The sequence below is a fragment of the Camellia sinensis genome, chromosome 6 (assembly GCF_055761805.1).
Source record: "Camellia sinensis isolate YWXY chromosome 6, ASM5576180v1, whole genome shotgun sequence".
In the NCBI taxonomy this organism is placed as follows: Eukaryota; Viridiplantae; Streptophyta; class Magnoliopsida; order Ericales; family Theaceae; genus Camellia; species Camellia sinensis.
In genome coordinates, this window is record NC_138966.1 from 139,423,889 (window position 1) to 139,484,836 (window position 60,948).

General features: G+C 38.3%; 1 pseudogene; it reads left to right on the forward strand.

The window, feature by feature from the left end:
• Nucleotides 1-7,878: 7,878 nt before the first annotated feature.
• On the forward strand, nucleotides 7,879-60,507 carry LOC114290882 (2-alkenal reductase (NADP(+)-dependent)-like; annotated as a pseudogene).
• The last annotated feature ends 441 nt before the right edge of the window (nucleotides 60,508-60,948 follow it).

The window sequence follows — 60,948 nt, forward strand, 5'->3', positions numbered from 1 at the left end:
GTTTCCTGCCATTTCCATTACCATATTTAAAATATAAAAAAAAATTAAAAGAGAGAAAATTAAGACATCAACATACATTCCTTGCCAAAACATAATGAATCATAAGACATATCCATACATGAAACAATTTTTAACCACCAAACCATACTATGGAACTCCACCATGAAAGGGCAAGTCTACATATCCATAATTTCCATGCAAAATTATGCACAATGAAGGTACATCCACAGATAATACCTAAACCATAATATTTATGCATCACATAATATATTATATCAAGTCATGTGGCAAATAAAAAGACCATCATAAAGTAGATGCCAGATTCAAATATGACCTTCCAATAGCAAAGAAACCCACTCCATCTTGTCATTCTCACCTAAATTGAAAAACAAGTCAACTTTGTCCTCATCTTTCACTATCATAGATGTTGTCATCAACCTTTAGGTATTACTCATTGGCAACTTTAGAAGTTCTACATTAACCAACCTCCATTGTTGGGATAGGTCATTTAAATATCCTGTCCTATGAGCAATTTCCACCATCGTAGTATTAGTATTTTCAATGAATGATCTAAGATTTTTTGTCATCTTTGATAGTTCAGTGGGAATCCCCTCAACATGTCGACCCCGTTTTTTACAAGTTTTAGCAAAGTCAGCACGTACGGTTGAGAACATTACCTGAAGTAGACATTGAATAGTCCATATCACCCATGTTCATACTAAATTGTTCAACAGGAGACTCGTATCCTTTTTCTGTAGTTGCATTTGCATCCCCCTTGTCCATGCCTGCAACTACATCAGCAGGATCCTCGACCAGTTCACCAGTTGCCTTATCCTTCCCAAATAGAATAAGCCAATCTTTATAGAACCAGAATGGCCTGTTTTGCATCCCTTTTGCATCTGGCACCCTCTACACAAGTGATTATTTATTAAAAAGAACAGATTGATTTATAAGTAAAGAATAATGCAATGAACAAAATAAAAATAATGTATACCCTGACATAGTTCAACCATATGCCATCACTATCAACCAACACCATCTTTTATTCATCATCCCAACCAAAACGACCTATCTTTAACATATCTTGAAAAGTGTTATATTGTTTCCTCCACAACTTAATCTTCGAGTCAATGTGAAGAGTTACTCGAAGATCAGTTCCAGGAAATGCACTTAAGATCTTCTTCTCACATTCATTATAGAAGCCTGCCCTAAACTGATTATTATCAAGCCTCCACCTAGGATTACTTGCGGTTACATCCTTCATGGTTGTAATGAGGAATACTTCCTTACGGTTATTCCAAAACCTTCGAGGTTTCCCCTTCTTACGAGAACTAGTGGTACCTATGTCATCCATACCTATATTTATATGTATATCATAAGTTTAAATCATAACACACATGTCAATCATAAATAAAAAATCAACTTACAGAATATTTGTTACAAATACCACACAAAAACTAAACAAATATGGTTTGAATTACATGTTATAATAAACTCTCGGTAATAAATAAAATCATCATACAACACTAATTTGTTGGCCTCTGCTTGCTTTCCATTCATTAAACATTTGGGTTGCCAAGGCTGTTCTCCATTCACTCCACTAATTAGATGCTTCAACAACGTCAATCATTTCATCCCCTAATTCAACAGCTGGAGAAGAAGGATTCATTTCCTCATTCTCATCATTATCGAGATCCATAGGCATTTTACATTGTATGAGATTATGGAGAAGGCAACATACGGTGATAATACGAAATTGAGTCTTGATTAAAAAGTGAGAATAAGTCCTCAATATTGTCCACCTAATTTTAAGTAGCCCAAAACACCTTGCAATGACGTTATGAGCAAAAGAGTGCCTCATGTTAAAAAACTCTTGTGGGGTTGTTGGGGCTCCCCCTTCTCCCTATGTGGAAAAATGGTAAGATTATCCTCTATATGGTGCAAGAAAACCCTCTCCATTTGTGTAACCCGCATCTACGAGATGGTAATGGCCTATAATTATGTAAGATGGTTTCACTATGTATGTAAGAAAATAATTGTTTAATATAGATATAGTGTACTTATATATAACAATATGTAATTATCATACCAATAGGGACTTTCAATCCATTGGGTCCATTAACAACATCTCTAAGTATCCAAGAATCAAAAGCAGATCTTTCCCATCCAAGCAAGACATATATGAATTGTATGTCTTAGAAGCACACACCCATACATTCATGGCAATTTCTCATTTTTCTCGTTCTATACCTTAGTTTGTCTATTGCAGGGGAAGGAACCTTAACATAGGTTCTATCTAAAGCACCTAGGGATGTTAATGGGGGGCAATGGAGAAGATATTAATTCCCCATCCCCATTCCGTTTTAATAGTTTTTCCCCATTCCCCACCCCCCATGGGTATTACCCTTCCCATCCCCTAATGGGTTTGTGTAGACGTCCCCGAACGTCCCGAGAGGGAATCCCGTTTTGTTCATTTGGGCTCACTACAGTTCAGACTCAAATTGTCACGGTTCTCAATCTGATCTCACAATGTGCGATGTGAGATTGATAAATCACCAAAGAGTCCAAATCCGGCAAATCGTTTTGAAAAATAGATTTTTAGAAAGAAGTGTCAAACATGGACTGCTTTGCCAGATACAGAGTTGCCACCTAAATGTTTTATTTTTGGGAAATTTAGGAAACCCTGACTCATTGCCTAAGGCCACATGTCTGTCATCACCAAAGTTGCCTCGGCTCGGGAACTTGGGTACGATTGGGGAAGGTCAGCTATGAGCACCCCCGCTCGCCCGATCAAAGATCGGCCACTACTAAACATGATATCTCGTTTTGGAAAACACATGCGTTCTTATTCCGATTAATTAGCTAGAATTACAATGTGATGCGCACAACACACAAGTATAGACTAGATAGCCTAATTTGGAACAAAGCATTGCATATCCATTTTGTTTGGAAATGGTTTGAAATTTGCTACTCGCAAGTAGGCTAAAACATGGATTTCAATGAATTATTCCAATTCAAGTAATCCAACCTTCACCCACGGGCATTCAGGCAGTTATATCACATAAGCACATAGCCTCATGGTAAGCATGCTATCATGGCAAAACTCACATACATGCAAGATGCTAAAGCATAAATACTCACAGTGTACTCCGAGCCAAAACAAGAAACTAGTTAGTAATCATACATGATCCTAGTTCATGTTAAGATGGCTAATGCAACGCATGCAAAATGCAACTAAAATAGGCTCGGCTATTCTACAATGGCATGTGAAATGCAACACTTAACATGTATTCAACTCAGAATTGAAATGCTATGCAATTAGTATGATGCGCCGAGCTTGGCGCATACAAGACAGATGAATGAATGCAAACATGCGAACATAAGTATGCTAATTAAAACATGCCCTAAACTAACCATCATAAGCTAGTAAATAAAAAGGAGAAAGACGTGGGGTTGGAAGACATACATCACACGCACACACGCTTATTACAACATTGTCCTCTTGCAGAGGGTCCGAATAAATAATACAACACAAATAAATAATTAACTACTCTAGCTAATTAAATATTACAAAACCCTAAATTAATTAACAAATTAGTTACAACGGGAGGCCGCTGCAACCCCGCCTCGGAATGCTTGGATGATGTATGCTCGATTCGCCTTGCTTGGAAACCCGTCGCCATGCCACTGTTGCCTCTGTTAGCACTATTCTACACCTCTGAGAACTGTGAAAATACTTGTGATGCCTTTGGAACACTCCCATAGCACCGTGGGATGTCACCGGCTATAATTCAAGTCCACCGGCCATTGAAATACAGTTATCGACCAAAAGTGGAACCACCGGCTAGACTTTTGTAGTCGGCCGACAATGAAAGTTGCCGACCGGCCATTTCTTCTTGCAGAACACTGGTTTTGTTATAGCAGAGGATAGACAGTACATGGCAAGGTATTTTCAAGGCAATGTGTGCATAGCCAATCTCCCTATCATGCAATGAACTCAAGGGAGCATGGCTCTTGGTCCTCGGGCCACCAATCACGCATTTCGATGCATGATGGCCAAAGGTGCCAAGTTTGCAAATCAATGTAAAATGAATGCAATGAAAACAAATGAATGTTACACACTCTATCATGTTAGGATCAAGAGTGTCGGTGACTGAGGTTTGAGGCGTGTTTCGTCACTTTAAGTCTAAGCACACCTCATACCTCATGTTTGGTTTGACACCCCAAACCAAACACAATGCAATGCATGCATGCAATATGGCTCAAATATGCAAAATGGCTCATGTATGCAATATGAGGCTAAGTTAGCAAAGCATGCCAAATGCCACACAACCTAAACATGCAAATGTACAATGTGCTAAGCATGCAAGATGCAATGCAATGTGACCTAACATGCAAGCTAAGCTAATGTAACACAAACACACCAAGTATGCAACAAGGTTATGTGATGCAACTAGCTAAATGACATGCAATATAATAAACACGCAAACATGGTATAATGCAAGCATGCAACAACACACAAATGCAACATGTCAAACATGCAACTATATGCAAAGATGGGCTTAAACCGAAATGGGAAGACCTCAGCCAATCCCAAAACAGTGGCCAAAATACCAAAATTAAGGCACCAAAATGCAAGATAAACATGCACACATGTTGGTCCATCAATTTAGGCCACGATGCACAACCTTCAAACATGAGCAAGATGTGATAAATATGAGGATATGGAATTGCAAATAAACTCTAAAATCACATGAAGAATGATGCCAAATCGACTACACAATGCAAACATGGCATGTTAATGGAGTTAAAGCTCAAAGCTAGCTATGGGACTTAAACCATGACTATGTCAACCAAGCCCCAAATGGTCGAAGCGACCCAAAATAGTCCTGAGGTAGACCAAAATGAAGCTAAAACTCATATGGAACAAAGCCAAAACATGCTATCAAGAAAGACACAAAACGAAACGCATACAAGGCTTAAAAGGGCAAATGCACTACACCTCTTATAACCAAACATGGCATGACTTAGACTAATGAAGTCAGAGTTAAAACAAGTCAAAATAAGCCCCAAATCCCACTGATATGGCAGCCCGAAGAGTTAAACAAATAGGCATGCATAATGGCCTAAACATGGAGTATAAGACAACAACTCTTCAAAGAATTAAAAGGGTTTTAAATGCAAGCATACGAGCATGGAACATGGACTGAAATGGCATGAGAAGTGATTCCAAATCACTGAAATAACCCAAATGAAGCATGCTCAAGACTCACACACCCAAGGCTAACAAGCCAAAATGCAAGGTGGCTATACAAAGCATCGCAAGCATGACCAAATCGACACCAATCAGAGCTTAAACATGGTAAAACATGACTAAAAACTTCACAAAGCTAAGTCAAAACATGCAAGCATGGTGGTTTAAATGCATGATGCATTTCTAGGCAAAATAGAGGAATGCAAGGCAAGTGTATTATGCATGCAATGGACTAACAATCCAACCAAAAATATAGGTATAATATGATCAAATAACACCAAAAGCCCTCTGAAATGGAGCCAAAATTGACTAAGCATGCATGCTACCTTTATGAGCCAAAAACACAAGCAAAGGAGACACAAAGGGAGAGGGGTGTCCCTCCCTTATACATGACCTCAAAACCACTTCCTCACCACTGAAAATCCTCTAGATTTCAGTGGTAAGAAGGCCAATACATGAAGGTACCAAAGCTCAACAAGAAAAGTACAAAAAGAGGCCAAACAAGGCCTAAGAGGGGGTAGACAACCCCCAACCCAAAAGCAACCTCAAACAAACATCTTAAGCATGAAAATACAGAACTTTTATTAGTTATAAACTAAGCTTAAAACAACATGCAAGATAGGTTAAAAGCTTATACAAAAATGAGAAATATAAAGCAAATAGTGCTCACCCTTGAAGAACACTTCAAGAACACCAATCCTTGCCCCTTCCTCTAATCAAAACAACCTAAAAGCTCTTAAACCAGTCCCTCAACGCCTTAGTAACCGAAGTATAGTGCAACACTAGGTGTTTTAGTGCAAAACTAAGAAAAAAAGCACCTTTTGAACACTATTCCACACACAAATGGAGAGAGAGATAAAGATATAGAGAGGGACTGATATATATGTGATATATATCTCTGATATATACCTTTGATTTGCTCAACCCCTCTAAAGGAGAAGGAAGGCCCTCTTTTATAGAACAAAAAGGGCCTAAGCTTCTTGGAGAAGCCAAGACAAAGGGGTCAAGCTTCCTCAAGAAGCTAGAACAAAGGTTCAAGCTTCTTGGAGAAGCTAAGGCAAAGGTTCAAGCTTCTTGAGGAAGCTAAAGCAAAGGGTTCAAGCTTCCTCAAGAAGCTAGAGCAAAATGGTGCAAAGAGTGCAAATCCTCCATATGGAGGACAGGTATGTGTGCTCCAGCTGGCACAGCTGGCATGAAAAATGCCTAAAAAAGGCAAAAAATAAGTCCCAGCCAGAAAATATGGCCGATTGACCAATCAAACGATCGGCCGACCAAAAATAATGCCGATCGGCCTCACCAATGGCCGGTAGCAACAAAACAAGGCCGGTGGCCTTAAGCCAAGGCCGGTGAGGTGTGGGGATGACCAACAAGCCATTCTCTGCCCTCAGAAGCATAAACAAACAAGTTCTTGGTCCACAACCAAGCACAGAACAGGCAAGTTAAGAGATCCTGAGGTAAGGCGCGTGGCCGAGACCTTCGGGAACTCAAAACGAACACGAACATGGATGATCATCGAGTGTTCAAACGATGACGTCCAAGTCTTGAGGACAGTCAAAAATGGGGTGTCTACAGTTTGCATTTTCCCCAACCCAATTTGACTTTCTTTTTTCTTTTTTTCTTTTTTTTAAGGTTCACAACCAAATCTAAATATACATTTAATTTACTATTATTTTATTTTTTTTGGTTCAACAACAAAATCAAATACACATTAATTAATTATGTATAGAAATGAATAAATTATTGAATTGGAAGAGATTTCAAAATCCAAACAAATAAATCAAAGAGACAGAAAATTGACTTGAATATATATATATATATATGTAGCTATGGAAGAGTTTTCAAAATCCAAACAAGTCAAACAGTCAAATCCCTTGAATTCATCTTTGGAGATAGCGAACATCACTCCAACGTCACAATCTTAAGAGAAAGAGAGAGAATTCTTCAGATTTATGATCACCGCTGGCAAGACTCTGGCAGCTTTTAGTGATTTCAAAAAATGAAAAGTTTTGTGATTTACAATTATATATATAGAGAGAGATATATGTAGCTATGCTTGCATATATATCAGAAGAAATCAAGAATAAAGACACAAGGGAGGAGAACATCTCGGTGTGGGTATGTGGGGAAATGGGCGGGTACCCATCTCCGATGGAAATTTAAAGAACACCACTTACCTGACCCGATGGATAAGAAAAAGGGAAAAATCCATGTATTTGGGTTGGGTCTCCATGGGTACCCACAAGATAGATTATCCATTGTCATCCCTAAAAGCACCAAGACAATTCTAATAATAAAACAATAATATAAAATTAATGCACGCAATACAAACATATAATATGCTAATTAAGCCAATTTGTAGATATATTGCACTTGGAAACAACTCCACCTATCATCTGTACAATTAGCAGTTATTGGTTCAGGTGTCTTAAGTAGGAGACCATGGAGGCGCAACAAATTTATTGAAGTGTTTATTAACTATTTGACCACTCCACATGAAATTAAATTTAATTTTGTGGTTCTTAGTATGATGTGAAAGGACATCCAAAAACATTGCTATTTGCTCTTCTAAGACAACATACTTTGAATCAAACAATTTAACACTTCACACCAACCCACACAAAACCATGAAAGTATGCTTATTCATCTGAAGTTAGTCATGACAATTTATGTCACTATCATTGACCAATCTATTCAAATGGTCAAATCTCTACACAGGGATATACATACATGCTACTATATCTATATATATATCGTCAAATCTCTAGAGTTTTACATTGAGAGAGAAAGAGAACTTGATTTGTTCGTGTGGAGGTGGTGGAAGAGGAAGTGAGCAACAAACAGATTATTCTGAAGGAGTATGTGAGTGGTTTCCCCAAGAGTCGGACGTGGTGGTGAAGACTGGTACCATTCGTTTCCAACTTCCAGAGGATTCGAAGAATGCCATTCTGGACAAGAATCTCTACTTGTCTTGCGAACCGTACATACGTTGTCGCATGAGAAAGTTGGAAGGTAGCTACGTTGAGTCCTTCATTCCTAGTTCTGTAAGTCAATTTTGAAACTATATATATCTATACTATTATATATGTGAGCGCATGACTTGGTGTCTAATAGTATTGTGGTTTCTCCTTCTGCACGTGGCAAATTTTCCTAACCTAAAATAAAAATATATTATTCATGTGAGCACATGATTTGGTGTCTAATAGTGTGGTGGCTTCTCCTTTTGCACGTGGCGAATTTTCCTATCCTAAAATATAAAAATATTATTTGAAGGCGTAAGAAAGATTTGAACCCAAAGCCTTGGGTTTCATTAAGAACACTTTTACTATTTAAACAACATACATATTATGATATTAATTTCTTTATTATTTGTTTTTAACTTATCTAAATTGCACCATTTAGACAACATACATATTATGATAATAATGTCTTTATTATTTATTTTTATACTTACTTATTTGAATGGCACACGCATTACATGTGCCACCCACTAATATATATATATATATATATATATGTGTGTGTGTATTATACCGAGAAGCATTTGATTGGAAGATCTAGATTGTTTGATGAAATTTGGGGTGTTTTTGGTAATACTCCGTAGGAGAGGACTGTTCGTTATTGTCTTTTTGCCTCGTTTCAAGTTCTGAATAATTGTTTTAATGGAATTGAAGAAGTGGATATGTAGAATTTTATATTTTTAATCTTTTTATCATGATACCAACTGTTGATAATGATCTTTTTTCTTGTTTTCTATTTGATGGGAAGATCTAGATAATTATGATTAAAAATAAGTTCTAATAAAATTGTAATTAAAAATAATTTTTAATGATGAGTTTTTGCATGTTATTAAAAATTGACAATTATTGATTTTTTTTGTTACATTTTAAAAATTGTCGCTAAAATTTATAATTAGTTACTTTTTTTTTTTTGACTAATTTTCAAATTGTTGCTGAAAGTTGAAATTAGTGACTTCTTTTTATAACGACTTTTTAAAACTATCGCTAAAACTTGTAATTAATAACATTTTTTGTGACAAAAATTGTAAAACTGTCACTGAAAATTAACAATTAGTGACTTTTTAATAGTGTTTGATGAAAAATACCATTAATTATCATAAAATTTATTGGACAATATATATACTTATTAAGACCTACACGTAACTCTCCCTAATTATTATAATAGAAGAATATAAATTGACATGTCACAACCTATAGAATCTGTTGAAAATTTGGGGGAATTACGAAACTGTCGTAACAAAATTCTGAAATTGCTCTCCAATTCCTCGTACTAGTCTCGTGATGTTTAGAATTTAGGGTATCATCACAAATATTTTGTATGTTTCCTAATTTTTATTCATTTATTTTTTAGAGTTTTAACTATGTTGAATAGCTATTAGATGGTTTTAGAGCATCTCCAACCCTTCACTTTTTTTATTTTATCAAATTTGTTCAAAAATTTAGATCAAAAACTTGATTTAATAGAGCTCACTTGAACGGTAACAATCAAGTTTCCATGATTTTTTTTATTTTTTATTTTTAAATAGATAACTTATCCCAAAAAAACTCCTTTAACCAATTAAGGAGAAAAAAATAGCCTATCTCCAATCTTAACAATTTTATCAAACTTAAATGAAAGAAGGGTAGTTGGAAATTTGGTGAAAGATTTGATTCACACCTATCTCCAATCATTCACCAAAATTTTCATCTAATTTGATTCCATATTTGAGTAAAAGCTTGATTGATGTGAACTACTCCAATCCTTTCATAAAATTTTCATCAAAATCTTTTAAAAAATTACCTTCTCATCCCAAATTTCACTTTTCATCAAATTTGATGAAAAACGTCATGCAATGCTTCATCTTTTTAAATTTTCATCAAACTCAAATTTGATTAAAGATTTGATGAGTTCACAATTTATTTCCATCAATCTCTTTCATTTATTTCCACAAGTGTTTTGGTACAATTGAAATATTGGGCATAACTATAAATAAGAATGTTCATATTGAATTGACCGTAGCAAATATTTTATGTTGCTGATTTTGTGGAGCCCGTCCTTTCTTTTGAATGATCCGTTAAATTAGTTTCCAGTTTCCACCTTGTGAATAAATGACATTGTAGAGATACTGGAAGCCCTCTTTATTTAGATATTCATGTAGCTAAAGATCATTTTGAAATCTGCAAAAAATAGCTTCATTGTTCGAACACTAAATTAATCAACAGTGACACAATAACTATGATTTGAAAGACTATCAAAAATACTTCAGGTGATGTGTACTGGTTTCTTCATCAAAGTGCTAAAGTACTGCTACAGAACCTTGAACATTGCTGTAGTACGACTGCAATTCAATCCTTCATGCACCGACACTTCCTAAATCTTTTACTAAGTCTTCTCCTTTTTAAGTTGTGGTTCCTAGAAGTTATGGACATTTTTCCATCCCAAAAATCTGACTTTGTATTGATTTGACACTCTCTTTATATCCAAACCAGCCACTTGAAACCACCAATTGGCAAAAGTTAAAAAAGGGTTCCTTAGTCAACTCAAAGGCCAAGATTGTGTATATATATTTATAAGTAAAGTGTTAAAGATTGGCTCAGATTTTCAACGATGGATGCTGATTAATGGCTGCCATAAATGCTGATTAATGGCTGCCATAAATGATGGTGGTTTCCATAAATGAAGTCGGCAGCTTGTCTCTCCCATTGATCTATAGATGGGTAATGAATGTATAGCGATCTCGATTTTCCCTTCATTGTTTAATTGTATTCCGGACTCGGTTCCGTGGATGTGTTGTTGTCTTATTCCCGTTTCCGTCCTTTACTCTTTGTATATGAGTCTTAGGTCATGTTGGGCAGGTTTGAAATAGGTTGCTTGTGTTTGGAAACCAAGGGTTGATGTCCAGATTTTGGGCTTCACGCTCGAGCGGGGCTTTTGACGCTCGAGCGGACCTGTTTGTATATTAGTCCAAAAAATAGCTTTTGGATCACTTTTTTGGGCCAATCTCTTTCTCTAACTTTTCAAAGCTTATGCATGATTATACAAGATTCATCTCATTAAGTAAGATACATGTACATCAATTAGAAAGTGACTAATTATTGATGAATGCACCTATATATACAATGTATAGAAGACTAATGCTAATACATTGAATGTGATGGATTCATTATGAATGAATTTTAGAGATGCATTATGTATCTATTATGAATATGTAAGATACATTAATCTATCTAATGAATTCATTAATATAGAAGATGCACTATGTATCCTGAATGTATGAGATACACTAATCTATTTAATGGAGTTCATTGAATGAATAACTTGAGAGCTTCTCACTCTAGACTACAACTTCTCTATAAAATCCATCTAGCTCTAGTGTGTTTCTATCCTAGTTCCTTTGTAAGAAAGGTGGAGTTTGGCGTGGCCTTCATTTTGATCCGAGAAAGGTTGGGTTTGGAGCACTTTCGAGTTTCTCTCTTCTTCTCCTTGGGTTCTCCATTTGAGGTAGGGATTTCTTTGTTCTTTTTCAATATTCCGTCTATAGATAGACATGTGGTAGTTTTGTATTGCATGAAAATCATATCCATGTTGGATTTGTTTGAAAATCATGAAGGGGAAACCTAGGGTTGGTTGTTTGAGAATGAATTTGTTATCATTGATTGTTATTTGGGCTATTTGGGAGGTAATCTAGCATGATATTGTTAAAAAAAGAGAAAGCCCTAAATTATATTTGATTTGGTAAATTAAAGAGGGAGGATGATTGAACAATATTTGTAAATCACTATTGTTAATATGAGTTCTGTAAAAGTATTGATGACTAAGGGATTAACTATGGCATCGGGGTTATTTTGAAATGAACGTATTGAACTAAGATGAGTTATGGCTTTATTATCCATGAAATTGGTTTTATGAAATGAAAAGAATGGATTTGGTTTTGTGAAATAAGAAAAGTGTTTTGGGAATAAGTGGTGGAACATGTCTACTTGGGAAATTATGAGGGTTGATCTTGAAAATGGGAAGTGAAATGTTAACTCTATGTGAGTCTTGAAAAATGAATATGAGTATTGAATTAGTGTATCATGAGTGTTGAATACACATATTTGGGGGTTTTATCTTTAACTATCGTACCAGTGTCGTTGTTGGGCTTAAGATTGCTTGAGAGTTGAGTCTCTTTTAATAGGTGTACTAAATACATGCATCTAGAAGTTTTGTCCTTGGTCATCGGTGGAGGATGACATTGTTGTGTTGAATCGTTGTGTATGTATTACACTTATTAGTTGTGCTTTGTTATATTGAGATGGTTGGTGTTATATACCGCGCTTAGAATGAGGGGTACCAGTGCCTTCCAGATAGCGCCTGGAGAACTTGGACTAAGTACCATTACCTTCCAGCTTGTGTCTGGAGAATATGGCTAATCATTTGATCGTAAGGTGTATCTTAACTTACCGTGCTTATGGCAGGTAGAGTAGAGCTTTTATCATCATTGTCTCAGTGTATCTAAGTATGTCATGAGTTACGATGGTTATGGTTTTGAAAGGCCAAGTTACCTTATTTGTTGATTATACACATGTTAATGATTTGTTATTTCCCTTTTTTCTAAAGGCATGCATGCATAGATGTGAATGTGTTAGGAACCGACATAAATAATATTTTATGTTATTTTGGAAAGTGGGAAGGAATTGAATATTTCTGAATATGTTTTGAAAAAGGAAAATTGGTTGTAAGAACGGAAAATAAGGGAAAGTAATGGGCTTGGTGAAACTGTTTTCTAGAATTGTTATTGAAATGAAAGTTTGGGAATAAGGGGTAATGAAAAGAAAAGAAAGGTGAATCGGTTTCAATGTTGAATGAAATGGCTGATTTTGAGAAAAGTTCATACATATGTATATTTTGTATAAACTGCCACCGTACTACTCTAGTATGAGATTGAGCATTCATGATCATAGCTATCTGTAAGTTGTTATTGTTGAGGACTATGTTGAGATCCCTACTGGACTATATGTTCATCCCACGTTGTTGAATCTTTTTCAGATAATAATCAGGATGTTCTACAAGATCTTGGATCTTCATATTTGTTGGCCACGGGGCCTCTTTTGTGTTGGCGGAATGCCATTTATGAAAAAGGGTTATACCTGGGATACCCCTATTCCGTACTATGTTAATTAGTCCTTAATTTGTATACGATTATGTGTTTGTTATGGTTTTGTATGCCATTATGTGAAAATATGTGGTTTTGAATTTCTATCTATTCACCGTAGGAATATCTGTTTGATTTTACCGCTTCGGAGATTAAATTGGAGGCCTTATCGGCCACAGAACCCGAAATTGATTACGCCATTGTGATTGGCATAATTTTTAGAGCCTACGGTGAAATTTAATTGAAAAAATGATTCAGGCCAGATTACATTGATTTAATCAATGAATTAGTGTCATATTATTTATTATTGTTAAACTTGATTAGTGGGCTTATACATAAGGGCCATTACACTTCAATTCCTCCTCTTTTTAACACTTTGGCTGATTTTGAACTCAATGATAGAGAGAGAGAGGAGGGTCGGCCTTAAAGAGAGAAGGGAGAGAGTTGTGTGGTTTTGGCTCAAGGCTTGGGAAGCTTGAAGATTAAGTCCAAGAATTGACTAGGGTTTGGAAGATTAAACTCCTAGGTGAGTAAATTCATGAGATTGAACTTGTAATTTTGTGAATTAAAGACTAATTGGTGATCAAGAACAAGAGTTGTGCTACAATTGATGAATTGAAGCTAATGTGCACATGCATATGTAGGATCACCATGATTTTGCATAATCAAGCATGTATTAAGTTGAATATGGAAAGGTAAATGTTGAATCATACATGCAAGCATGTTTTTGTTGAGCTCCATGAGAATGAACACCATTTGCATTATTTGGAATGGAAATGAAGTCAAGATTAGCATGCATGTTTGAATAATTAAAGATAGGAGCTTTGAATGCATGAATGTGTATGATAGAATTGAGCTTGAATTAAATTGAGCCATGCATGTATTTGATTTATGAAATTGGGCTCCATGAAGATGTGTTTTGGTGTGTATACCATGTTAGTACAAGTATATGTGAAATTAGAGCCATTAAAGACAAGAAATGATGGTTTGAATGTTGAAGGGAGCTCAAGAACTCAATCTGGAAAACCCAGATTTTTGATGTCCGCTCGAGCGGGGTGATTGCTGCTCGAGCGGGAAAATCGTGCTCCCAGCACTTTTTACAGAGTTGGATATCCGCTCGAGCGGAATATTTAACGCTCGAGCGGGGAGCTTTTATAGACAAGCCTTCCGCTCGAGCGCCCTAACTCACGCTCGAGCGTAATTTTGAGGTAACCAGTACTTTTGCAGGCCTTAAGTGTCCGCTCGAGCGGGGAGGTCCACGCTCGAGCGAGGACCTTACTTTCTGAAATTCTGAAATTTGCATTCTGTGCTCTGTTTTCCGTTCTCTTTCACTTGTAAGCACTCTTAGGCATGCATTGAGCATTGTAAATGAGTTAACGAGATAAGAATAAAGCCTAAAGAGGAATATGTGAATTAAAGAACAGATTGAACTGTTAGTGACCCCTTTTGCGTCCATGAAATGTGTAGGGTCAAGCTCCAGGGCAAATCCACAAGCCGATCACTGTGAGTAATATCTTAACAAAAGATGTTTGAATATGTTGTTGTCCTATTGCTTACCTCTATGTAAGTCTGTAAGTTCATTAATTTGAATGGTGGACAATGTCTGACATGAAAGTTTGCAATGGGCCAGAGGCCGTTTCGATATGAATGATTGGGCCAAAGGCCTGTTTGACACGAAAGTGTGAATGGGCCAAAGGCCGTTTTGACATAAATGAATGGACTGAAGGTCGTTTTGAGATAAATGAATGGACCGAAGGTCGTTTTGACATGAATGAATGGGCCAAAGGCCGTTTTGACACGAATCTATGGGTCGAAGGCCGTTTTGACGTAAACGAATGGACCGGAGGTCATTCTGATAGAAATAAATGGACCTAAGGTCGTTTTGACATAAATGAGTGGACTAAAGGCCGTTTTGACGTAAACGAATGGGCCGAAGGCCATTTTGATAGAAATGAACGGGCCGAAGGCCGTTTTGACATAAATGAACGGGCCGAAGGCCGTTTTGACATGAATGGAAATCTGAATGGGCCAAAGGCCAGAATGTTTGGAACTACAGTCACTTGATTTGAATTTCGTATAGTTATATATATCTGTTAAATAGAAATATGAATTGGCCCCAAGGCCGTTGGGAACATGTTGTGCTACATTGTTATGTAACTTCTGTATTTGATTTGATATTATTCACTGGGCTTTCGCTCACGCTCATTCATGTGTTTGTAAGTGAGCCAAGAGAAGTCCAGACCCAGCCTCAGTGAAGTCTGTATGGAACAACTAAGGTTTTGAGAGAGTCAGCCCTTGTGTCTCACGCGCGAGACCCGTCTTCGCCCTTTTGTTATGTATTTACATTTTGTCAGGTTGGCAAAGTTTTGAATACGTCTGTATGTAGTTTTGCTTGGCTGACTTAGATTTGAATGATCCTATCTGTACAGTACTTATGTTACTATACTTTCTGTTGTGAGTTATTAACATATGTATGTCTGGAATGTTATGATGTGCATATAAGCACAACTCTATGGACAAAGTTTTAAAATTGCTTCCGTTTGGCCCCTTTTACTCTGATGAGTTTTGCCTTATTTGGTTTGAGGCTGTAGGTAATCTCGTGATTACTGGCCGATTATGGCCTTAACCCAGAGGAGCGGGTTCGGGTCGTGACAATACCCTTCTTCTTGACTCTTTAATGATGTAAGCCCAAGGGCAATTTATTTCGTATGCTCATGTTGTATTTAATTTGCATACGAATGAGAGAATGGTTATCCATTTCTACTAGTCGAACATTTGAGTTTATTTCCGCATGTGATTTCTGAACTTGAATTAAAGTAATGAATTTGGTAATGATTTCGAGTAATAAAAAGTGGAGCGTGACAGAATGACAGGAGTTTTGTGTGGTAAGTTGAAGAGAGAATACAGAGCAGAGAGAGAGAATTATAGAGTGTGTAATTCTTTGTCCCAAATATAGTGAAATTCGCTGCCCGTGGACGTAGGCGATTTGCCGAATCACGTAAATCTTTGTGTGTTCTTGCTTGTGTGCTTGTTGGTATCAGAGCATTTTTGTACGAAAACATAATGTTTTTTCTGTAAACTGGAAATTTCGAAGTTATCGAGATCATGCTTTCAGCATACCACAACGATCGCCTCGACAAGAGGAGTTCAGACCTAGAAAGACCAACCCACAAGGACACTTCACGTGCCCTCACGTGCTTGCCGAAGTTCTGCCGGAGACATGCCGGAAAGTTCAATCCGGCGAAGTAGCAAAGGTTGAAGAAGTCAACCTATTCTAAAGGCTTTAAGTATTCACTTGTGTACTAAAATAGCTCAAGTTCATACTTGGCAGAGTGGTTAGAGCCTTTGATTTGAAGAATTGAGGTCAAGGGTTCAGAACCCTTCCTAAAAAAATTTCCCATTTATTTTTGGAAGCTGCCACGTCACGCCACACGTCAGCTAGCTCAACTGCCACGGCATCGACACACCTGTCACGTCAACTGTAACGCCCCAAAATAATTCAACATGAACTACCCACATTAATTAACATTCACACAACAATGACGACAATCCTTCCATCATTTCATAGTTGATAATGAGTTTGTACAAAAGGTTCACATGCGGATATACATTCAACAGTAAAGAAAACACATGAATCTATAGCATGTGAAGCAACTAGTCTCAAACAATGAAATGCCCTTAGGGCTTACATCTTCCAAGGCAATAGTCCAGCTACACAAAATGGTCTCTCGGACCCATACACAGTAGCCCTTTGCTTACAAAAATTACAACAACAATAAGAGAATTTTTACTCTTCACAAAGCATCCACGCCCTTAGTTCGGTGGGATCACCACATCTTTACCTGCACCAATTCCCATAGCGGTGAGTATAAAGCCCAGTAGAGAATTCTCACAAAGTATATACAGTTATGCAACTCTCAATTTAAAATGCATATGCGATGCCATACAATGCCTTTATAAGAAAGAAAATTCATTTCAATGTTCAACTTGAAAATCACCATGTTAACAATAGTATTTCACAACCTCAATAATTTCAAAACTTCCATTTCTTTTAATCAATAGGGGTGGTAAATACGACACTGGTAATCCCTAGGCTGGTGTTTGCAAGTAGACTCTATAAGTACTACTAAATTGTCATTTTTACCGGTATTAACCGAAATGCTCGACACCTATCCACGCGGGTTTCTGGTCTTTCACCATAGACACTCAGGCCAACTTATCAAAATCATCTACACCCCCTAACTGGACTTACCAACGTATTTACCCCTTTCACATTTCCGTTAGTTCTCATTACAAAATAATCCTTCTCATGTAAACATGATGAGAATGCAATAATGGTACAATTTGCTTCATGCACATTTATGATAATGAATCAAATAAAGGTGCAATGCAATATTTAATATCTCATGACATTTCTCCCATTTCAAAGTCTCTACAATAATGTCCACAATCACATTTCCCATTACCTCTTTTCAATGCTCTTCCCCAAGATAGCCATATGTTATCTACACTTGACCACAATTTCCCTTTTCACAATTCATAGCAATATTGTCTCATCAAGACTACATGTAATGTCTTCAAACATTAACTCTCACAAATTCATAATGCACAACAATTATCATCTTACACTTATATATATATTGCCATACATTCAACAATAGTTTTAAATTGAGTTCTCCAGTCTCTTATATCAAGAAAATTATCACTTCTTTATATCACATTGTGAAATCCACACTTATTGACTCATTTAAACACAAGAAATGAAGAATTTCATAGTTTTTCTCATGTTTTCAAAAACTCCCAATTTCTAGGGTTCTTTCTCAAAACCAAAACACCTTTCATTTTTATATGAAAGCTCATCAAAATCATCTTTCTTATAACACAGGTAAAAGGCTACAAGGATCAACTTAGAACATTTAAAGTTTGAACCCTTATTTTGAGAAATCTCATCATCCTTGAGCCAAGAACCAAACTCTCAAAATACATTCAAGAGAAGCAATAAAATCAACATATATCTTGCAAAACATGTATATATAACTCAAGAATGTCCCTACCTCAATCTTGTTGAAGAAATAGAGATGATGAGAGAGATGAAACCCTAGCTTGATGATGTAGAAAGAACATCTCCACCGCACACAAGGAAGTTCTTGAGATGTTCTCTATCTTTGATGGAAGAGTCAAGGTTGGATCTCAATGGATGGAAGAAGATCAAGGGTTCTAATCTAGCTTTGAGGTTGAAATTTAGAGAAAGGGGAGAGAGATATATTTTTAGAGAGAGAGAGAGGTAATGAAAATGATATACAAACAGCCCCAAAAGAAAATAAAAATAGAGCCTTAGATCTGGGCTCTCCCGCACATGCGGAGCCCATTCCCACACGTGTGGCTTCCTCATTCCGCACGTGCGGCACCACCCCGCACCTCCTTACGCACGTGCATTTATTTCAGTATGCACGGCCCAGCCTCCCCTGTTTCCCACACGTGTAGCCTCTATCCCGCACGTGCAACCTAGGGACCTGCACATGCAGCCTTCACCCAGTAGCCCAGAAATTCCTGATTCCACTCCCGGGCACTCCGAACCCAACCATGCACTCTCTGGAGCAAGTGAAATTCCACACCGAACAAGACAATAATAAGAACTTAATTTGAAGCAAATTTTTTGATGTTTTCAAACTCAATGAGAGCAAAAGAACGGAGTGAAGACGAAAAAAGAAAAGAAATAGGGAACAAAGACCCAATCGTCACATCAGCGTCCCACTCGGCACTGCTACGTGTCGAGACACATCACCTCCCGCTCAACTGCCACATCAGCGCCACATCAGCACGTCTGCCACGTCATCAATCCCAGTCAACTAAACTTTTTAAAATTGCAGGGAGGCCCCTGAAAGTTTGGTAAATTGTATTTTAGCCCCTAATCTTGTTGAAATTACAATTCAGCCCCTAAAACTTCTATTAATTGTAGTAAGGTTCCCAGAGTTTTGGAAAATTACAATTAGGCCCCTGGATATGGAGAAATTTCATTGAGGTCCCTATAGAGGTGGAGAAAAGTGCTTTCCTAGCTAAATCAACCATTCCAGACACAACTGTAGATTTCGTTTTTTGAGATTCAGACCCGAATTTTCAGTGAAGTTTTCGAAAGCTTAAAATTTGCCTTGTTCCGAGCATTTCCAGCGTCTATTATTATTTGTGGTAGAGATTATTGAGCAGTCTCAATGGCAGAATCTACAAAGACGAGATCAACTAAGTCCACAAGTAATCTAGCGACTACAAGCAACTCTAGGCATTGGACCCCGGGAGACAAACCAAATGACTTAGACGAGATAGAATGGAAGAAAGTGAATCTCCTGGCCTGCAGTTCTATCTGACTTTGCCTTGCAAAAGAGGAGAAATACACCTTCATAAAAATATGATACTGCAAAGGAGCTTTGGAAGGCGCTGGAAGACAAGTTCATGACAAAAAACATTGAGAACCAGCTCTACATGAAGAAGAGGTTGTTTCGTTTCGACTATAAAAAAGGTATTTTGATGAACGAACACCTGAACAATTTCAACAAAATTCTTGCCGATTTGAAAAACCTGGATGTTCAAATAGATGATCAAGATAAAGCACTGTTATTGTTAAATTCCTTGCCTGACGCATACATCTCACCACCAATTTACTGTATGGTAAAGAAAAGATCGAGTATGTTGATGTTTCAAACGTCTTGGTAAATAATGAGTTCAGAAGGAAAGATAAGTCTGCAAACAGGGACTCAGCATCAGAGGCTTTGACAGTCAGAGGCAAGATGAATAACAAAAGATGTACAGGGCGGGGAAAGTCTCGCTCAAAATCTAGAGGGAGATCATCAGATAGAAGATGTCTTGCAAAAGACGAGTGTGCTGTTTGTCGCCAGAAGGGGCATTGGGCAAAAGATTGTCCCAATAAAGACAAGAAAGATGAAAAGGTGAACATTGCACGAGATGGAGATAATGGTGACGGATCAGCCTTCACAGTTTCATCACTTGGCCAGTCTGATGAATGGATTCTAGATTCCGGATGTTCCTACCACATGTGTCCTAACAAGCAATGGTTCTCGAGCTTACGAGAGTTCGATGGAGGAGTTATGTTGATGGGCAATGACCAAGCTTGCAGAACAAAGGGGATTGGAATAATTCGACTAAAGATGCATGATGGAACAATTAGAATTCTCGAAGATGTTCGATATGTAGCAGATTTGACGAAGAGTCTCATTTCAGTGGGAGTTTTAGACTCCAAAGGTTACAAAGTAACTGTGGAAGGTGGAGTCCACAAAGTTATTAGAGGAGCTTTTGTTGCAATGAAGGGTACTCAGAAGGGAAATTTATATTTCCTAGACGGCTCTACAGTCATAGGGAGAGTGGCTGTCTCCACCAGCTCAGAAGATGATGCATCAGACACTTCCAGACTTTGGCACATGTGCCTAGGGCATGTCAGCGAGAAGGATTTACAAGGGTTGGTAAAGCAAGCCCTATTGAAAGGCGCCAAAATAGGGAAACTTGAGTTCTGCGAGCATTGTGTACTGGGCAAGCAAACACAAATCAAGTTTGGTACTGCCATTCATCGTACCAAAGGGATTCTAGACTATGTTCATACCAATGTATGGGGTCCTTCCAAAAATGCTTCTTTGGGAGGTAAACACTACTTTGGTAGTTCATTGTTGATTTCTCAAGAATAGTATAGGTGTACGCAATGAAACATAGGCCCTGTTTGGTAGGGCTTATTTTCAGCTTATTTCAGCTTTTAGCTTAATTTAAGCTATTTTGATGTGTTTGGTTCAGCTTAAAAATACAGCTTATAGCTTTTTGTAAGTCAAAAATCAACTTATTCTTTGAGTGGAGGAGGAGAAGCTTAATTTATAAGTCAAAAATCAGATTATGGTCACAGCTATAAGCTATAAGCTGTTAGACTATAAGTTATAATCACTTTCCCACAGCTCTACCAAACGGGGCTATAAAGATGAAGTATTAGACATCTTTTTTACATGGAAGAAAATGATTGAGACCCAGACAGGCAGGAAGATCAAGAAGCTCAGATCTGACAATGGCGGCAAATGCATGTCAGATCCCTTTTTTGAGGTTTACCAGAATGAAGGGATAGTGAGACATTTCACAGTCAGTGGAACGCCACAGCAAAATGGAGTTGCAGAACGCATGAACCTCACTTTGGTGGAGAAAGTCCGGTGTATGCTGTCATATTCAGGATTGAGAAAGGCATTTTGGGGCGAGGCATTGAATTATGCTCGTCATCTTGTTAACCGACTACCTACTACAGCACTTGATGGCAAGACTCCCATGGAGGTACGGTCAGGAATGCCAGCTCCTGATTATGATCAGCTACGTATCTTTGGATGTCCAGCTTATTTCCATGTTACAGAATCTAAGTTGGACCCTAGAGCCAAGAAAGCTATCTTCTTGGGCTTCAGTGACGATGTCAAGGGATATAGACTTTGGTGCCCTGAATCAAAGAAAGTTGTCACTAGAGGAGATGTTACCTTTGATGAGTCTACAATGCTGAAGCAGCCAAATCCTTAAGAGAATGATGAAGCATTGAAGAAGTCAGTGCAGATGGAGTTTGAGACTCCAGCGAAGACTGCGAAGACAAGTAACAATCCTGAAGAATTTTCAGTTGACAGCTCTAAAGAATATTCTGAAGAGAGTTCAGATGAAAATGAAGCCAGAGACCCCACAACAGTCAGAACCCGTTGCAATCAGAAAAGGAAAAAGAGTTACTAAGCAACCCAGTTGGATGACCGATATGGTGGCCTATGCACTTCCAATCATTGAAGATAATATTCCCTGCACTTTCAAAAAAGCTGTGCAGAATCTAGAAAGTGTCAAATGGAAGGAGGCTATGGATGAAGAGATTGGGTCACTTCACAAGAACCAGACTTGGGAGTTGGTGCAACTTCCAAAAGGCAAGAAAGCAATTGGGTGTAAGTGGGTTTACACCAAGAAGGAAAGCATCCCAGGCAAAGACAACATCAGATTCAAAGCTAGATTGGTAGCTAAAGGCTATACCCAGAAAGAAAGAATAGTCTACAATGAGGTATTCTCACCTGTTGTGAAGCACACGTCTATTCGTATCTTGCTAGCTTTGGTTGCACAGTTTGATCACAAGCTCGCCCAACTCGATGTCAAAATTGCCTTCTTACACGGAGATCTTGAAGAAAAGATATACATGTCCCAGCCAGATGGTTTCAAAGTTGCTGGAAAAGAGAATTGGGCATGTAAGCTGAACAAATCTTTGTACGTGTTGAAGCAATCCCCAAGACAGTGGTACAAGCGATTTGATCGGTTCATGACGGAAAAGAAATACACAAGAAGCCAGTATGATCATTGTGTATATTTTCGTAAGCTTTCTGATGGTTCCTTCATCTATTTGCTCTTATATGTAGATGATATGTTGATTGCATCTAAGAGCAAGGTGGAGATTGATAAACTCAAGGCACAGTTGGTAGGAGAGTTTGAAATGAAGGATCTTGGTGAAGCAAAGAAAATTCTTTGCATAGAGATCAAAAGAGAAAGGAAGAAGGGCACGGTTTGTCTGACACAAACCCAGTATCTGAAAAAGGTGTTAGACAGATTTGGCATAAATGGAAAAACAAAAGCTGTGAGTACACCATTGGCCCCTCATTTCAAGCTTAGTGCTTCATTGTCTCCATGCATAGAAGAAGAACCAAAGCATATGGCACAGGTTCCATATGCAAAAGCAGTTGGTGCATTAATGTATGTTATGGTTTGTACAAGGCCTGACATCTCACATGTTGTGAGTATGGTAAGCAGGTATATGCATGATCCAGGGAAAGGTCACTGGCAGGCAGTGAAATGGATCTTAAGGTACTTACATGGCACAGTTAATATGGGTTTGAAGTTCGAGAGAGATCATAGACTCGGACGGAATTTTGTTAGATATGTGGACTCAGATTATGCTGGTGACTTGGACAAACGCGGGTCAACAACAGGGTATTTATTTACGCTTGATAAAAAGCCAGTGAGTTAGAGGTCAATGCTTCAGTCAACGGTGGCCTTGTCTACTATAGAGGCAGAATACATGGCAGTGACAGAAGCCTTTAAGGAAGCTATTTGGCTACATGGGTTGATTGAGGACTTGGGTATTGTTCAGAAACACGTTGAGGTGTACTTCGATAGTCAAAGTGCCATTTGTTTGGCAAAGAACCAAGTTCATCATTCCCACACCAAACACATTGATGTTCGTTTCCATTTCGTCCGAGAAATTGTGAATGAAGGGGATATTCTGCTTCAAAAGATTAGTACTGCAGATAATCCGACCGATATGCTCACAAAAGTGGTTTCTGCGATCAAGTTCCAACACTGTTTGGACTTGGTCAATATCTCTCGGAACTGAGCACCTTCAGGTGCATGGTAGTGTTGATCTATCACTATGTTAGATAAAGAATCCTCGCCAAGGTGAAGATTTGTTAAAGATTGGCTCAGATTTTCAACGATGGCTGCTGATTGATGGTTGCCATAAATGCTGATTGATGGTTGCCATAAATGATGGTGGTTGCCATAAATGAAGTTGGCAGCTTGTCTCTTCCATTGATCTATAAATGGGTAATGAATCAGAGGAGTTTTGTGTGGTAAGTTGAAGAGAGAATACAGAGCAAAGAGAGAGAATTATAGAGTGTGTAATTCTTTGTTCCAAATATAGTAAAATCCGCTGCCTGTGGACGTAGGCGATTTGTCGAACCACGTAAATCTTTGTGTGTTCTTACTTGTGTGCTTGTGTGTGATTGTTTTCTGCCTCCTAGGAACAACATAAAGGCCAAGATTGTTTATGTTAGCTACAGTATTTAGGATTTTTGTGGTCTTTTGATAAATCATAAATGTTTGCATGAGTGACTTTTCTTGTTTTTTTTATTGCTAGTGACTTTTCCTGTTGATGTTTTGCAGCCTATAACTGGATATGGAGTGGCTAGAGTTTTGAATTCTGGACATCCAAACTTTAAGAAAGGTGACATGGTTTGGTTAATGACTGGATGGGAAGAATATAGTGTCATTAAAGACCCACAAAGCCTATTTAAAATTCAAAATGTAGATATGCCTCTTTCTTATTATACAAGAATCCTTGGTAAGTTTGTTTAATTTGTTTGTTTCAACTACTGGAAGCGTAATACGTAGTTTTCTTATATTTTTCTTAGTTACAAGAATCATTTTATTCTTTGCATAACATCTCTGCTTAAGGAGGTTAGCAGGATATGAAGCTGAAAAGCCTTCTTCGTTTCACTTATTTTTGTCTAACTGTAAGAAGGTCAACAATTATACTTAGTGAGATCACCAAGGCGATCATTTGAGCAGGCATTGATATTATGAGAACGTTCATTCTGAGAACTGGCTGCTTGACATTTGAAGGAACAGAATGAGCTTCCACTAACTTTTACTAGCATATTAGTTTGGAATTATGAAGTGATAATATGTGCTCTCTCTCTCTCTCTCATATTTGAAATTTTTTCTCTATAATGACATAATGGGCCATTAATTGCACTAGCCTTAGCTCCAATATGTGGGGTCTTTGGGAAGCTTCTTTATGTTCAATTTTGAAGATTAAAGGAACTTGTAACTAGACATGCTAAATTTATGGATCCTGTTGACGTCTGAAGAATGAAATTTGAAATGTGACACTAGAAGACTCCTTCCTCTCTCTCTCTCTCTCTCTCTCTCTCTCTCTCTCTCAAAAACACAAATGTTTGTAGAAACTCTCTTTTCATTTACTATGTTTTAATTTAATGAATAACTTCCTTTCTTATTTTTGGGCTGGCAGTTTCCACTAATTAAACTGAATATACCAACTTAATCTGTCTTCTTTTTCTTTTTTCTTTTTTCTTTTTTTCTCCTTTTTTCTTAAACCTTATAATTAAGGCCGAATTGTGCAACACTAAGGCCATTAATTAGGATCTCTTAACTTTACTTGCTTGTCAAACCATATATTTTATGTCTATTTAATGTCAATCAAGTTGTACGTAGTGGGAGCATAAAATGAGCAAAAATGCAGGACTTGTGGTGAAAAATTGTTCCCGCACGTGCATTGACTTTTTCCGCACGTGTGGCAACACCTCAAAAATCGTGCCACTGATTTAAACCTGTTTGAAAGATAGCAGAGGTATAAAAAGGCAGAAAAGAGGCTGGAATAGGGTTCCAAAATTTTGAAAGAGAAAGAGGAGGCTAGGGTTTGGAAAAGAGGTGATTCTCAATCTTCAAAGCAAATTCCCATGGAGGGTTCCATCTCTTTCATCTCTTCCCACTCCTTCATGAGTGGCTAGGCTTTTCTTTTCTAGGGTTTTGATGAAACCCTAGCTATGTAATTAGGTTTTCTTTTTGGTTTTTTGATTATGTAAAGGTTTGAATAAATGTATGGTGTTTCAAAAGTTTCATATATATATATATATATATATATATTTCACTATTTCTTCAAATATTCAGCTTTTTGTGATTGTTGAACGCTTTCCATACAATAATTTTATATTCCTTCATATTCAAGGTATAAGACGAACCATAATACGAGGGACGAGTCGTGTCACTACCCTAGTTTAGAGCGAACGATTCGTACTACTTGAGATGGTTCGTGCCCGTACATTGAACGTGATGATTTTCTTGATAAATGCTTTGAACTTGTAGTTGCGAAGTATTATTCCGTTCGAACCGTAGCATAATTGATTTTAAATAGAAACCTTATTTACGTAACTAGTGGTGAACTCATTACCCTAGGTTTTTTCCCAAATCAATAAATTCATCTTTATTTATAATTGCTAGTTTATTCGCTTATTTAATTTAATTATTATTAGGTTATGAACAATCAATATTTTTATCAAAATTAATTTAGGAATTTAACAATTAAATTAGTTTTATTTTCCAATTGTCCCTGTGGATTGATACTTGGACTTATCATTATTCCAAGGAATTCGGTATAGTTTAGTGTTTAATTTTGGTGTGTGTAATGACCATCAAATTTTGGTGCACTTACTGGGGACTTCTGGGGAAATTGAGTACTTTAAAGTTACATTCCTATTTTAATTTTTGGTTTAGCATTTTATATTTTTTTTGTTGCTAAGTGTGCAGAGTGTTTGCAAGTGAAGCTATTACCAAAGTACAAGCGGAGCGCAACCAAGCTTTAAAAACAAACCGCAGCACCAACGTGCTTTAAAAAAAACAAAAAAAAAAACAAAAGCAAATACTTGCGACCAAAGCACCAAAGTGCTACAACTAGAGAGCTCAAGTGAAAATTGGGGATAACGTCTACACGTCAAGTACCCGCAAGACGAATAAAGCGTTTTCATTAAATCGCTGTGACTATTCTCTTCTTTGGTATTTTGCTTTCATAACTTAGTGCACAGAGTCAGAACTTAGTGTGTGTGTGTGTGTGTGAGTAGTGTATGCACGGGCGCCATTCTCGTTGCCCTAAATTGTGGAATTTGGACCTTAAACTAGAAAGGACTCTTAGGAAACTTAGGGCATTTTCCCCATGTTCCTAGGCTTGAATACCCTTATCCATAATTCGAACCAATAGAGATGGAAAACCCGAATGGCCTAAATGGGCCCAACCGGACCCTTAAGGATTATTTCACACCCACTGCATATACATCACCATCACCATCACCATCATGCATCTAGTTACCCGACACCACTGTTGCTCATTACGAGATTAAGTCCAGCACCATCCAAATGCTTCCATCATTCCATGAACTAGCTCATGATGACCCTTACAAACATCTGAATGAATTTTTGGAAATTTTCTCTACAGTGAAGATCCAGAATTTCACCAATGAGGTCCTAATGTTGCGTTTGTTTCCATTTTCATTAAAGGACAAAGCCAAACACTGGATGAACTCCTTATCTGCTAATTCAATCACAACTTGGGACTAATTACAGCAAAAGTTTTTGGAGAAGTACTTTCCCATTGGTAAGACTAACCAACTCAAGCGAGCCATCACCAATTTTATTCAAATTGATGGCGAGCAATTTCATGAGACATGGGAGAGACTTCGTGACCTTCTTCAACAGTGTTCCCACCACCAAGTGCCTGATTGGCAACTTGTGCAGACTTTTTACTATGGCTTAACCGAGTCTCACCGCCAAATGGTGGATTCTTCTTGTGGTAGGACATTCATGTCCAAAAATGACGCTGAGGCATGGAAATTATTTGAGAACTTAAGTGATAATTCCCTTCACTATGCATCCATAGCCCGGCAAGTCTAGTGACTAGTAGTTGAAGCCCCGAAAAGAGGGGGCATTTATGAGGTAGGGCAAAACCTAGAGTTAGCCCAACAGGTAGAGGCATTGTCCCACAAGATGGACTAATTATTAGCTTCGGGACATGACCCTACACAGAAAAATCAGCCTTAATTTCACGAGGCATGTGTTATTTGTGCGAGCCATGCTCATGACTTGAGTGAGTGTCCTTCGGCATCACAATTTCTGGAATTAGTCTAAGAGCATATGAATGCGGCTTAAGGATTCTCCAACCCGGGTAATGACTCATATTCTAATACATATAATCCGGGATGGAGAAATCACCCTAATTTTTCATGGAGACCTCCGTCCCAAGGCATTTCTTACAATCCTCCACCGCTAAGGCAGAATTTTAATAATTTTGCCAACCAATCTTCTTACCGACCACTATAACCTTACCGACCACCACAACCTTACTAGCAACCACAACCCCTGCATATTCCTCAAGGCAACTCGGCCTTTGAGACTTAAGTGTTAGAAGTTCTCTTAGAACCTAAGGGGTTAACACCAGTAGTTCACTCCCATACTCACTCCATTGCCAAGCTAGAGGCTCAATTAGGTCAAATGGCTAATAACATGAATAGCGGAGAGGAGGAAAAATTACCGAGTCAGATTGTGGCCAACCCTAAAGGTCAATATGGGGTAGAGAGGTCGGGTGGGAGTAGAAAGCACCATGAGCAGGTGCAAGTGGTGATTACTTTGAGAATTGGGAGAGAGTTAAAGCCTTGGCTGGTTGCGTCTGATACAACAAAGGCTAAGAAAGGTGATCACGGTGGGCAACCCAAAGAGAGCAAGGGTGAGGGAGAAACACCTAAGGAGGATGACTTAGCCCCTAGCACTTCACAAGAGCCTAAGGCACCCGTTTCCCAATGCCTTGATACATCGTCCCCTTTTCATAAAAAGGAAGCATCCATGGAAGCAATTATGGAGATTTTTAAACAAGTGAGAATCAACCTCTCCCTGTTGGAGGCGATTAAGCAAGTACCCTCCTATGCTAAATTTCTAAAGGACCTTTGTACGCAAAAGTGTAAATCTAGGACACAAGTGTCCCAAAAGGTCATACTTACGAGGCAAGTAAGCTCCATCTTGTTGAATGACACACCCCCTAAGCTTAAAGACCCAGGTGCCCCAACCATTGCATGCATTATAGGGGACCATTTCATTGATAGGGCCTTATTAGATTTAGGGGCTAGTGTCAATTTGTTGCCATACTCTGTGTATGAAGAATCCAGGCTTGGCGAGTTGAAGCCCACTACTGTTACTCTCCAGTTGGCTGACCGGTCCCTCAAAGTGCCACATGGCATGATTGAGGATGTGCTAGTACAGGTCGATAGGTTTTATTTTCCAGTTGACTTTTTTGGTTTTAGATATGGAACCGATAGCCAGCTCTAGGAAACAAATCTTGGTGATCTTAGGCCGACCTTTCTTAGCTACGACCAATGCATGCATAAATTGTCGTACTGAGGTTATGGAAGTTTCATTTAGGAATATACAAGTGAAACTCAATGTTTTCCAAGCATCTCAATAACCCCATGAAAGATAGGAGTGTTTATTTGTTGATGTTATGGATGGGATTGTGGAGGAGGCTTTACCCTCCATTCTTGTAAAGGACCCTCCAGAGGCTTGTCTAGCTCATTTTGGGTTCGAGGATTTTGATATTGACGGGTCAGTTGAAGAGGTGAATGCCTTACTTAATTCTTCTTCCACAATGGATTTTTTTCTGTGGAAAGCCCGGTTTGAGTCCCTTTCTCCTCTGTCTAGAGAGCCTGCCATACTATCCTTAGTCACACCACCACACAAGTGGTGCCTAAGAAATAGGGCATCACTGTTGTAGAGAATAAGCAAAGAGAGTTAGTCCCCACACGAACCATTACTGGGTGGCAAGTGTGTGTAGATTATAGGAGATTGAATTCCATAACTAGGAAGGATCATTTTCCTTTTCCATTTATTGATCAAATTCTTAAGAGATTAGCAGGGTAGGATTTTTATTGTTTTTTTGATGGCTACTCAGGATATAATCAAGTCCCACTGTATCCCGCTGACCAAGAAAAGATTACGTTCACTTGCCATTTTGGCACTTTTGCTTACAAGCGCATGTCCTTTGGGCTATGTAATGCACCAGCAACTTTTCAATGGCGTATGATAGACATTTTTTCTAACATGGTAGAGAAATTTTTAGAGGTTTTCAGGGATGACTTCTCCATGTTTGGGCCGTCTTTTGAGGAATGTCTCCAGAACTTAACCAAAGTCCTTATTCGTTGTGTGGAGACAAACCGGATTTTGAGTTGGGAAAAAAGTTATTTTATTGTTCGTGAGGGTACAGTGTTGGGACACATTGTGTCTCCTCAAGGCAAAGAGGTTGACAAAGCTAAGGTTGACCTCATTGCAGGCCTTCGTCCACCCAATTCTATGTATCAAATTATGTCTTTCCTAAGGCATGCAGGTTTTTACCGTAGGTTCATCAAAGACTTTAGTAAAATATCACGTCCTTTGTGTAGTTTACTTGCTAAGGATGCCCCTTTTTATCTTTGATGAGGCATGTTTGAAAGCCTTTGAAACACTAAGAGTGGCCCTTACTACCGCCGTAATCATGAAATCACCGGATTGGTCGCTTCCCTTTGAAATCATGTGTGATGCCTCAGATTATGCTGTCTGGGCTGTGTTGGGCCAAAAGGTCAATAGGGCACCATATGCTACATACTATGCTAGTCGCACTCTCTAGGATGCACAATTGAAGTACACTACCACTGAGAAAGAGTTGCTAGATGTGGTCTTTGTCTTAGATAAATTCCGGTTCTATCTTCTAGGTTCCAAGGTCATAGTCTTTATTGATCATGCCGCTTTGTGGTATTTACTATCAAAAAAATAGACCAAACCTAGGTTAATTAGATGGATTTTGTTGCTTCAGGAATTTCACCTAAACATCCGAGATAAGAAAGGATCTGAGAATGTGGTGGCAGATAACCTCTCCCGAGTCCTTGTCGAGTATACTAGTGACCCTTTAATTTTGCATGATTCGTTTCTGTACGAACAACTTCTTGTGGTGCCACGAGCGACCCCCCGTGGTTTGCACATATTGTGAATTACTTGGCCATTGGGCAAATTCCTCAAAATTGGTCTAAGCAAGACAAAGACCGATTCTTTTCGCAGGTCAGGTATTATTTTTGGGAGGATCCAGAATTGTTTAAATATTGCTCTGACCAAGTGATCCGACAGGTGTGTGCCGGAGAGTGAGGTGCATAGCATTCTTACATTTTGTCATTCTTCTACATGTGGCGGTCATTTTAGTGGGCATAAAACGGATGCCAAGATTTTACAAAGCGGGTTTTATTGGCCCACTATTTTTAAAGATGCCCATTAATTTTGTAGAACTTGTTTGCGCTGTTAGCAAATATGTTCGATATCTCGTCGTGATATGATGCCAATATCCCCTATTCTTGTGGTAGAGATCTTTGATGTTTGGGGGATTGATTTATGGGCCCTTTCCCATCATCATTCAGGTTTGAGTATATTCTCTTAGCAGTGGATTATGTGTCTAAGTGGGTGGAGGCAATAGCTACCTGATCAAATGATCATAAAGTAGTAATCCAATTCTTGCATGAAAATATCTTTAGTCATTTTGGGTTTCCTAGAGCCATAATAAGTGATCAGGGTACGCATTTTTGTAACTACTTCTTTGAGTCAGTAGTTAAGAAATACTCTATCACTCATAAAGTTGGCACTCCCTACCACTTTCAAACTAGTGGCCAAGTGGAAGTCTCTAATAGGGAGGTGAAGCACATAATAGAGAAAACGGTGAGGCCAAATAGGAAAGATTGGTCAAAATGCTTGATTGATGCATTATGGGCCTACCGCACTGCTTATATGACACCCATTGGGATGTCACCATATAGGACGGTGTTTGGCAAAGCTTGCCATGTCCCAGTTGAACTTGAGCACCGAGCATTGTGGGCCATAAAGAAGTTTAACTTCTACATGGCCGCAACTGGGCTCAACCGAAAATTGCAACTTAATGAGGTAGAGGAAATTCGAAATGATGCATATGAGAGTTCAAAAATTTTAAAAGCTCGAACTAAGGAATTCCATGATAAACACATTAATAGAAAATCCTTTGAACCCGGCCAAAAAGTATGGCTTTTAAACTCAAAATTGAGACTCTTTCCGTGTAAGCTTTTTAACTCAAAATTCCATGTACGAGTCACTTACTGAGGTAAGACTGTTATCCACTTGTCACGACCCAAACCCGCCCTTATAGGTTTAGCATCGTAACCAGCCAATAATCCTGGGATTATCGAAGGCCTCTAAGACAGATTAACATAATATTAGGGGCTAGTGGAAGCAAATAACAAATATACAATGTCCATTGAGCTGTGCAGACTTATATGAGATAGAAAAATTTTAAACTTTTTATATACATATATACACATCATCCTTACGTCATCATATATATACGGATTAGACAAAAGGGACTTAGCCCTATTTACAAAATATACAAAGACTTGTTTAACCAAACAAGAAAACAAAAATTAAACTTTAAATCACATAGCCATAACCACTTGACATATCCGGAACCTCCACAGGAGGCACATAGGTTGGCTGACAAAAACAGATTCCAGGCAGACGCCTCTAAGCCTGATCACATGCCTAATCACCTACATACATAAATAATACAATGAGCTGGAGCTCAGTGAATAATAACAAAGTAAAGGGTTTTAATAAATGATATCCATCACATAGTCAAGAATTAGAGTATATATCAAAAATAGATTCTTATCAGAAATAGAGTCTTATGCATATTCAAATTTCCATCAGAAACAGGTTCATATTCATATTCTTATTCAAATCATATACAGAAATCAGAGTTCATTCTTAATCATACATGGTACATCCATTAGCGTTATCTTGCTTGTTAGTTCCATAAGGAACCTCCGGTATCGGGAAACTTATAACTTGCTTGAACCACGGTACTATTACCCCCCGGCAAGGGCCATGAGACCATGGTATTATTACCCCCAAGCAAGGGCCTTGCTTAAAAGGCACGGTATTGTTACCCCCGGGCAAGGGCCTTGTACTTGTAGACCACGGTATTATTACCCCCGGGCAAAGGCCTTGTGCTAAGGATGCCACGAATACATTTCAGAAATTTGGACAATCATTCATTCATACAAAACATCGCATTTCAAAAAACTAATCATTTCATAGCATTAGAAAATAATTAAAGTTAAACATAACTTTACAGAGTTATTACTCACAAATGGCTCCGCTAGCAAATCAGATAATCAGATAATGCAGACAAATCAGATAGATCAGGCAAAAGATAATGCGTGACCTACACAAACCCATAACATATATACATTGAAACACTATTAATTCCTTGATCAAACGTGACTTTTCTTGTCTTCTGTTTAAATAATCTGAAGGTCTACTACACTTATTCTTTCTTTATTCAAATGAATCGGGTTCTCGTTTCACATATTCTTTCATTACTAAATTATTCTTTTCTAAATAAACCAATTTCTTACTTGGCTTCTTAATCAATTATCACTAAGTCAATGACTTATCCTTTAACCAATTAATTTATGTTGATTGGTAGTTTATTAATCTTGTTAAGTCATAATTCTTGCCTAAGAATGCTTGTAAGTGCAAGAGAATGGAAATTGAAATATGAAACTACTTTTCACAATTTTCTGAAACAGGACTCTTCGCTCGAGCGCAACATTGCTCGCTCGAGTGCATCCCTTGGTCTGCAAAAATACTGGTTACTTGTATTCTACGGTTGAGCGATGATGACAAATTTTGGGTTTTCTAGAATGTTGTTTAAACTTCAAAACACATTACCAAGGCTTCAAATTCATGCATGACTCACTCGAATATGCAAAAACATTCTCAATTCATATATTTAAAGCTAATTCCGTGATTTTAATTCAAATTTAAACCTTAGATTTCATATTTAAAAATCATCTTTCAATTCTTTCTTTGTTTAATGAAACTTAAAATTGAATTTATAAAGCCCTTTCAAAAATATTTGAATGTATGAAATTTAAATCAAAGTCGAACTAATTTTTGATTCTCAAATATAAATTATAATTTATTTCCATATTTGTCCAAATTTAAATTTCATTCATTTTCTTCATATCAAGCCCAATTTCAAACCCACAATTCTAAAACATGAATTGGTCTTCCAAAACTCTTAAAAATTCATAATGGATGTACAATTGAAACTCAATTTCATGTTAAGACAACAAAATTCTATTTCTTCTTGATTTTCAAAACATAAATCAAACATGTGAGCCATAATTTTTTTTTGAAAACATTCAAGATATATATATATATATATATATACTGTTATGTTATGCAAGATCTTCAAAACCAAGTTCAAAATGATGAAACATGAGACATGCAACCATGGATGTGGACTTAGTTTACTATTCATCATCTTCTTGACATTTCCCAACAAAGTTCATGTAATTAAGCCCAATTACTTCATGAATTTAACCTTTAGATGAGTTTCCTACAAGATTTTAGCTTAAATTTCATAACTAGAGCTTTAATTTGTTGAAATCCTTGAGCTTTTCTCTCTCTTTCTTTACTTCCCTTCTTGTATTTTTCTTTCCTTGACTCTTGGATTGAGTTCCAGCACAAAGTCTCTCTCTCCCTTTCTCTCTTCTCTCTCTCTGCGTTTAGAATGGTTCTTCCACAAATGAATGGTTGAACAAAACAAAATATAGGCTTTAAAGGTTCTAGAATTTATTTCAATATACATTTCATTTTAATTAATTTGAGTGGGAGTAGATTAGTCACTAAATATCTATTAGTTTAATTAATCACCTCTTAATTTTAATTAATCTTGATTAATCAAAATTTAATTAATCAAAACTAATCACAAGTCCCACATAATTTAATTAGTTCAATTGACTTCAATTAATGCCCAATTAATTATAATTAAATTTATCAATCTGAATCAGATTTTTAATCATACTCCCAAAAGGCTCCAAATATCAAATCAAACTTATTGCCATCATCAATTTTGGTTTCTTAAATCATTAAGGTCTTCAATTTCAAATTGAACATTAAAATCGTCGCCAATAAATTACATACTCAAGTGAATACCTCAATTGAATGCCCCATTAATAAATTTAATTCATCATAATCTTAATTCCCAATTCTCATAACTTAATTAACTCCAATTCGTACCCAATTAATCAAATCTTTGTTTTACAAATCTGAATCAAATATTTAATTAAACTCCCATATGGTCCGATATTCGAAATGAAAATAATTCAATTCACCATTTGTACTATCTTAGGCCATTTAGGCTTTCAGTTTCTAATTCCAAAATAAATCTTCAATAGATTCACATACGAATCAATCTCCATAATTTTCATAAATCTCATATTAAATTAGAATAATTGGCAATTAAATTTCAAATATCCTTAATTAATTAAGGGCTAATCATTTTACGTGATGGGGTCGTTACACCACTATTGATGGCCACCTTGTCAGCATCACAAAATCCATGATTGCCCAAGCGTTAGGGTTCTTTTCCAAGACAGAACAAGAGCCTTTATCGGAAGTTGAGGGCTGACAATCCATACACAGCCTTATCCAAGAGTACTTCCCCGGGGTCCACGGTGACACATGTTACACGTGCTTGCGCCGGAGCAAGCTACTTGGCCGCTTGTTGTTCATTGACTTAGTGATATATAAGAATGCCCTTCCACTTGGGCATAAAGGTGAGCGCCGCCTAGAGTTTGTCCGAGTCCTACATGCTTACCAACATAGTTATCAGGTCCCGCTTGCGCACGTCATTTGGATGCATATGCGTAAATTTCTGCAGGAGGTCATTCAGCCTCAACCTATGCAGAACCTGACTTAGCCCCTACCATTTGCCAACTTGCTCACACTTGTCTTCAAGCTGCACGGCCTCTCAATTGATCCGACTGAGGAGATTGACACAGCTTATCTGACTTTTGGGCAACGGGAATGGCAGCATAGCGTATCCCGCATCCCACAACAAGTTGGTGCCTCGGTTGATGAGGCCCAAGACCCTGTCCACGACCAACCACCTCATCTTGCCTCCCTTGTGCCACCCCAAGGGGACCCATTATACATGACTCGCGAGGTGTACTTATAGCTTCAGCACTCTATGGATCAAGTCCACAATACTCTTCATGATCACCACCAAATCCTCATGGGGTTGGACACGGATTTTCAGGCGCATCGGGATTATTCTCAAGCCGTTTTCAACCAGCTCAACGCTTGCTAGCTCGACATTTAGCAATCAGTTGCATCACTGCAAACTAACTTCTATACATATCACGAGTCGAGTCAGCAGCGTTTTGACCAACTCGGCGCCCAGGTTCAGGACGAAGCATTCGAGACGCGATCATTGATGAACGCCTTGTTTGCCCAACATTTCCCCCCACCGCCACCACTAGATTCTCAATAGTACTAGACTATCATTTTCTTTGTCTCTTTTATTTCTGTATTTACTTTTAGTTGTTTCTCTTTCTTAAAAAAAAATAAAAATAAATAAATAAAAAAATGCGTGTGTGTGTGTGCGCTACTATTTGCCTACCTAGATGTGCACCTACAATCTTTGGTAATATTCTCTCTTGCCTATTTACTTAGCATTTTCTTCCATTGAGGAAAATGTCATATTCAAGTTAGGGCATGAGTGTATTTTATTATGTGCATTTCTATTTGGCTCATAATTCATGCTTATACCTGCTTCACTTGATTGCACTACTTCACTTGATGTTGATTTATTGCTAGTAGGGTGATGATATTTGCATATGTTAATCGGGGAGCAAAGTAGATTTGTATGAAAAGGGTTTATTGGGTAAACACTCGCATATGATGTTTACACTAAGATAGTTGTTTGTGGATGTGATATTAGTACACTTATCATGAGTATGCCTTGACTCACATGAACACACTATCATAGTGGTGACCTCTCTATTATAATCCTTGGTGTATATCATTAATAAATGCTAGTGTTGCAGGAAAGAATAAATGACTAGCCTTGATTCTAAAAAAAAATAAAATAATAAATATAAAAAAAACACTTGACTCATTTGGGTTCGTAACCTCTTTAACTCGAGTTATTAAGCCCGTAAGAGTGTCTTCACACCCAGTGCCTTAAAACCTTCTAGTTTGGGAGTCATTGGCCCAATACTTGCTACATGGGTTAATTGAAAAGCTTAAAGGACCTAGAGATTGTACAGTTAAGGAAAATAAGGAAAAAGACTTGTTTGGATTCGTAGCCTTTTCGACTCGAGTTATTAAGCTCGTAGGGGTGTCTTCACACCTAGTGCCCTAAAACCATCTGGTTTGGGAGTCATTGGCCCAATGCTTGCTACAAGAGTTGATTAGAAAGCTTAATGGATCAGGATATTGCACAGTCTTTAAAAAATAAAAAATAAATAAAACATTTTGACAATCCTGGTTACAAAGTTTAAATCTTGTCTGTATATGTTGGGGGTTATTATGAGTTACACTTGGCTATTATAGTGGTCAGTTAACTAGTTATGGAGATTACACGTTACACCGAGGTTACTGATGATGTGTTCTACTAATATTCACAAGTACATAGAACTTGATTTGTGTAATACTGAATTGCGGTCTTTACTCAATAGATTTCTTCATACTTGTCTACTATGTCTTCAATGACTCATCATGTCTTAATATTGCACTGTAGTGGCACATGAGTTAATTCCTAAGTGGTGTAGTGTGATTGATTATTGATGGATAGATGTGAATATGATAATGTTTGTGGGTATTATGTCTGGAAACCCTCATGAGACTTTACTCGCCCATTGGGGGTAACTTTGTGGTTTAAAAACTTGTTGCATATGCTAAATGCAACCGTTCTTCCCACGAAAGAGGAGATTGCTAGATTTTTTTTTTTTTTTCTTTCCTTCTTTATTCCTTGCTTGAGGACTAGCAAGTTATAAGTTGGGGGATGTGATTAAGGCCAAATTGTGCAACACTGATGCCGTTAATTAGGATCTCTTAACTTTACTTTCTTGTCAAACTATATATTTTATGTTTGTTTAATGCCAATCAAGTTGTACATAGTGGGAGCATAAAATGAGCAAAAATGCAGGACTTGTGGAGAAAAGTTCTTCCCGCAAATGCGTTTTTCTCGCATGTGCGTTGACTTTTCCCGCAAGTGCAGCAGCACCTCAAAAATCGTGCCACTATTTTAAACCTGTTTGAAAGACAACAGAGGTATAAAAAGGCAGAAAAAAGGCTAGAATAGGGTTCTGAAATTTTGAAAGAGAAGAGGAGGCTAGGGTTTGGAAAGAGGTGATTCTCAATCTTCAAAGCAAATTCCCATGGAGGGTTCCATCTTTTCCACTTCTTCCCATTCCTCCATTAGTGGCTAGGCTCTTCTTTTCTAAGGTTTTGATGAAACCCTAGCTATGTAATTAGGTTTTCTTTTTGGCTTTTTGATTATATAAAGATTTGAACAATTGTATGGTGTTTTAGAAGTTTCATATATATATATATATATATATATTCCACTATTTCTTCAAGTATTCGGCTTTCTATGATTGTTGAATGCTTTTCCATACAATAGTTTTCTATTCTTTCATTTTCAAGGTATAAGATGAACCATACTATGAGGGACGAGTCATGTCGCTACCCTAGTTTAGAGCGAACGATTAGTACTACTTGAGATGGTTCGTGCCCGTACATTGAACGTGATGATTTTCTTGATAAATGCTTCGAACTTGCAGTAGTGAAATTTTATTCCGCTCGAACCGTAGCATAATTGATTTCAAATTAAAACCTTATTTACGTAACTAATTGTCACGCCCCGAATTTTTATTACTCGAAAACATTACCAAAACCTGTAAGTTAGGTCCATTTTTTTTTTTTTTACACATATACAAATATCTATTACACTTGAGTAATAGAAATACAATAACACATGTTCTCTCTCTCAATGAATATTACAATGACAACCATACATGCCAATTTCCTATTGTGCTACAAATAAATAAATACAAATACAAAATCCACTTCCTTTATATCTACTATGAAGTTATACAAATGGACTCAAGAACTCCATAAATCTTCAATCAAATAATCTAAACTTTCTTCCTGTAAAAAAAGATAAAACAACAACGGGATGAGCACTAATGCCCAGTAGGAATCTCATAGTTCTAAATCAATAACTAGCACACAGATAAAAATGATCATGCATGCAGGGCGATACCATATAGTAGGGTGACATTTCATAATCTCAAAATATCATAAGTAAGGTATCTTTTTCTCAAAAACTATTGAAATACTTTTAAGAAAAACCTTCAGCCATTAAAATCATCCCTTAACTTTAGAAAACCATAGATCCTTGTGAAACAACCATATTTAAGAAACAATATCATTTAAAGGTTATTAACCAATCCCCAAAATATTTCTCATTTAATTTTCCATTTTTAATACTTCTCTTTTCCTTTCATTCTTCTTTTCTACTCTTCGTTTTCAATTTAAAACCCCATAACTTCAAGTTTAGGTTCCTTTTTGACTCGCCAACAATTCTCCTGTACTCAATTCACACCGTTAATTACACTCGCAAAGTTTCATTTCAAGATAACACAATATTAATAACCCCTTCAATCCAATCCTTTATTTAATTATAGAACAACGCTCACAATTTACTTTTATTAACACAACTACTTCATTAAGTTTACCATCATAGTCTATAATTCACATATCCATTTTTGGTTTCCATTATTTACAAATAATGCCTATGCACGTTTCCTCTTTGAACCAAACTACATATCAATATGAAATTTCACAAATTCATCACAAGCAACAAATAACATCATCAACTCAACACACTTCTCAACACATAGCTCAACACAATCCACCTTTTGCTAGCTTACAATGGCGGGATAGCGGGCACCCAATTCATCTTCGAAAACCAACCATTTTTGTAATTAATTTCCATGTTCTGAAGAGAATTCTCACAAGGTATATATGGTTATGCTTTTTCCTCAACACAAAAGTAAATGTAAATGCAATGCTATGCCAAGGGTAATCAATGAGGAAAAATATTCAGTTCAATACATTGTTTCAAAATCGCCATGTTCTCAACATTATCATATGATTTCATCAATTTCAAACTTTCAATATTAATTCAATAGGGGCGGTAAATACGATACTGGTAATCCCTAGGCTGGTGTCTGCAAGTAGGCTCAACAAGCACTACCAAACTATCATTTTTACCGGTGCTAACCGGAAGGCTCGACACCTATCCGCTCGGCTTTCGGGTCTTTCACCCTTAACACTCAGGTCAACTTATCAAATTCATTTACACCCCCTATCCGGACTTACCAACGTATTTACCCCATACACATTTCCATATATCTCATACAAATCATTTTTGATCATGAATGCAAATCTCTTCGATTTAGAACCACAATGCACAATAATAAATGAAATTATATGCAATGCAATAATTCCCATAACTCTTAACATTTCTTCATGTTCAAAATTTCTACAATAATGCCACATTCAAAATTTCTCATTTCTTTCCTTCATTATTCGTCACAAACCCACCATTAACTATCCATTCATACCACAATTTCCTCCATCTCAAGATATATATATATATATATATATATATATAAATAGAAGATTACCATTCTTGCAAACACATTATGGAATTTATAATCAGTCACTTCGATTTCAAGATAGAAAGGAATTGTATGGACATCTTTCACATTTTTCCAAAAATCCCTGAATGTCTAGGGTTTTCACCAAAAACCAAACATTTCTCATCCCCATAAAGAAACCCCATTAAATCATTCTCTTGATTTTAATAACCAAGCAAACCCACAAGTATTTAGTAAAATGATTTGGGATTAAACCCATTTTGGAAACTCTACATTTTAGATCACAAAAACCAAAATCAACATAATCAATACAATTCCACATAATCATCACAATTCAACATAAGCAACATGATTCAACTCAACATCATTAAATATAATTCAACATAATTCAAGAGGAATTCTTAAATCCCATTTCAACATTTCATAACCGAGTTTATGTCATCTATATCATTAATAAATCATTTCCCTCAATTTCCTTTCTCATTATAACATGATTTACAATGCTCATAACAAAGTTCATTTGCAAATTTTAAACATAATTTTCAAACATAACCAAATTCCAATTAAACTTGTACATATATAATTCAACCTACCAATTTCATGATTCTACTTTCAATTTGTGCCAAATCATTGGTTACCATCATGAATCAACCTAGGGTTTCAAGAAGAAATCTAGAAATTTTAAGAAAAATTCAAACTTCTTAACCCATTACTTTTTATTCCAACTTTCCCATTAATTATACACCTAGGGTTCATAATCCACTATTTTAACCCATCAATTGAACTCCTAACATCTCAAGCCCTAAACCCTCAATTCTCATAATATACTCTATATGCTCAAAAATGTAGGTTTTGTATATATATAATCAAAATACCACAAATCTATCTATTAATGTAAGCATTGAACGAGAACTAGGACTCCTACCTCAAGAATCAAGCAAAGGAGCGAAGCTTTGATGAGAATCCATCACAAATCCGAGCTTCAATCGGTTGAAAATGTTGATCTTCTCTTAGTTCTCCATCCTTGATGCAAGATCCATGGTGGATTTGTTGATAAAAGTTGAGGAAATCAAGGTTTTTAGGGCTAGGTTTTCGGACCTAGAATGGAAGGAAAGAAGAGGGAAAAGAAAATGTAAGAAATTATCTAAAAATCACGTTTTTGAAGCTGGTGAATCGCACAGTCCCGCACGTGCGTCGCTTTTCCCGCTCGTGCGGACCTGCTTCCAGCACAGATATGAAAACTTCAAACGGGTATAACTCTCTCATCCGGACTTCGTTTTAGGTTGTTCTTGTGTCCAAATTGAAGCCCTGGAAATAAGCTTTCCAATGATTCTAGCCTCACATCCAAATTCAAAGTGTGGAAAAAGAAAAAGGCAAAAGAGTGACGGCTGATCATAGGCGAATTGTTCGAATTAAAGTTTTTGGTCCAATCTTTCTCTACCATCATGTTACCACCTCAATCGATGCCCCAAAATAGAAAAAATAAGGAGGTTCCAAACATCACCCAAGGGTCCTCAATTATAATATTTAAAGTTCACTTGTCAACCCATCAATATCAAGAGTCCGACAACCATACAAGTTTTAAGGTGACGGGCACCACTATACATCAATCCAATATGAATTTAAAATCCGAGTCATTATACCAGTGGTGAACTCATTGCCCTAGATTTTTTCCCAAATCAGTAAATTCATCTTTATTTATAATTGCTAGTTTATTCGCTTATTTAATTTAATTATTATTACGTTATGAACAATCAAACTTTTTATCAAAATTAATTTAGGAATTTAACAAATAAATTAGTTTAATTTCTCAATTGTCCCTGTGGATCGATACATGGACTTACCATTATTCTAAGGAATTCGATATAGTTTAGTGTTTAATTTTGGTGTGTGAAACGATCCATCACCTTATTATACATTATAGTGGTAATGTTTGTTCATGAGCTTCTTTGTAATTATAACTACTGCCTATCAAGGGAATTATGATTATGACGACACAGCCTAACCCCTAGAGTTTGAGTATTTGATAACTTTTGAATTTCCTAGTCAATCAAAATAAATAGAGCCTTTGATCCCAATGTTTGCTCATTGAGGAAGTCGTAGTATGAACTTTATTGGGAACAATATTCCTGGTAGTTTGCTGGTTGTGCTCAAGATGTAAAAGATCTAAAGATGGTTATTAATATTATTATACAATGCGATTGATAGATACATCATTTTTTTCATGCATACCAGCATTAGTTTATGTACAGGAAAGAGAAAGAGATAAACCTTCTCGTATAATCCTGTTGATCAAGTCTGTGCTCCTCCGTATGACGTCGCTTTACTCCCTGAAAATACAAACGTGAGCTAGCCGGCGGGTGTGTGCCGGATACCTCTCCAGTGCCTAAGTCAGCAGAATAGACAAATAGACAAAAAGCTCTGTGTATTCGAGAATCAAAGTTATGTTACCTCTCCACAGGTAATGTTGTGAGCTTTTATAGGTTCCGTGTGGCACAATCCTAGTAGGACTCTTACTCCTCCATGTAGAGTCCTCCTAGGAATCACATTCTTGAAAGATAATGCTTATTCCTCAACAGCCCCCTCACTGCTTAAACCAAGTGAGATGGTTTTACCACGGTTGGATGTCAATACGACCGAGATAACATGGCCACGCTAAAGCCGCAAACTAGACCGAGCTCCAACTAGCTTGGTTCTTCCTTTCACTGCGCGTGTACCTCGGCTGACATTCTAACTGGGTTGTCTGAAACCGTGCTATCCACAATAAGCTTGGACCGAGCTAACCAATAGCAAGGTTCTGAGGAAAGCTCAACATACTTCGGCCCAACATAGTATGACCGAGCTAACTGTTACCGCACCAACCGTAGCGACCGAGTTAACCACCAAGCTCCTTCGGACCAGACTAATTACATGGCCCTTTTACTCAGCCCTTCTCACCGTGGCCCACAGAATGGCCCATTACCTAGCTCGGCCCAATTTATATATAAATTACCCTCTCAATTGCCCCTTAATTCCATCTGCGCAGCATAATAGGGATTACCTGCTACCAGCCGAGCTAAAACTTTAGCCTTCCAACTGAGCTAAAAACTTTACCATTCCAACAGAGCTAAATTCACACTAGGCTACTTTAACACGTCCGGTCAAAATGTCTCTTTGGCTGTTGTACTAAACCGCTTCCCATTCCACGGCCACGTGGCAGACTGTCATTGGCTCAGCGTAGCTGTCACGCCGTCTTCGTACTTCGTGTATTTTGAAAAGTCCCGTCTTTTTTCCTTCCATTTTTGAAAAGCACCCCTATGTTTTGAATCATTCATGCCATTCATCTCCTTCTCTCTGAACCTCTATTTTTCCCAAACATAGTGCCTAAAAAGAGCTTTCTCTCGTGGCTTTGATCTTCATCAGCTTGTCTTCAAACTTGTAAGTAGCCCAATCCCTTTATGCTTTCCATTTGAATAGTTTACATGTACTATATGTGTTTTCCCACAACACTTCTTCTTCTTTTTTTAAATAGTTTTTCTCTGAAACAAGTAAGAACAACTTGAATGATACCCACCACTATTGATTTTGCGAGAAAACTGAACTGTGATGTCTTAGATCTGAAATCATACTCCAACCGGACTAGGAAGTAGTTTGTAATAGGTGCGAGCCTTAGCAAAACTGAACAACCGAGCTAAGATTTCATGAACACTTGTTGTTTCAAGTAGGTCTAAGAACCTTTTGCTTTACTTAGCCAAGCTAGCGAATTAGATTAGGTTTGCACAATGCCGCACTAGAAAGCCTCAACCATCGACCGAGCTAAATCTTGGGGCTAAACCAGCTCCCTTAGTTCAAACCAAACTAAGATTGCTGCCCCAATGGCTTGACCAAGCTAAAGCCCTTTGCTTAAACCGAGCTAAGTCCAAGTAACCAAGCTAGGACTTTTTTAACCGAGCTAGGACTTTATTTATCTTGCCTATATTTCTTATAGCACGGTCCCACGATCTGTGCTTAACACTATTCTTTTTTACTTTGCAGACTCTGACTAGGTTGGCCAGGCACTCCTCTGATTGCTCAACCGAGCTACTAGGCGTCTTTTCTTAACCGAGCTAATCCTTCAGCTAATTTATTGTTAATTTAACAATCAATGGGTAAATATAGGTTTTTAGTAAACTCACCAGGGGCCATAACCGAATTCCGCAAGGACTACCAAATTCTGTATGATGTCCACCTTTCACTAGCCGAACTAGACACCATCCCCTGGGGAAAACAAGGCTTTGTCCCTTTTAATGTTATTTCCATCGTAGAGTGCGGTCTGCGATTCCCTGTACAACCCCTTCTTTGTGAATTTCTTAGGCAAACCAAGCTCTGCCCTACCCAACTTTCCACCAATTCTTATCGCATAATAAACGGCATTGCCGAGCTAAACCGCCAGGCTGGCCTTAATCTCAGTCTAACCGAGCTCTTCCATCAATACTCCATAGGATCGGCCGAAGATGGTTGGGTTTACTATTTCAGAATAAGGCGCCGGCATGAAAAAATAATAAATGATACCCTGGATAAAGACGTGAATGATGATGACTTCTTTTGGGTATCTGGGAACTTTGAGGACCATCAAGCCCAGATCCCTGGTAACAAAATAAATTGGAACAAGGGTGTAGCAGGTAGGGTTACCTCGACTTTATTTCATGCTTTTCTTTACCTCAGTTTTTACTTTATGAACCGAACTAACTGTTGTCTTCTTTCATGCAGATTTGAACTTTCTTAAGTCCTAATACAGCTACCCCAACTTGAATGTTCTTAGAGCCGCACTATGCTATCCAAACAGAGGCTAGGCCGAGCTATTGAATTTCGAACCGACCTACCGATATAACGGCCGCAGGAAGACTAGATTGACTGATTTCCTCCTTGAACCTTCGCCAGAGCCAGATCCATCCTTGCCTGAAATCAATCTTATCCCACTAACTGCCGAACAAGAAATGGCCAAGAAAAGAGCAGTGAGGGCCCTTCTAACCGAAACAAACCAAGCCGAGATACCACCAGCAAGCCAACCATAAGAGACTGTGGTGGCCTTACCAACCGCTCAGCCTTCATCATCTCGTCCAAGCAATCGTGCTCGGACTTCCACGACCGAGCCACGCCTTGTTCATGAAGAAGATACTATCCCTCCACCAAGCCTTCCACCAAGCCCACAACTGGAGCGCTCCGACCGAGCTAGCTCTTCTAAGTGGGCTCTAAAGATCACTTTTTAGAACCGTACTATTCGGGACACTGATTCAGTGGTCGTTGAAAAGGACCACCTAATGGCATTCAATCTGGCCAAAGGCATTTGCCTTCCACCTGACATGGAGCACCACGACCACCTAACCGAGCTGAAGGCCCTTCGCTCGTCCACAAAATCCATGGTGCTGGTAAGTAGCTCCTTTGCTTGTCTTTCAAATTCTTACGACTTTTTGCTCAGTTGTACTGAAAATTGCCTTACCAACCTTTTGCAGGCTATACAGAAAAACCACATCACTCACAAGCAAGTGTTGGAACTTCGCAAAACCACCAGGTAGTCTATGGCCGAGGCTAATGAAAAGGCAGCCGAGCTGAAAGAGTCCCAACAGAAGACGATCGAGCTAGAGGCCGAGGTGGCTCGACTCACCGAGCTAGTTACCTCGGTTGATGCTGATAAACAAAAGGCCCTAGCCGTGATGAAAGATAAATATCTGCGCGAGCTGGCCAAGCTTGAAGGAAAAAAGAATACCGAAATAACAAAGCATGAGAAGAAGTTGGAGGATGCGGAGGACCGCGGTTTCAAAGATGGTGAAGCCCTATATATCAAGCAGTGTGAAGCTGCAAAGGACCTGTTCTTTAAATGCGGGTGGAGGGGGGCTGTCTCGCAGCTCGGTCATGGACCTGAGACCGAGATCTTCAATCCTCCTTCATATTTTATACCGAGCTCACTGGCGGAGTATGCTGCTACCATTCAGCAACAATTTCTGGAGAAGGAGGATGCAGATGAAGCTCCAGAAGACAACACTCTACCCGGTCTCAGGTCTACCTCTCCAACTCCAGAGGTTTCCATCCCACCTTTGCCACCTGTGGCCGATGTTGTGATTCCAACCGAGCTTAACCAGAGCGTGGTTGCCACAACCGAGCCACCTCTGGGTGAAGACCGGGTGGTTTTAGATGCTGATTTAGATGATCTGTTTGCTTGACTTATGTATTTTTCTTCTTTTTTGCTATTTTGGAAAGAAGTTGTAACCGAGTTGAGGCCCCTCCTTTTGTACTTGATTTGAATCTTCACTGAAATCTTCTTTTGTTGGAACTGTTGTTTCGGTTTACTCTTATGCTTGCCTTTACTTTTTAAAAGTATTCTGAATGTAGTATAACATTTTCCAGCCGAGGTAAATATCTCGATTTTTAGCTTTGCAATCTGACTAGCCATAATTGCCAACCTCTTTAGCCTTGATCCTTATCTCGGCTAAAGAACAATAAGCGTTGGTTTTTCCAGCCAACCACTCTTCAGCCTAGATCCTTACTCCGGCTGAAGAGTACTAAGCGTTGGTTTTTCAAGCCAACCTCTTCAACCTAGATCCTTATCTCGGCTGAAGAATAATAAGTGTTGGTTTTTCCAGCCAACCACTCTTCAGCCTAGATCCTTACTTCGGTTGAGGAGTACTAAGTATTAGTTTTTCCAGCCAACCTCTTCAGCCTAGATCCTTATCTCGGCTGAAGAACAATAAGTGTTGGTTTTTTTAGCCAACCTCTCTTCAGCCTAGATCCTTACTTCGGCTGAAGAGTACTAAGTGTTGGTTTTTCCAGCCAACCTCTAAGTTGGTTTTTCCTACTAACCTAGAGTAAAGTGTTTGGTTATTCCGACCAGACGTCCTGCAGCCTGGATCCTTATCCTGGGCTTAGGAGGGGTGTTGGTTTTTCCAGCCAACCTCTAAGTTGGTTTTTCCTGCCAACCTAGAGTAAAGTGTTTGGTTTTTCCAGCTAAACGTCCTGCAGCCTGGATCCTTATCCTAGGCTTAGGAGGGGTGTTGGTTTTTTCGGCCAACCACTAAGTTGGTTATTCCTGCCAACCTAGAGTAAAGTGTTTGGTTATTCCGACCAAACGTCCTGCAGCCTGGATCCTTATCCTGGGCTTAGGAGGGGTGTTGGTTATTCCAGCCAACCTCTAAGTTGATTATTCCCGCCAACTCAGAGTAAAGTGTTTGGTTATTCCGACCAAACGTCCTGTAGCCTGGATCCTTATCCTGGGCTTAGAAGGGGTGCAAAGTTGGTTATTCCGGCCGACTATGCTTACAATGTCTCTAACTCACTAAAACAATCTTTTACAGAATGAAACAACTGTGCTGAAAAGAGGCTACTTGTTTTATTGAGAAAGAAAAAAGAAAATTACAAATACTTAGAAGAAAAGCTAAAAATAAAATAGTTTGAGATTGGTAGTGTTCCATGGCCTGGGAATGGCTTTGCTGTCCTCATCTTCCAAGTGGTATGCCCCTTTTCCTGCTAATCCTACCACTTTGTAAGGTCCTTCCCAATTGGGCCCCAACTTGCCATCTCCGGGTATCACGGTGTTTCCCATTACTTTGCGCAGTATCCAATCTCCAATCTTGAATTGCCTTGGGTGCACTGTCTTGTTATACTTTCTGGACAACTCTTGCTAGTATGAAGCAATGTAAACCAGTGCTCTTTCTCTTCTTTCTTCAGCAAGGTTGAGCTCCAATGCTATGGCTTCTCTATTTAAGTCTGGATCAAAATTTTTGCTTCTGATGGTGGGGAGGCCAACTTCTAGTGGTATTACTGCTTCCATGCCATAGGCCAAGAAAAATGGTGTTTCACCAGTTGACCGTCGTGGTGTGGTGCGCTAAGCCCATAAAATATAGGGGAGCTCCTCTGTCCATTTGCCTTTTGCTTTCTCTAATCTTTTCTTTAGTCCATCCAAGATGACTTTGTTTGATGCTTCCGCCTGGCCATTCACTTGGGGGTATGCTGGTGTAGAATTGTAGAACTCTATCTTGTATTCTTCACAGAAGCCTCTGAAAATTTTGCCGTCGAATTAAGTGCTGTTGTCAGATATCAGAGCTTTCGGTATGCCAAACCAAGTGATGATATTTTGCCAGACGAACTTCTTTACATCTTTGTCTTTTATTGATGCTAGTGCTTCTGCCTCCACCCACTTTGTGAAGTAATCTGTTGTTGCGAGAAAGAACTTTCTGTTGCCGGGTGCCGTTGGAAGTGGTCCTACTATGTCCAAGCCCCACATTGCAAAGGGCCATGGACTAGTTAAAGGTAGAAGCTCTCTGGCTGGTTGATGTATTTGGTGTGCGAACTTCTGGCATTTCTCACACTTCTTGACATACTTCTCAGAATCTACTTGCATGTATGGCCACCAATATCCTTGCGAAATGGCTCTGTAAGCTAATGATCTTCCTCCTTGGTGGTTTCCGCATACGCCTTCATGTATCTCGAACAAGAACGCTTCAACTTTGCTGGGATGGACACACTTTAGGTAAGGTCCTGTGAAGGATTTCTTGTATAAGGCCATTGATAGGGAGAGCCAAAATCGCTGCAACTTTGCTCTTATTTTGTTGGCCTCTTTCTTCTCTTCCGGTAGGATGCCGTCTTTTAAGAATGCTATGATGGGATCCATCCATGAAGGGCCTAGTTCGACGCAACATACTCCTTCTACTTCAGGTTCTTCAATGCTTGGTCTTAGAAAGTAGTCAATCAGTAACGGATGAGGGACAGATGTATCTGCCATTGAAGCAAAGCCTGCTAGTTCATCCGCTCTATTGTGTTTCTTCCCTGCTGATCTACTCTATCCGCACTACTTCAAATTTCTTGATCTCTTTTCTGACTAACTCTTGGTACTTAGCCATCCTGTCATCCTTTGCCTCGTAGTCACCTGAAATTTGGTTTACCACCAGCTCTGAGTCACTGTAAACCATTAGCTCAGTGGCCTTCATGTAGGATGCTGATTTTAAGCCTGCCAAAAGTGCTTCATATTCTGCTTCGTTGTTCGATGCTGGGAAGCCAAGGTTGACTGCTTGCTCCACCACTAGGCCATCTGGTGAGATGAGGACTATGCCTAGTCCTGCACTGTGCCTGTTGGACGCTACATCCACGAAGAGCTTCCACATCTCTCCAACGAACAGTTTTCAGCAAGTGGAGGGATCGGATGATGCCTTGGGATCAAAAGTGTTGCTGGTGTTTTCTTCGAGGTCCATTCTAGCTGTTTGCCCCTCGCTATCTGATTGTACCAAGTCGTTATTCGTTGGTGAGTCTTGGTTTGGTATAGCATGGTTTGCTTCTTCCTCCCTTACTTTACTCTGGTCTGCCTTAGGGTCTGACTGGGTATCTTGTACCAGGGGTTGCGCTATTCCGGCGTCAACTTCCAACCCTAGTTCAGTGGTATCAGTCAGGTCGACTGGGTAGATATGATAACTTCTTGGGGTGAATTCTGTGACAAAGTCTACCAAGGCTTGGGCTTTTATGGCGGTTCTGGGTTGGAACTTGATGTCGAATTGTCCCAACTCAACTGCCCACTTCAAGACTCGTCCAGAAAAGTTTGCCCTCTCAAACAGAGCTTTTAGTGGAAAAGCTGTGAAGACGATTATTGTATGGGCGTGGAAGTAATGCGACAATTTCCTTGATGCCATCATCAAGGCTAAGGCCAATTTTTCCAACGGTAAGTACCTGGTTTTCGCGCCCAGCAATATCTTGCTGACATAGAAGATAGGCAGATGCTGGATTCCTTCCGCTCGGACCAACACTGCGTTGATTGCGTGCTGCGAAACTGCCACGTACAAAAATAGTTCTTCTCCAGGTATTGGGGTTACTAGCAGTGGTGGAGAAGACATGTATTCTTTCAAACTTTTAAGGGCGCGGTCGCATTCTTCATCCCACTCAAACTTGGCCTTTAATGCTTGAAAAAATGGTCAACATCTGTCTGACGACCGACTTATGAACCGATTTAGCGCGGCTGCCATTCCGGTGAGATGCTGTCCTTCTTTTACAGAGTTGGGTCTCTCTAGTTCCTAAATTGCTTTGATTTGAGAGGGGTTTGCTTCTATACCTCGGTTGGTCACCAGGAAGCCTAGGAACTTGCCAGATCCTACGCCGAACGCACACTTGGATGCATTAAGGCGCAGTTTGTGCTTCTTCAGGATCTGAAACATCTCACCTAGGTCCCTGAGGTGGTCGTTCTTATTCTTGCTCTTGATCACCATGTTGTCGATGTAGGCCTCCATTGTTCTGCCTAATAATGGTTCGAACATCTTGGTAACCATCCGTTGAAATGTTGCCCCTGCGTTCTTAAGGCCAAAGGGCATGACCTTGTAACAATATAGTCCTATTGGCATTGTAAAAGATGTAACCTCCTGGTCTGGCTCATACATGGCGATCTGATGGTACCCTCTGTACGCATCAAGAAAGCTAAGACGGTTGTGTCCTACCGTTAGATCTACCAGTTGGTCTATCCGTGGTAGAGGAAAGTTGTCCTTTGGGCATGCCTTGTTGACTGTTTTGTAGTCCACACAGACACGCCATTTTCCATTCTTTTTAGGTACCACTACTGTATTGGAGATCCATCTGGGGTAGTGCACCTCTCTGATAACTCCTGCTTCTAGTAGGTTTTCTACTTCTTCCGCCACTATCTCGGCATGGTGGAGTGCCGATCTGCGAGGGCACTGTATAATTGGTCTGGCAATTGGGTGGACATTCAATTGGTGACAGATGAAGCTTGGGTCAATGCCAGACATGTCATACGGCGTCCAAGCAAACACTTCGATGTTAGAGGTCAAGAATTCCATGACCTCTATTCTCTCAGTGCTGGACATAGATGAGCCAAGCAAAAAGAACTTATCTGGGTTCTCTTCATCTATTCTTACCTGTACCAAATCTTCCACTGCCTTCTGTTCAGCAGTTTTGCCAACATCCGCAAACAATTCATTACTCTCAAGTTCTTCCACCATCTGAACAAACCCTTTGGTAGCTCAACTACCATTTACTGTGACGAAGCATTGCTTGGACATAATTTGGTCTCCATAGACCTCTTCAATTACCCCAGGTTCATTGGGGAACCGCATTACTTGATGGTAGGTTGACGCTACCGATCGCATGGCGTGTAGCCATGTTCTCCCCAAAATTATGTTGTAAGTGGAAGGGACTTTCAATACCCAGAATTCCACTTGTTCAGTCATGCTTCCTGCTCTGACTGGGAGGATTATCTTCCCAACTGGCCACTCTAGCATTGAGTTGAATCCGATCAGGGGAGATACGGCAGGTGCCAAGTCTTTGTCTTCTAGTTTCAACTATTTGAAAGTTTCGTAATACATTATCTCACATGAGCTCCCTTGATCGATCAAAATTCGCTTGACGTTGTAATCCTCGACGCAGAGAGTGACGACCAGCGCATCATTGTGAGGGCAATATATCCTTGCCAAGTCTCTGTCTGAAAAAGACATGATGTTTGTGGCCTCTGTTTTCCCTTTTTTAATGGTGGGCTGTGCACTCAATACCTCCCTTAAGTGCTCAGCCTTCTTTACCATGCCCCTGAGTTCACATACTCGCTCAGGCTCAAATACCCCATGTATTACGTTTATCACGCCTTGAGGTGGGGCGTCAATCGGTGTTCCGTCTGGGTTATCGTGGTTTTGGGGAGCTGGCTGCGTCCCTCCCTCTATGTACCGGTCCAGGTGACCAGCTGCCACTAACTCCTCCAGATGCTATCTCAACGGCGTGCAGTTTTCAGTGCGGTGCCCCTTTTCTTTATAGAAGGTGCACCGAGATCTTTCGTCGTAGTCCTTCTGTTCCTCTCCCAATTTAGCTGGCCATTTAACGAAAGGTTCATCGCGTATCTTGCTGAGAATTTGGTAGATTGGTTTCTTGAATACCGTGGTAATGGCAGTGCGGCCTCTCAACCATCTTTTATCTCAGTCCTCTTCGTTGTCTCGTCTGCCTCGTCTATTCTTGCTTGGACGTTCTATTGTGTTGATTTTTTCCGTAGTCTTCTTATCTGGTGTTGTTATTACACCAGATTTTGCCTTGGCACGGGCGCCATCCTCCTCCACCCGAATATGTTGTTGCACTCTCTCCATCAAGGCTTCCATCGTGAGGGGTGGAGTCATAGTAATTGAATCCCTCAATCTGTTTCTGACTGGAAGTCCTCTTTTGTATTGTGCGATGGTGAGATTGGTGAGGCAGTCCCCTATCTGGTTGAATGTCTCTCAGTAGCGACTGTTGTAGGATCTCAATGTTTCCTTGTCTCCCATGTCAATTGAGAGTAGCTGATCGATCTCCACTGGTGTCTTGGTGTTCATTTTAAACCTTGTCACGAACGCCTCTGCCAACTGTGCCCAGGAGGCTATGTTGCCTTCTGGTAACCTTTCGAACCAGGTTAAACCTAGGTCGCCAAGGCTGGATGGGAATAAAATGCACATCAAAGCCTCATTTCGCCGATATACTGCCATGACCTGGCGAAAGTGGCTTAGGTGCATGTAAGGGTCTGTCTTCCCCTCATATGTCGTAAACTTAGGCTGGATGAAGCCTGAAGGTAATGGTGCGTTCTCAATCGCCGGAACGAACGGCGAGCTATGTAGTCTTGCCAGTGCTTTATCTGTTGGTTCGTAGGCAAGGTACGGTATTGGCATTCCAACCTTGACGCTTTCATGCGTCCGAGGAGCCAACCGCTAAAGGGCTGAAACTCTGTGCGGGTCGCGTGCCCTGGCATCCTCCTTCCGTCGTGACCTTTCATCAAGCACAGTCCGTAAGTTGGACGACCTAGGCAACTCCGTTTGCCTAGATGATGTCTGGTGCATATGTGAGGGCCGATAGGTACTTCCCTCAGTGTAAGACCTTAATGTTCTCATTTTCTCAGACCTGGAGTAATGAGTTCTAGAAGTCCTAGATTGAGTGTCGCCTGTCCTGAGGCTTCTACTCTCTACTTGCGATGGCGTGGTATGCCTACCATGATCTTCTGAGTGGCGAGGAGGCGTATTGCCTGTGTGCCCCTCTCCTGTCGCCACCCATTTTCCCTTGATCTGGCGCTTCATGGACTCCATGTCTGCCGCCATCTTCCTTATTAATTCATCTTTCTCTTTTACGCGATCCTCCAGAGCTTGAGGATCGATTCTTCGCCTTTGCCTTTCAGGACTTTGTGAGCGAGAGCGACGGGAGCCGTTATTCTGCCTCCCCCTTGCATCCCTCCGGGGATTCTGTCGCTGGGGCTCTAAGTCCGCCATGGGAGGGATAGAGGGCAAACCTTCACACCTTCCACCTTCCTCTAGGGTTTGTCCGTCGATGGCGAATTGTGGCAAATCTTCGTTGTGTGCCATTCAACTAGCAAGGGAAACTTGATCAAGAGGTTTTGTTCTTTGTCTGATATTCCCACAAATGGCGCCAATTGTACGGGAAAGAGATAAACCTTCTCGTATAATCCTGTTGATCAAGTCTGTGCTCCTCCGTTTGACGTCGCTTTACTCCCTGAAAATACAAACGTGAGCTAGTCGGCGGGTGTGTGCCGGATACCTCTCCAATGCCTAAGTCAGCAGAATAGACAAATAAACAAAAAGCTCTGTGTATTCGAGAATCAAAGTTGTGTTACCTCTCCATAGGTAATGTTGTGAGCTTTTATAGGTTCCGTGTGGCACAATCCTAGTAGGACTCTTACTCCTCCATGTAGAGTCCTCCTAGGAATCACATTCTTAAAAGATAATGCTTATCCCTCAACACCCCCCTCACTGCTTAAACCAAGTGAGATGGTTTTACCACGGTTGGATGTCAATACAACCGAGATAACATGGCCACGCTAAAGCCGCAGACTAGACCGAGCTCCAACTAGCTTGGTTCTTCCTTTCACTGCGCGTGTACCTTGGCTGACATTCCAACTGGGTTGTCCGAAACCGTGCTATCCACAATGAGCTTGGATCGAGCTAACTAATAGCAAGGTTCTGAGGAAAGCTCAACATACTTCGGCCCAACATAGTATGACCGAGCTAACTGTTACCGCGCCAACCGTGGCGACCGAGCCAACCACCAAGCTCCTTCGGACCGGACTAATTACATGGCCTTTTTACTCAGCCCTTCTCACCGTGGCCCACAGAATGGCCCATTACCTAGCTCAGCCCAATTTATATATAAATTACCCTCTCAGTTTACAACTAATTTCTATCCAAAGCTCTCTTCTTTTTCCTCTTCTTTTTTCCTAGATTATTATGCTGAACTTGCAAACTGGTAAAGTAACTTTAATCCTTATGACCATTTGTGGACATGATGTTGGCTTGATGAAGTAGAATCACATCACTTGTTCAAAGTCCTGTGCACCACCTTTCGTTGACATTTTCAAGTAGTTTTAAGGTAGATTATTTTTTACGTGATTTTAGGATAAGGTGAATTCAGTAGGTGACATTTTTCATTGTCCCAACCCATCTAGATCTATGGCTTTGTATTCTCACCTGGACAATTGATGAAGTTTATTGCTGAAAATTCATAGAAGGCAAGCATTTTGCTATAGTTCAGTCAATAGTTCATTCCATCAAAGGGCATATATTGCTTGGAATTTTCAAAACCTTAGTTATCATGCTTTCCTCTATAAGATGTGCACAACCCACATTTTTATTGAATTCTCCTCTACTTTTTTTTTTTTTTTGTTTTTGGATGCTCAATTGTTGATTTGAATCTGCACTTTGTAGGCATGCCTAGTGTTGTAGCTTATGCTGGTTTTTATGTGGTATGCTCTCTTAAACAAGGAGAGTGTGTTTTTGTTTCAACTGCCTCTGGAGCTGTTGGTCAGCTTGTTAGGCAGTTTGCAAAGTTATTAGGCTGTTATGTTGTTGGAAGTGCCGGAACCAAAGAAAAGGTGAGTTTCACATTTCCATTATGCTATTCATGCTAAAATAACCAATTAGTGGCTGTCGAATCAGAACTATATTGATTGCTCAATTTATGTGGTCTGACACCTTTTCCTTTAGCTAGTATGTTTGTAACCGTCACAAATTTAGAAATTTCAGCGAAGAAGTATATTAAGCTGGGTCAGAGAGGCATGGTCACTGACTCTCTTCTATTTTTTATACTTTTGCTCTTTTTTAACCAAGGTTGATCTATTGAAGAACAAATTCGAATTTGATGAAGCTTTTAATTATAAAGAGAAGAAGGACTTAGAAGCAGCTCTGAAAAGGTTAGCAAGTCATGTTCTTGTAGAGAAATACATAACAACACAAAAAAATTTAAAGCCCGAGTACATTGCTGGATAGAAGGGCAAGCTGCTAATATGGACGACCTTGTTCAAGAAATGCCCCTTGATGAATAAAGCTTTGAATTCTACGAGTCACCTTTTGACTTGCCTTGTATAAAATAGATGGTATCCAAAACTCAGCTCCTTGGGGTCGTTTGTTGACACTTCTGTTTCCTATGTTTCTGTTTTTGTTTTAAACAATAACTTGTTTGGTTTATTGTTCTCGTTTACACACACACACACACACACACACAAAAAAGAAGAAAAAAGGAATTGATTTTAAAATTTCCCAATTTTTTGGAAACCAAAAAAAAAAACAAAACAAAAAAGGTGATGTTTTCACTTGTTTTCAAAATAAGTTTTCGCTCTCTCCTCCCCCACCATCCATTAGCCACCACAACCTACCAAAAAACAAGCAATTGACAATGTTAACAAGCAACCCCTAGTTGGCTTTGTTATGTTTCTTCGGAAAACTGTTGGTCTATTTACAAGCCATACTAAGAAAGAGCCTTCTTGGTATTAACTAGAATTACCTTTTTTTGGTAGGGTATTTTTTTATTCCCTTTCAAGTTGATTATCTTCATTCTTTACACTTTGTTTCCTTCCACATATGTGATTTTTCCTTCTTTTATCAGAATCAGTAAGTTTTCTTGTAAGTCTCATCTGGTTTGTAAGAAGCCTACAATGCATGGCTAACCAAAGGAAGGTTTTAAGCTTTTGAGGGGCTTTCATTTGCCATAGGCAATGCCAATCAACTTCAACTTCATTTTGTTTGGTAAGAGCATTGTAGGCTGCAGATGTAGAGAAGTTACCATTTGCGGTTCCTTGCCAAGTTGGATTGTCCATGAAAGTCACAAATCTTGGTCTGTAGACACTAAGGATGTTATCCTTGTCCTGTTGTGAGATGAGGTGCTGGATTGGGGTCAGATCCCAATTCCCTTCTTCATCAAGAATGGAACTAACTGTTGTTTTATAGTCAATATTAGAGCTTTGATTAGTGTTACACAGAGGTTGAGTGCCACACCACCAATCAGTCCAAAGTGCAATGTTCTCCCCATTCCCTACATTCCATTTGATATTAGCTTCTAAGACCACCCTGTTTTTAATTGTACTCTTCCAAGTATGAGATGCATTCCTCTTTATGGGCCAGTTGGAAATGGAATGATGCTGAAGGATATTTAGACTTGAGGACATTACACCAAAGGTTCTCAGCATTGCTAGCAATTTTTCAGCCTAGTTTAGAAATTAAAGAAGAGTTCTGCTCTCTAGTTTTCCTAATGCCCAACCCACCCTGTTTCTTACTTTTGCAAACTTGATTCCAATTCACAATATGGACTTTTCTGGCAATGTCAGTACTGCCCCAAATGAAGTTCCTGTTTAAATTATCTATTTTGTCACAAATATTTCTAGAAATTTCCATAGTTTGCATAAGATGGTTAGGGATAGCTGAAGTAACTGATTGTACATAATAATGATGTTGTGGGGAATAGGTATATTTCAATTGTGGAGTTGACTCTCTTATTTGTGGATTTATTAGTAATTAGTGATATCACTTATATAAGTAATTTTTACTCCTATATTGAGGCATGTAATATAATGGTTGAATCAAATGAAATTGGTTGGTGTAACCAGAGAACTGGCAAAGGAGAGGATCATTGCCCATCATGTGAACAGAATGTATTCAGAACTAAATCAGAGAGAAGGAATAGACCTGCCTTTATAAATGTGTATTAATTAATTAATTATTATTTATAATAATACATACATAATTAATGGAGTTTATTATGCCACGTGAAAAAATGAAGGGAAAAACCGTATAAACAGGCGACAGTATAGGATTATAGCTTCCTCCTACCCGTCAGATCCACTTTTCTTCCGTTTTATACACCTAGAAATGGACACAAAGACCCAAAATAAATTAAATATGAAACAATTAAATTTGATAATCACAGTTATTTAAAATAATTAGATAATAAGTACACGTTGAAAGGCGTTTTGGGCGAAAAAAATTATGTCACATCTACACCAATTTAAGAGTTAGTTATAATATATAGCAAGTATAGATATTCGGAAATTGAACAATTGAGATTCAATTAATTATTGGATCAATCAAAATTAATATTCAAAAGGTACTACAACAAACAACAAACAAGAATTTTAGGACCCCAGATTTCATTTCCAAATTTGAAAATTTTGTTGTAAAAAACATTGACTCAATTCTTAGTGTCGCGAAACTAGTCGTTAAAAAGTCGTTTTGAAAAGTTAAAAAAAAAAATAAGCTTTATCAATTAAATTGTAAAACTATCACTGATAAATAATTTGGTTCTTAAAAGATTTATTTTTTGAGACAATTTTTTTATTCCAAATGGATATAGTAATTCATCACTAAATGTCTAATTTTGTAACTAAAAATATAAGAATAATGATTCATCCCCTTAATTGTGCTCCCCTAATTCCACCCTCAATGATGTAGAATTAGAAAGTCTAAAGATAAGTGGAAGAGGAGTGTAGGACCGCTTCACATGGGGGTGAGCCATGTCATTAGAGGTAGAATTGGGGGGACAAAATTAAGGGGTTGTAACCACTCAAAATATAATAATGAAACTTTTAGCAAAAAATATATTTTGTCTCTAAAAAATAATTTTGTCCCTATATTTTTATCTTTAAAACTTTAATTTGTTGTTGTGGGCCCTATTTGATTCGGCAAATTATATAATATGATTGGGATTATTAATCCATTAGACTAACATTCCATTGTTTAGTTACAATTTTTGTTTTTGAGATTAGATTTCGATTGACATTTTATCCAACAAAATTGAAAGAAATTTTTTTAAACCTACAACTAATAATGCAAAATAAACATATAATTGAAATGACATATTTTCATATCCATTGCAAAACAAATGTGGATATGATATACTTGTTTATCTCATTAGTGTAATTGGATAATCAATCATATACTAATCTCTTAAATATTAATTCCCTCATTATTAACCTTACTAATCAAATAGAAAATGTTTTGGACCCACAAACCAACCGTGAGTGATCTGTTATAAGTCACATCACTTGAGAATCTCCCTAAAATATATAAATTATTCAATGAGTACTTGTTATGTCATTAATGATGTGTTTGGTTGAGTAATTTGAGGATGGATTTGAAAAAGGTAGGTGAAATGTGAAAAAAAATATACTTACATTTCACTTAGTTTCACATACATTTTTTCTTTTTCTTTTCAAATCTCTTTTTAAATTCCCTAACCAAACACAACATAAATATTAATTTTGGGTTCCAAAATTGGTGAGACGTTACTACTAATCAAATTCTAAAAGACAAGCATTAGCCAACAAGCATCAACCCACGAAAACCCTTCCAAAAAAACAAAATAGACGCTTAAATCGTCGCCCACGAAAACCCTTCCAAAAAAACAAAATAGACGCTTAAATCATCGCCCACCCATTAACACGATAAGACCACACCACATAGCAAACCAATACAGAGGTATACTTTTCATAGAATATTAATGAATAATGCTATATGTATTAATTAATATACACACTAATATACTAACAAATAATGTGACATCATTTGTATGATTTTGAGAGTTTATAATTTGTATAATAAATGTAGTCAATAATGATATTATAATACTAGTTGGTACACTAGTATGTACACTAATTGGTGCATATAGTACTATCGAATATTAATTTCAAGTTAAAAAATGATTTAGAGAAGCTTGAAAACTTATTACAGTCTAACTAGACGAAATGGAAAATGTTATATGTCTCAAATTTTCTACCAAATGAATGACGAAATGTCTCACATGAGTATGGAGCGCACAATGTAAATCCTACACCCATATGAGATATTTGATCATTTATTTGATAGAAAATTTAGTATCTTTAACATTACTCAGACGAAATTCCTTTTAATAGAGAAGACCCCAAATGAATTTTAATATTAATTAAAATGATGGGTAAGTTGTTATGTAAAAATTTGGGTACAACTTTATTAAAATTAAGTGCGAAGTGCAACATGCATGATTTAAATTAAATTCTGTGCAGCATAGGTATGATGTGGGTAGGTCCACATTATTAGAGATTTCGTTGAATAATTCTTTTGATTGGGCCTGGAGAGCTTTATTTCTACGCAGATTGAGCTCATGTCTTAACCTAATTATTTTGGCCCATGTTCAATTATTTAAATATTAGATACCATTTTGGGCTCATCTAATTTAAGAAAAACTACTCATAAATCTCATTTGAAGAAAAGTTCTTCCATTTAGTCTTAGAAGTTTTCTTACAAACTAATTAGTCCTTTTTATTTTAGGTATGTTGTATTTCCTTGATTTGAGGGTTGAAAGTTTACTTGTTTACCCTTGTGTGTGATTTTGTTTGGATTTTTTTCCTAATATTGAGTGTGCATGGATAAGGTAGGTTTTTACGTTTCTATTTTTATTTTATTTTTTTGTGGGGATTTAGTGGAGTGATTTGTAGGTGTATGATGTTACCCCGTTTGTGGTGTTATTAATGTTTCGTTCCTTTTTGTGGTGTTCGTCTCTATTGTAATATTGACATTATAATATTGACATGAATTAACATCCAAACGTAACACTAATGCAACACATAAATAAAAAATTCTTTACTGTACTTTCCCAAACGTAACACTCTAAAAAAACTCATTAGTGTAACGCTCTAAAGTAACACAAAAAAATTTCTTATTGTAACACTCTAATGTAATACAAAAAAACTCCTTAGTGTATTTTTTCTAAACGTTACACTTTAATAGAGCACATAAGAAAAACTCTTTAATAGAGCACTCTAATGCAACACACTAAAACTCATTAGTATAACACTCTAATGTAACATATAAAAAAAAACTTCTTGATGTACTTTTTTCAAATATAACACTCTAATATAATACTCTAAAAGAATTACTTAGTGCAACACTCTAATGTAACACACAAAAACTCCTTAGTGTAATATTTTAATGTAACACACAAAAAAAATCCTTAGTCTAACACTTTAATGTAACACACAAAAAAACTCTTTGTTGTACTTATCCCAAACGTAACGCTCCAAAAATAAAAAATAAAAAAATATTTCTTAGTATACATTTTCTAAACGTAACACTCCAATATAATACTAAAAAAAAAAGAATGTGAGATTCTTCAAACCATTCCAAAAAAAGTACAAATATCCCTTAGTAAGTTTTGAACAAATGTATAATTTCAAATTGTGAGTGTTACGTTTAAAAAAGTACACTAAGAAGTTTTTTTTTAGTATTTTTGTGTGTTATATTAGAGTATATTACATTGAAGTGTTACATTTGAGATTACACTGATTGAAGTGTTACGTTTAAGAAAAGTATACTAAGAAATTATTTTATTTTTTTATTTTTTACATTGGAGCGTTACGTTTGAGAAAAGTACACCAAAGAATTTTTTTGAGTGTTAAGTTGTTACATTTA